Here is a 62,879-nt window from a genome sequence, read left to right as displayed (position 1 = left end):
CTTATGTTTATATGTTTAGATGATTGTTCCTATGCACTTGGCTGCAAGGAGAATTTCCCCTCATGGCCAATAAATCTGAACTGAACTGAATAGCCTCCATGTAGAATAACAACTGCTCGATCAGAAATATAGTTGCTGCCTGAGGTAGGAAGTGGTTACCCAGGTGCATATTGCTGAAAATACCATAAATAAGCCATGCCTTATATCATAGTCACTTATAGTCACTGTGTAAGAAAGAAAGGATTATTGCTCGGCTCTAAAGCGCAGGCCCAGCAGCTCGTGTAATAGCATGAACATCTGGCCTGGATGAGGGACAAAGCTAGCCAGCAGCCTGTCTGCAAGAATGCACCCGAGGCAGAGGCAGCCACCAGGTGAACGACCTGCTATCGATCAACAAACACACACAGCGGCTGACCAGCGACCACCTCCGCCACACTGAAGACGACACAGCTTGTCAATGCGTTATTTAACCAGTTCCAGCTGGCGTTCAGCCACCCGCAGCTTGCTGAATGTAACACGTATCGCAATAGCAGATTCGTAACGGTCACAAATGATGATCACTCACCAACGTCTGGAAACAGCCGAAATCCGAGAAAAAAAAACAGATAACCCAGATCAAAAGGGTTGACTCCAGCAGCTGCCCGATCAAAACAGACACCTCGGTGTTTTCTCTCATGTGAAGAATGTACCGGCGGAGATCACAATGATGATTTCTACGTGATTTGACGTTTTAAAAAAACACATAATTACACAACACTCCGGCGCTGGCCGCCGATGCAAAGTTCCACCGTGTGAAGTCGAGCCGTATCTGTCGTGCAGAATGTGAACGCGGCGGAGGGAGAGAAAGCTGGACGCTGATTGGTCGGTCGTCGGGTCTGAATTCCAAACCACATCTGCATTGCCGATTTCTATTGGCGGGCGGTGTTAAAGGGCAATTCCACCGCAATTAATACGTGGTTTTACAGTCACCCTCAAAGCTAAAATTACTTGTTCTTATCGATTAGTATGCTCTCACTAGACCCACAGGGGAAATTAATAACAATCGGGGATTTAGTGGAGGCTAAACATGCCCAAACTATTTTTTCCCACCTTATATATAGTACAGTTTACTAACCTTTTTCTCTGAGAGAGAACCTTTTTAGGCTTAGGACATAGATCTTTATGAGGTTCATTTATAGATGAGATACTAAATACTGTTAACCTGGTTTTAATTATATGAAGATATGGTATTTTAAGGAAATAAAAACATAAATTAATGCTTTTCTGAAAATATAATTGATTTTTGTTTAATCTGGTGGTTTGTCTTTTGCTGATCACTGACTTGAGAGTTTACCCACCTTCTTATTTACAACTACATCACTGACCACTATAGGCCTAATTACAAAGTGATAATAATAACTTTTTTTTGTAAAACAGGCTGGATGTGTTCTGCAAGGTCAAGACAGTACAGACAATACATCTATCCAAAGGTCTACTATGTTACAGTAGGCTTATATAATATAGGCTATTACTCTACTGTATTTTATTTCACACCAGTTCTTCTCTCTCACACACACAAATACACACATATCCTCCTCTTGCTTTGATTCTAGTAAGATTGAGGACAGTATTTGGCTACTGATGAAATTACATAAAATGTGTTTATGTAATTCCATATCTATATGTGTGGGTGCATGACTTGGTGTGTGTATTAATGTGTGGATGGTTGGTCAGTCAGTGGTTTCTATGGCATCATATTCTATCATTTCTGTAATTTTCAGTAGGGGAGGTGCAGGGCGTTTTAGTTTTTATGAGTTTTGTGTGATGGTGTGTCCATAATCTGTTCACATACTGCAAACTCAGCTGATAGCCTGGGTTCACCTGGGGCTCCTGGAGGTACAGGTACAAAATCAGTGTCCATTGTTTGCTAAAATACTTCAGTAGGATGTGAACATGTCAAAAGGAAAATAGCGCTTCACATCAGTTAAACAGTCGCATTCAGCATGATTGAACAAAGTGTGCTGTTCTGTTCTCTTCTGGAGAGGGGAAGGGGTGTTTGTTGGGCAGACAGACAGTAAGAATAGGAAACTGGTGAGAAACTAACAGGAAACCAAATGCAGAAAGGTGCATGAGTCTAACCAGCACATCCTTCCTCCTCCACTTCACAACATCCCAACACTGAAACTTTGAGTTGATCCTGTGAATCATCTGCAGCCTATTTGTCATTAGTTTTGTATCCTGTGTAAGACCTGAGTGGTCATACAGGCCTGACCACTGTGAAAAATGGTTTATGTTGAATTAAATTTAATGGAGTGCGATGATATTTCAAGCTGTTTGTCAGGATTTAGCCCGAATCCAAAGAAGCTAATTACTATTAACTACCAATAATGTAATAAGCACTAGTCTATTTACCAGAGGGTTAGGGTTTTTCAAGTATTTCTTATTATAGGTTTGTGAGCTACTCCATGTCCACTTCATGATGGTCTAACACGGTGGATGTATGTTTATTATTTATTTATTGCCACAGTGCGTTAGAGGCATCAGTGCTTTTCTGTCTTTCTGTTGCATTTAAAGCACAATGGCCTGGAGAATGCAGAGGTGCATTGAAGGAGAGTTTTCTTTTCTCCTTGGTGCAGCTGAACGCAACATCGCCATCTCTGATTCTGAAAGCACAGGTCTGATTTAACACCAGCTACAGTAAACCTATAAACCAGTAGTTCCTACTTTATATGCTCTTTTTTAACACTTAACACCATTTAGACTAACATTTGGGAAGCCTGTAGCCTTATCGAAAATAAATGTTGTTGTGTAAATTACTCTGCCTGCCATCTCACTGTAGTATCCAGCAGTAGCAGACACATTCCAGCATTTTTGTTTATTTTCTCACAGGAGGAAAATGTGTCACCTGTAGCAATGAATGTGAGACAACTACCACCTCTTGGTTCCTCTCTGTCATTACATATCCACCCTAATAATACCATCTAACCTTCTGGTAGTGTGGTACCAAGTGGACGCAGATTTAATTGTACGACTGACTAAATGTACAGGTTGTGAAATCATACAGCAGCAAAAACCGTTATTTCTATCTACACTGGCTGAAACTGACAAACTAACATTAACACAGAAACCAAAAATAAACCGCATTAAAAGCTGACATTGCTTTTTTAAACCCAAAAAAGAGCAATTGTGGTTCCCCATCCCAAAACTTATGCTTCTGAAACTGGATGTAGGTACACATACAGGCACAGTTAATCAACTTCAAACAGGCTTCTTTAATCTCTAGTCTATGCAAAAATCAAACTATGCAACTCAGGTCCAGTCTGAGTCACAAGCAGTCATGTTGAAATTATGAAACTGAAATTAGCACTTGCATGGACAGCTTAATGTTGCTTAACTGTATTGGCATAAACCTATTACAGCTCCAAACTCCTTTTTTTACTTCTCACTGGTTTATGATGTCCTGTAGATTTTGATGAACACAACTGAAATAATCTTTTGATCTTCCTCCATTCATTGAATTTAATCACCTTAATGTTCATTTCATGGAGAGAAGAAATTATGTAATCCAGAGGTCCAGAGGTAATGAGGTCTATCCATCCATTGCTTTCTTTCAAAGTCATAGTTCCCATCTGCAGCCACTGCCAGGCAGCCATTTATCATCCGTCCTGAAAGCATTTGGTTCAACTCAAACAGTAATGCAACATGGCACAAGTAAAAGCAACGCATCCGTTCATATGTTTGACCCCCACTCCAGTTCTCCACCCTCGACTTAAAGGAGTCTTTGGCCCTAGACAGAGCTGGTCGGGTCCGTTTCTGTGTCACGACTGGTCAGTGGCTTCAACCATCTCTGCGTCTGCTGAAGCTGCCGTTTTCTTGCTCTGGGTCACCAGGGAGGATGTCTGCGACCGTCTGGATGAGCTCCTCAATCTGCTCCTCTGACAGCCGCTCCTCACTCTCCTCTACCATCTGAACACAGACAGAAATGCTAAATGAACTAGGGATCCAGTATCTGGTGTCGCAAAGCTTAGAACACTAAAGAACCTGTGACTGTGTTAAAGATATTTATCTGTAAATTGGTCAGCAGTCAAACATTTTTCTCTAGAGGATGAACAACCAGATTATTACTTTGACACAGATTGCTCAAACCCAAATTTGGTGCACATTTTGTTTAGATTTTTTTTTCAGTAAACAGCATAAGTGCATTATTTTAAAGCTGCACTAGGCAACTTTGCACATTGGCCGATTCAAATGGCAGCAAGAGGTAACTGTTTGAAAAGTCTGAAGTTCAATACCCAGAAATCCTGTAACATAACGTCAGTAAACTGTACAGTATGCTCATCTTTACCAACCCAGCTGGTCTGTGATGCTTTATATCAGAGGAGAAAGAAGGGAAGAAAGAGGCAAAAGATCTAACACTGGTGAGTCCAGTTTTCTCTGGACAGAGTGCTGCTCACTGCTGTTTTTCATTTGGGCAAACAGGGGAAAAGTACAGGGTCTCAATTAGTGGGGATGGGACGCTCTTCTCTGTTGCAGCCCCACTTTGTGATTTAGGTGGATAAGGCAGGTGCATTTTTTTTTTATAAAAAATGTTAAGTGCAGCTTTAAGACCCTCTCCTAAAACTCTGATCCTGGTCTTGATGATGGATTAGGTGTCTACAAGCCCCCAATGCTACATGGCCTGGGAGGAACAGCTTTACATGTCCATGTTCCAGTGTGAGTTGCATTTCTTTGACAGCATTAGTAACGTAGCTTCAATGTTTCAGACACCACATCAGTGAGTGGCTTTGACATTCATTTCCCTGTTCATTCAAATTTCCCTATTTTGAATGATGACTGGTTTCTGAGATCATGGAATCAATGGAGCCATGTACAGCCCACAGTGGCAATGCAAAACAAGGTAAAACCCCACCAATACAGGTTGTATGGGCTACCAGAGGTCTCGTTTACCTTTTGTTTGGAATGGTTTATCACATTCAATTGGTCAAACAATAGCACAGAGCAGACCAATCTTACAAGTTGTAACTAATGGAAAAATAAATTACAGATTAATCACTAAGTCTCAGGTATGAGCAAATAAATTATGTGACACTCTGGGTCAACTGGTACAATTCATAGAGCCACCACGGAAATGTACTCACACATACTGAATGAGATGTGGAACAGTGAGATAACAAGTATAATGATAACAATGAATGACAGTGATGGAAAAACACTCACTAGCTGGATCTCCACTGCTGTCTGTGGCCGGTGGTTCAGCAGCTGTAGCTTTTCTGCCCTGATGAAATTGGGGGGAAAAAAGAAAAAAGATTGTGTTATCTTTGTGTGTATATTTGACAGAAAACAGTGTGTATGAGACTTTGTCAGATCTCTCTCACTTGATTATTGTCAACAAACAGAAAGTGTGGAACATGTTATTTTCTTCTGACTACAAGAAGTCCTGCTGGGGCCGGATTCATGAAATATTCTCAAGAGGAAATTTCTTCTTAAATGCCTTATTTTATCTTAACTTCAAACTTAGGAAGAAATTTAAGAAAATATGAATTCACTAAAAAGTATCTTAAGAACTTTCGTAACTTTTTTCTTATTTAAAAAGAAATATAAGAAGAGAATCAAATTATTGGAAAAAAAACAAAAACATTGTAAATTTTATCCTAAATATCTTCTTAACTTTACAAATGGTGGACAGTCTTCTTAAACGCTGAAGGTAACCTCAACTCCTGAGCCTATATTGTAGACCAAACATTGTAATTTAAAAAGGAATTAAGAACACCACATATGTGGTTGTGCCTTGTTTAGCTCTATTGGGCAAAATAGGGGAAAAATACAGGGTCTCAATTAGTGGGGATGGGACGCTCTTCTCAGTTGCAGCCCCACTTTGTGATTTAGGTGGATAAGGCGGGTGCTTTTTTACAAAAAAAAAAAAAAGTTTAGCTCTATTCCCAGAATTGTGTGAAAAATATGATATAACTTTTTTCCACAGTTCTGGGAATACCATACATACTAGCATTTTCAAATTCTTACAACAAACAGGATTTATAAGTAGAATTTAAGGATGCTATTATTTTGTAAAAGTTGGTGGTGGAGGAGAAAAAGAAGAAGAAGAGGAAGAGGAAGGCGAAGAAGAAGATCTCCTCACTTTGTGAGTTTGTGAGGCATCATGGTGGTGAGGAATTCCTTGACTATCTCTGGACTCTGTCGGCTGCAGGGCGTCTTCGACAGGTGCTTCAGCGTCTGTGTGGAATGCAGAGGCAGACTTTTTATCCCATTAAAACGATATTACATTGAAAAGTCCTACATATTTTGTTTTCTTTAAGATATTAAATTGATACTGGACTCTTGATTTGTTCTGACTTAACTTCTACATTTAGACTTGGGACTTGATTCGAGGCTTGTGCTTTCAAGACTCGAGACAGACTTGGGACTCGAGCAAAGTTGACTCTGTTTAAGTCAGAGAAGAGAAGGAGAGGATGTGTCCCAGACCTCGTACATGATGGTGTTGAGGTTCTGCTGCCCGGTGCTGTGCTTGTTCTTCCCGCTGTCCTTCCTCTGCTCCTTCAGGTCGGTCAGGAGTTTGAACACCTGAGAGAAACAGACAGAAAAACACTGAGTGACACAATATTATTTTAATCAAAGACTGGACAGGGCAAAAAGCTAAAGAGATACGAGATTTAAAAAAAAAACACAAGACGTTACCTCGTAGTTACTGAGCATAGCGGCATTTGCATTTTTCCTGAGAAGTAAACAAATGAGAAACAGTTTGTTTATATGGATGACGTGACGTCAAGTTTAAACGTTAAAGTGATGGACCCGGAAGCGCTGTGGTACCGCTAACCGTAATGTTGTTGTTAATAGTTGTAATAAACACTATACATTTCCCGATAGATCATTAAAATGTAACAAAATTTGAAGCACAAATTAGGTGAAATTCTTACACTTCCATTTCGCCTGCTGCTGCTCCACTTTGGTCCGTCACACAAGTGTCCGTGTAGAAAATGTGGACCAGGTCATTGGTTCCGCCAGCGTCACTGGAGAGAAACTATTCACTAGCATTCAGCAGTTCAGTCAGCAAAACCTGACTATGAATTTCAGTAAAAGTTTGAGTCTTTACTGATGTTAGGGCAGTGGTTGCAGTAGTAGGTACTTAGCTCTTTCCTTGGCAAAGATTTGGCTTTCTTGAGGGAGTCGTTGAGAAGAGAAGCCTTGTTTGTCTCTGTTTGAACCTGTTTCTCATGTTAGATGTTTTTTCACTGGACTCTTCATCCTCATCCTCATCCTCATCTTCATCCTCATCCTCATCAGGGCGCTGGCACTGCAGCTCTCCAAGAGGGACACAGACCCCCAAGTCCGATATATGTCATGATTTTTGATGTGATGGAGGGTTTGTAACACAATTGCCTTCGTGGATGTCCATTTTTGAATGTAAAATGTCCAAGGATGTCTGAAATTCCTTTTCTTATATGTTGAACAAATTTAATGCTGCTCCAATAGTTTGTATGTTTTATGCCACAAATAGACTTCACAACCTGTTTGATTTCTGCTCACCCCTTCATCCCGATTAACACTTCTGCTCACCTCTGCTATGCCATCTTGGGATCATCTGATGAGCAAATTTTATTTCATACCGTCACGATGTAATTTTTTTTGTGTTTGTACCTTTGTTGGATAGATTTGATTTCATTATTATTATCCACTACACAATTGTTGGTGAACTTAAAATTTTATCAGGGATTAACATATTGTTCAGGACTTGACTTTTGTTTTGATTTTTATTGTTTATTGGTTTCTAAATAAGCATGCATAACAAATTTGGCAGTTTACTTTGACATGCACACTAATTACTAGCCAAGTATAAGTTCTGTTGTATAGTGATATCAGACTAACTAAACTGATCAACTTTTAAACACAACCAAAACAGAAAAGAGAAATTCTTTAGTTTCAGCTTCACCTCTAAAAATTTATTAGAAACTCATGCTTATGTACATTTATGTTTTTGATGAGAGCAAAAAATACAAACAACATACAAAATCAAACAAAAACCAAATACTGTAAAGATTTGCTTTATTGAATACCAGTTAATCATCATTATTAATTGCTTACTACAGAGTAACATCATTTAAATAGCACAAAGTTTGTTCAAATGTAATAAGGCGATGGTGGGGAGGGTTTTATTTGGTGTGAGACAAGAAAAGAACCGTAGAGCACATTTTTCATGTATGGATCATATCAGTTACTGAACCAAAATGACAACAAAATATCAACAAAAATGAGCATGTAGATACAAGCATATGATTAAAATATGAGTATAGAGAAAACATGTCACATTTTTTACAATTGCCTACCTACAACTAAATATGATTACATAAAAATAGTGAATACAATACATTTTGTATCACATCTATCTTCCACTATCTCTGCATGTAGTAGGTCTTTAACAACAAAAATATAGTTTAAAATGAATAAACATAATCCCTGTTACTGCTCACTGCATTCTTTGTCAGCAGTTCGCTCTGTCACTCTCTCTGGGCACAGTTAATTAATATCCATGGGGGCAGGTTCCTCTCTCTGTGAGAAGAATTCAAAGAATGTCTTCAATCTCTCGTCATTTTGTACCTCCAAGTTGTCAGCTGCATTTTTAAATGCTGTGAGATTCCTGCCATCAACTATTTTCTTCAAATTCTCCATCACTTCTTGGTGTTCTGGATACTCACAAGAGAGGAATTCCCTCAGTACATCAAATCTTCCTGTTTCCACTATTTTGAGGATGATTTGTTCAATGATGAGTGACAAGGGTTGGGCATACTCTATGGTATGCTGGGTCTGGCCTTGCACATTATGGTAGCCATAACCCCCCGTATGCATTGCAACAACGTTGCAGTACTCATCAAAGACAGGTGAGCCAGATGACCAGAAATAAAAACATGTGTCATAACTCAGGACCTGTCTGCTATTAAAGAATGCGTCAGTAACAAGCTGAATGCACTCTTTATTTTCTTCTCTATGCTTCTCTACAGCCTGTTTGCGGTGATCAGGTGGAATAATGAAGCATGGATCTATCTGTTTCACACCACCCCAAGGATGCCCAATGATGCAAATTCCACCGCTTGGACGAACGAATCCAAAGTGTTTTAGCAATCCATCAGGCAAAGCCTGGTCAGGACAAAGCTCCAACAAAGCCCAGTCACACCGATATCCTGGAACATCGGTATGGTACTCAAAGGCAGCAACCTCAGTTTTCACTTGCACTGTCCCACATGAGTCAGTCTCCTCTAGACTTTCAAAAGAGAAAATGACAGTCACGTTCCCCCTAAGTTGCCCTCTTTCTTGGTCATAAATGTTTTCAACTACATGGCCATTTGTGAGGACAAACTTGTCAAATAGGAGAAAGCCACTTCCTTCTGCCCTCCCATTTATTCTCACCTGACAAACAGATTTACTGAGGTCCATCAGTCTCTTAACTCTTTTCACTTCCAAGCAAGTCTGAGTATTCTTTCCATACTCTACACGGAAGAGGTTTTGGACATCTGAAAGCTTAGAGACTTTCTGTTGAGTTTTCATTTGCTTAACCGAGTCTTTAAACCGTGAACGTAGGTGATTCAGCATCTTTTCAGAATTTGGTATTTGATGAAAAGGTGACGTTTCTGGAGTCATACTACTGTTTGGCATTGGTCTCTCCTCTGTTGTCTGGGTGTTCACTGACTCACTTGCTGTCGACTGCTGTGGAGGACCTTGGTTTTCATCAGAGACAGATCTCTGAGATTCATTTAGTAACATGTCAGCATCATCAAGACTACCTGGCTGACTATCTGGTTGACAAGAATTATCAACCAAAATTATCTTGAAACTTTTACCACCAAGATCATCAACAGGATTGGACATTTCAGTGTTGACTTCAGTGCTTAGCTCAGACAGCTCACAGTTTTTTTTTAATATGATTTTGTTTATACGATCATCTCTTTTCAGAGCTTGCTTCACTGTTTCCCCTTTGTATGCATACACAGTAATTTCCTCAACTTCTTTTTTCAGTGCCGTGTTGCTCATGATGATCTTCACTATGTTTTTACCTCCCTTTGTTGCTACATGGAATGTTACTAGCTTGTCAGATGACGATTTTCTTTGGGGTTGAGCAGCTACCCTAACTCGATTTTTAGATCTATTTGCAGGTTTTATGAACATAACTGTAAGAAGTTCTCCTTGCTCAATTAAACAGCATGGGAAGTGTGTACTGATAGCTTTCCTATCTTTTGTGATAACAAGCTCTTTGTTGTTGTTCTTTTGTGCAATTTTTTGAAAATTTGGGCTTGTCCGCAGTGATTCCTCGACAGTCACTGCTTTTTTACAGGTAATGTTTATGGGCTTCTTGTCACCCCAGCGCCATTTAAAGGAATGGGTTTGATGCCCCTCTTCTTCCTGACAATGGAAAACAGACAGTCACATTTAATTCCAATACAACACATTTTATTAAATCTCTCTTACAGTAATACCACACTATAATTTGACCACCTTCTTCATCCAATCCCCAAAATGAGGCCAAATTCAAATGAAAACATATTGGCACAAACTTTCAAAAATTGGTGAAAGATTTGCCCTTTTGTAGTCCTAATAATGGAATCTATATTAAAAATGTCCTGCTATGTATGCTCAGTGAGAAGCTGCTGCCAATTATTATTATTTTTATTATTATTTGAACAATACATAAAAACTTACATGAAAAAGAAAGTAGGTGAAAGACACTAACATTTATTCTGTATTCCTAAAAGAAATGATTGAAAATGATGAATTAAAAAGAAACTAACAAACAAAAAACAAGCAGTTGAATCCTAAATGCTTAAGAAAAATGGCTTTTTTTGTGTATTATATTGTATCTATAACTTTCGTTTACTAACATTGCTATACAATAAAATATGACAAACCTTTGCATGAGTTTGTGAATGGAGAGACTGACTGCTTTCTCCATGCTGGTTGTCTGTCTTTTTCTGGAGTAGAAATGTGAATAGAAATGAGTGAATGAACTTCTGAATAGAAATGTGATGAATAGAGATGTAATAGAAAATGCGTGCACAAGACCTTTGACATTTTGTCATTCATTTTTGCTATTTTGCTAGTAAAGAGTCACACAGCTAGTTGAAATTGCCAAACCCATATCAATCAGTGCTCTCACATGTCAAGATATTGTGGTTGTAGGGAAAATTAATTCCAAATTGCGTTAATTTAAATAAACTGAAAAGTCTATATGATATATATCTATATGATACTGCTGATTGACATAACTAAAGAAAAATATGTTTCGTATGAGAGAAAAATTGTACCTTAAAATAGTGGTCGATTGTGGTTGTCTTCACCTTCTTTTCTTCATCTTTTTTCTTCTTCATTTTGAGGGTGATAATCACAGCTGATGGTCAATAATGCTGACAATAGGTGATGTATCTCTATGGTAAAGACAATGAAAATGGATTATAGGCTGCTGACTTTGCCAGATAAAATGTATACATTTTATCTGTCTTTTCATATATGAGGCCATGTTATGGGTTCCTAGATGAAATTACAAAAATGGCCCCATAAGAAAATGAGGTCACTGTAGTGCACTGCACTGCACTACCAATTTTTGACAAAGAAAGAACTAGAGGCTAGTTTAACTTTTGGTTGACTGAGAGGTGAAAGCAACTTGAGGCATTCCATGAGTGCTGATATACAGTATAACAGCACTGGGACGTTTTACTGTATGTATCACTCCGCATTACAGGTGTTCTAATATAAATAGTTTATGTGTAGTGGAATCCTGAGAGAACTATTTTTCTTGGCGGAGACGGATAAAAGACAATCATAATCTGTTGTCTCAAATTACCATTACTTGATAAATAGTTTGTTTAAAGAACTGTTGTATAAAAGCAACATTACACTCAAGGTCACACTGATATACAGTATAACAACACGACCTTGAGTGTGATATTGCTTAAATAAAATTAGTTAAATTTGCTACTGTAGGACTCCAATAATATTTGGCAAGACACCAATCATTTTAAGCCATCAATCACAAAGAAGGAAAGGACTTATTTTGGACCCCTAAATTTAAGCACTTAAAGGACTTCAAGGGCCTTGTGCAAACCTTGTAACTGGCATCATCCACCTTTTGAAGAGGGCATATATGGGACACGTAGGGCACAGTACTAGAATTTTTTTTTAAATCTAATGATATGCACTACAAGTGAATGGAATAGATGGGAAGAGCATACCGTGCTGACTTTTAAAATCAAACTAACAGAAGTAGCCTACAGTGCCTGAAAGAATGGAAAATAAAGAACAGGCAGAGAAAATCAGACATTTCTGAAGAATAATCATCCAATGGAAGGAGACATTGAAAACACAACATGGTTATAACATTATTTCAATTTTATCTGACCTCAAAGCTGGCCCCACAATAAATTAAAGTGACAATGTAACAGCATTTTGAGAGCATCTTGCTTCCTTAATGTGATGTATTTCCTGTTGAAACAGGATATTGGGTTGGGACATAATGAAGGGAGGGATCATTCAAAAGTGTAAACCAATGGGATATCAGTTAGGGACAAAGGTAGCTTTATTTAATGGGAGCCGCGGGATTGTTCAAAACTCTGTTTTAGTGGTTGGAATTGTTATGTTTGCCATAAGTGTCACCACTAAAGATTTTCCATTTTCCAGGAAGTAAAAGTAATTAGATTTTGATATAGGCTAAGAATACAATATATATTTTAGGGAATTCCAGTGTATGATGGAATTTGAACACGGATGCGTGAATATTTTTGGAGTGAAAATGTAAACATTCACATCTATTTTACAAGTTCTCACACCATATTCTACAAATTCTCACATTGAGTCTACAGGCTCTCGGGTTTTGCAACATAAATACCTTCATAGGCATCAGTACTATATATAGGCTATACTATAATATACTCATATATTTGGTATTGTCCTAAATTAGCTAATATAGACATTTTTTTATTTATCCAAAGTTTATCGGTTCCTGCTCCAACTGACAATTCCACGTTTTTATTCTAGTCCAGCGAATTGAAAATGGGACTTACCGTTTCAGCTTCAGCCCCGATTTGTCCACGGTGTAGGTAGTTGTATTTTCAGGCTTAACCTAGTATGTAATTCAGATGTGGCCTACAGGTTTCCCCACCCACAATATAACAAAGTATAGGACAAACTGTAGGTTACCTTTGATTACGGATGTTGGTGTGGCTTCTTCATCGACGTGTGGGCGTGGTCACCGTGGGGAAACCAACGAGTGGAGGTGTGGCCCCGCCCATTTGGAGGTGCTCCAGGCTGCAGCTGTACAGTTGTCCCCCCCAATTGAAGCTAACGGGATGCCAAATTTGACATTGTAAAACGCGAAAACTACTGATCAAATAATGAAAAAGAATAAAATAAGTTATATGGAGGGGCTAGGTCAAAATGACTTGGCTAGATATAGCCTATCGCAAAACTGTCAACAGTCGGAACTGATTGTCCTTATGAATATTCTAATGGAGGTGTCATTCCCGGTGCCTGACATTTTCTACCTTATCGCCCGGTAAGTAGCTAGCACATTGGAATTTTAGATTTACAACTAGAACATTGCATTTCCTGTATAAAATGCTAGTGCCATTGCCGGCGGAACAAACCTCGTCATACCTTGTGTGATGATCGTTATTAAGATAAGATAAGATAAGACAAGACAAGACAAGACAAGACAAGACAAGACAAGACAAGACAAGACAGCACTTTATTAGGCTAATCCCCTTGTGGAAATTCAGCTGCCACAGCAGCAACTGGCAGAACAGTATCTTACCAAGGAAAACAATAGGCTAAAGGAAGATAATAAAAAAGAAGAGGTTAAGGTAATGCGCATAACCTACTATAAAACTATAGAGACAGTGCAAAAATGCAAATAATACTTAACTACTACTATTCTTTACTTACAAGGCTGTATTGTGAATTTATGCAGCCATGCCAAGATTGCAATCTTGTTCATGAATTGAGCCTACAGAACACGTTTGCTGGCCCATGACAAACAAATATGTTATAGGAGGATGCATTTCCTTTGCTATTATTGCCTGTCTACTCTCTTCTCACTATAGCCTACATGGCGTGTGTTCACAGTGTACACTCAGGCACCGAACTGGTTCGGTGTCTTTTCTCGGAATCACATGGATTCACATCAGGATTTTTAGGTTTATTTGCCGTGCAGTGCACGACACAGCAAAGGCAAAACTAAAGAAGGTTTTCATAGCGCGCACTTGCATGAAATCCAAGCTGTCAATCAGTGCTGCAAGCTCCGGGCGCATAGAGCAGAGTCTCTCTCCGTCTCTGTCTCACAGTAAGAAGGGGGGCAAAACCATATGGGCTCAATAAAGAGTCTAAAAGATTTTGACACCCACCATGCCGGGTTGGGTAATCGGTAGAACCGGGAAGATCCCCGGTGGGCTGCTGCTGTTGTTGGGTGTTTTTGACTGACGCTTTTTGTGCCTCACACTCACATTCTCACACACTGCTTTTGACCCCCCACCCTTTTTTCCCCCTATTATTTATGTGTCACTCTTCAACGTACAGATCAAAACAGAGCAAAGTGCGTTTACAATAAACACTTTAGCCTACCCCAATAATGACAAAAGTGCGATACACATTTACATACATGTACACTCGCACACACAAAAACAGAGGTCATATAGAACAATCTGCATTAGGCTATACAATTTAGACACTCAAACGTCTTCTGTTAATTGGATGAGATGGCGTTGGCACAAATGCTTTTTCTGTTGACTTTATAAATACCTTTTTTCCATACAGTATTTATACCTGTTGACTATGAATAGAAAATGTAAATGTAAATGTAAATAAGATCACCAAAACAGACAGCCGGTTTTTCATTGTGGACCATTGTCCCCTCCCAGGTGTATATATGCAAAAACTTTATATTTTTCTTTGAAAATCTGCACAGGCATGCTTTGACATCTACTAAGCCTTGTGCATATAGCCTGCTGGAATTCAGAAACTCACTTTTTATAGTAGCCTGTGTTTACATCCATGATGAGATAGTCAGATTGAGAATGCAAACATGATTACACAAATCCATCACAATTACATCTATTTTAACAGACCACATTTTTTTTTTTTTGGGGGGGGGGGGGATTGGTAACTTACAATTCACTAGCTATTAAAATAAGTTGCTGCAAAAATTACACTGTGGGCATTAGAGGGTTAATTCTTCCCAAGGGAGTGACGGTAAATTAATGAGTTAGCTGACGACTACCGCTAAAGCCATCGACCAGGAAGTGCTGTGACACCTTTAAACTAAATTCTGTCAGAATTCGTAATAAGCTACCGATAACTCATTTAATTATGAATACAGATTTGAATTAGCTAATTGAAATTCCAACGCTGTCGCAAAACTGTCGTAAAATGTAGAGAGCCCCGGTCATTGTTCCGTTAGGTAGACAGAGAAGTCCGCTAGCATTCAGCAGCTCAGCCAACAACACAGACAGCACTGCTAGAGTTAGTTTAGCTGTTTGTGCCACGGACACCATACATTACATCGTCGAGAAATATGGCGAATTCAGAGGTAAGGTTGACGTTTAGGGGGGACGGGGAGAGGATTACTGGTAATGTTTTGTTTTTGTTACTGTATCCATGTGGATTTGAGTGTGGTGGGTTGTTGTTTTAACACCCAGCCGGACACAGACTGACAAAAGCAAGTTGTCAAAGAGGGCTCACCCCTTTTTCATCATGAATGGGCTGATAAGCTACCAGCTAACTGTGTTTTTTGGCTAATGTGCCGAGATAAAGGGTGAACACTGTCTCTGCCGTCCGTCAGGGAAATAAACTTTGGGGCGGTCGGTTTGTGGGAGACACCGACCCCATCATGGAGAAGTTCAATGCGTCCATCGCCTATGACCAGAGGATGTGGGATGCCGACATCCGAGGGAGTAAGGCTTATGTGAAAGCGCTGGAAAAGGCAAAGCTGGTCACCACGGAGGAAATGAACGCGATTTTAGACGGGATGGATCAGGTAAACACACACACACACACACACACACACATACACACACACACAATCAGTGTTGGGGAAAATATAGTTCAGCTCATCATTATGCATCCAATACTACAATTTAAAAGTGCAGCAAATCATTACATTATGAATTCAGGAGCTTACAGGTCAATGTATAACACCCTCGAGACATGAAAACATCATAGAAAAAGGTTTTTTAACCAGCAGCTGACTTGTTGATGACACTTCTTATACATACATGCATTCAAGGAAACATGCTTGTGTTGTGGTGTGAGTGAATGTGTCACCACCCACAGCCTAGTTGTATCTCTAGGTTAATGGATGACAGTTGAAAATGTGCCCGGGTGCAGAATTCCTCTCTGTATTCTGCTGAGTGTGTGGTGAACAACAGTATCATCATGTGACAGATGGCAGCTGCTAAACAGCTAAACTCTTTCACTCACATACTGAGGTCAGATTTCAGGGTGTCCATTTTCCTGTTCTGCTTGTTCAGACCATGAAGAGTGACATTAGGCTATCTGGACAGTGTAAAAACATGAAAGTTCTTGGTCATGTGATGTATTACACACACACACACACACACACACACACACACACACACGGCACTTGCTGTCTACAAATCAATGGCTCCATATACTGAACTATTCAAAAGTATGTTTTTACTTAGTGTGATTCATTTTTATTCCTTCTCCAGATCGCTGAAGAATGGTCCCAAGGGGCGTTTGTTATCAAATCTGGAGATGAAGACATTCACACAGCCAATGAGCGCAGGCTAAAGGTGTGGTAGGCCTACGGCTAGGGTTGGGTATCGTTTGGATTTTAACGATTCTGATTCCGATTCCGATTCTGCTCATCGATTCCGGTTCTTAACGATTCTTAATTACAATTCTTTGAGGGGCAGGGTCAAAACAGGTCATATGCTTATTACACAGAATTTTTTTTTTTTTTTTTTTTTTTTTTAAATATGACTTTACACAAGTCATATTCAGAAACTTCTAACTTCTGCGCACATTAAAAAAAAACAAAGACCCGAGTGTTTTTCAAAGTCTTTGTAAGTCTTTGTCACTCAGACTCCGGTATGGCCGGTATGAAGAAAGGTGTGTATGTTGTCTGTCTCTGGAGCTGTATGTGTGTGTGTGTACAGTTAAATCCTACCGCACTTGAAGTAGGTGTGGAATACCTGTTCCTTAGTTCACAGTCTTCTTACTGCAGGTAACAGGTACTGTATCTTGTGGGCTGGGCTCGCCATCCAGTGCTGGATTAGTTCAGAGAGCTAATACATTTAGTAAAAACTCTATTTCAGCTAGCGGACTTTTAGATCGCTAACGCTTTTAGGATAACTCAATGGAGTTGAACATAGCGAAAATTAGCATCACGGCTAGCAGACTTTTAGATCGCCAGCACTTTTAGCATAACTAGACTAAACTGCTTTGTTCCATGCTTTGTATTCATAAAGCCAGTTAATCAACTTTGTTCCAAGTGACATGACAAGAACACTCCTAGCAGCACACTCTCTGCTCTACTTCTTCTTTAGTTTTGTTTAACGGCGGTTGGTAAAGTTGCATACACACTCACTGCTCAAACAAAACTGTGATAGAAACAGTTTTGATCCAAACATAATTATCTGGCAGACACATTATTGCAATGGATGTTTAAACCAATTACCACTGGGCACCGATCAGTGATATTTAGCAGGTTAATTTGGTTTAACATGAGGGGTAGCCTTTTAATTCATAAATGGAAACAAGCAGGTTAAGTACCCAGACCTTGGTGTATTCCTGTAACCTAGAGCGTTTTAGTCATTTATGGGTATGAGGGATGTCATAGTCCTTTTGACTGCCTGTTTTTTCAGGAGCTGATTGGTGCACCTGCAGGGAAGTTGCACACAGGCAGGAGCAGAAATGACCAGGTTCGTCTTTACAAGATTGTTTACAGAGATTGTAGTGAAGTAATTATTGTTTGTAGTTGAACTTTCAGATTATGTACTATGTAGCCATATTGTGAAATTGTGTTGTTGGGCTGACCAGGTGGTGACTGACATGAGGTTGTGGCTGCGGGACGCCATCTCAACCCTGACGGAAAAAACCCTACAACTGATCTCTACCATGGTGGAGCGGGCTGCGGCGTAAGAGAATAGCTATACGTAGACACACTCACACACACACACACTTACTTCTAACTACATTATCTTAAAGGTACCGTACGGCATCTTCTGTTACCTCTTTTTGAACCTCAGAGAAATTGACGTCCTGTTTCCTGGTTACACCCACATGCAGAGAGCACAGCCGATCAGATGGAGCCACTGGATTCTCAGGTGACCTTTCTGTAGTGCAACCTACAGCACATATCTTCCACATTATGGTGTTAACTGTTAGATGATGTGGCGTTCATGTCGGTCTCCTGTTACTCTGTCATGCAGTCATGCAGTTGCTCTGAGCAGAGATGTGGACCAGCTTCAGGAGATCAAGAGACGAGTTAATGTTTTACCTCTTGGCAGGTAATCGATATATATATCATGATACGGCTCACATATGCAAAATCACATGTTAAATCAATGTAATGTTCATCCCATTGAACCGTATGGTAGTTTTTAAATAAAAGCTTGTCATCATCACTTTAGACAGCAGAATTGTGTCACGATATCCTAAAATCACCATATCAATTCTACTGAAAGACGATAATAAAACGTTAATATTGAATTATTGCCCAGCCCTACTGTGAACACACGCTCACTGCGACTCTGCACCAACCCATCTGTCTTTTGACTATTTTTTTTCTTACGCATGATGAATTAATAAGCATGACTCTTGTCTGTTTCAGTGGTGCCATCGCTGGGACACCCTTTGATATAGACAGGGAGCTGCTGCAGAAAGGTGAGGCCACTTTGCTACAGAAATAACCAGATTATTTCTGTATTGTCAAGAGTCTCTCAGCCAGTTTCTCATGTTTGTCTATGAAATCTGTATTTTTTTAAACGACAACTTTACCCTTTCTCCTCACCCTGGTCTGTAGAGTTGGCATTTGATGACATCAGTCTAAACAGCATGGATGCCACAGGACAGAGGGACTTTGTTGGTAAAAAAAAACTTTTCTGTCAGTTACTGTGACTTAAGTGGATAATGTAATACTCTAAAAATAAGTTGCCTTTTCTGTGTTCTGTGATTTCTTATTCTGTGTGTGTGTCTGTGTGTGTTTCCTTAGCTGAATTCTTGTTCTGGGCTTCGTTGTGTTTGACCCACCTCAGTAAGATGGCTGAGGACTTGATGCTCTACAGCACCAAGGAGTTCTCCTTCCTCACGCTCTCTGATGCCTACAGGTCAGTGTGTGTGTGTGTTTGTGTGTCTGTGTGTGTGGGTTTCATTTTGTGAACCTGAAATATGTGCACTGTCAATTGTTTTTCTGTTGAAGCATGCCTTCATCTCGTGTTCCTACCACACTTCCTCTTTTCCTTGTCTCTTCCTACATTAATACTGGTGTGTGTGTGTGTGTGTGTGTGTGTGTGTGTGTGTGTGTGTGTGTGTGTGTGTGTGTGTGTGTGTGTGCGCAGCACAGGCAGCAGTTTGATGCCCCAGAAGAAGAACGCTGACAGTCTGGAGCTGATCAGGAGTAAAGCAGGTCGTGTCTTTGGCAGAGTAAGACCTCCAACTAAACCTAGATACAACTGTGCTAAACCATCGATTTAACCTCCATGGACATTTTAAGGTGCTACGTGTCTAATTTTTAAACATCGATATATCATTGTCAAATTAATCGTGATACTGTGGTATAATTACAGCAAACAAATGAGACCATGGTTGAGTCGATTGGTAGCTTCTATCTCACAGTGTTCTCTGTTAGTGTTTCTCAAAGTTAAGACCACATTTCCCATAAACCCCATTGCTTCCTGTCACAAAGAGGATGTTTCTTCTTTGGTCAAACATTTTCTCTTTTGCTTTACTGAAGTGGATAAACATGTTTGGAAAAGATTCTCTTACAGGCCTGTCACACGTTCTGCCATCTGCCATTGCGAGATAATTTGCTTTGGAAGAACATCACTCTTTTCCTGTTTTGTGGCATAAAGAAATGCAGCAGATTTCCTGCAAAATCACACTTGGTGGCACACAATGTAAAATGAAGTGTAGAGGCGGGTAGAGGCTGCCCATCATTTCAGCAATGGTCTTGTTTGTTTCTCAAGTCTCAAAATGAATGTTGTAATGATTCATTGATGTTAAAATGCTACATGTAGCACCAAACTGAATTTCTATCAGTAAAGGCAGGGCCAGTAGTAGTTGAGCAGCATTTACAGTACCCCCATATCAGCCGAATTACCATTCAAATATATATGTATGTGTATATATATATATATATATATATATATATATATATATATATATATGAGAGTGCAATCACATAGTACACATACCTGCTTTCCCCAGTATGCCCACTTTTTCTACCACTACACAACTGGTCCGAGCTTGTTAGAAGTGTCTAGTCCAAGTCCTTAACCTTTAAAAAGCAGAGCAGCACAGTCAGATTGTCCTCGCTGTACTGTGACAGACATTACTGTTGTCGTTCACTGAGTATCAGTCATTGTTGTAGACTGACTGCTTTTGCCTGTCCAACTCATTGTCTTTATTTCAGTGTGCAGGGTTCATGATGACACTGAAGGGCCTGCCCAGCACCTACAACAAAGACCTGCAGGTAGAGCAGTGTGTCTCTGTGTGTCATCACTAGGGTTGGGCATCGAGAACCGGTTCCAAATTAGAACCGGTTCCAAAATTACGATCCCAAAGGAATCATTAAGACATTTTAATTTCGATTCTGCTTATCGGTTCCTAAACAGATTTCACTCGTGCTAGTTTCAGTTTCCGTGGTGGCGGCATGCACCTTTGGTTTGTAGTCCGCCAGTAAAACCAATGAAGAAGAAGAAGAAGAAGTTTCCTGTTTCTTAGTTATGCAGTTTAGTCTAGTTATGCTAAAAGTGCTGGGGATCTAAAAGTCCGCTAGCCGTGATGCTAATTTTCGCTATGTTCAACTCCATTGAGTTATGCTAAAAGCGTTAGCGATCTAAAAGTCCGCTAGCTGCAATAGAGTTTTTACTAAATGTATTAGCTCTCTGAACTAATCCAGCACACTCGGGTCTTTGTTTTTTTTTAATGTGCGCAGAAGTTAGAAGTTTCTGAATATGACTTGTGTAAAGTCATATTTAAAAAAAAAAAATTCTATGTAATAAGCATATGACCTGTTTTGACCCTGCCCCTCAAAGAATTGTAATTAAGAATCGTTAAGAACCGGAATCGATAAGCAGAATCGGAATCGGAATCGGAATCAGAATCGTTAAAATCCAAACGATACCCAACTCTAGTCATCACTTCATGTTTTCTTCTTCTGATTATTCCCTCTCTCTCTTACGATTTGTTTTTTTCCTCATGTCTTTGTCTTTGCCTTCCTTCTTCAGGAGGATAAGGAGGCCATGTTTGACTGTTACGATACAGTTCATGCTGTGCTGCAGGTGACAACAGGAGTCATGTCCACACTCAAGGTCAGAGGGTTACTTCAATGTTTCTCATCCATTTAAAAAAACATCCAAAAAATTATACTGATTGGCCTGATAGATACGTTATAATTAAAGGGCAAATTTTCAAACTTTGAAAGGCCATAACTGCTACACCACCGCTCTGATTTTGACAAAACTTGGATGGATGATCCATTTTGAAAATGTGTTTTGGCATTTAAAAATGACACTTATTGGCCTGATAGGGATGCTATAATTAAGGGCAAAATGTCAAACTTTGAAAGGCCATAACTGTTACACCACCGGTCTGATTTTGATGGAACCTGGAGGGATGATGCATCTTGTTACTGATTGGCTGAAGGAGTGCCTGCATCATTCATGGGAGACAACATGTTTACTTGTTTATTTTGTATGCTGAACAGCCTCCATCAATAGTCATCTTTCTTTTTGCTAGGTCAAAGTTGAAAATAACAAATTGTTTAGGCCTGGTTTACCGGCACACAGGATCTAATGTAAGTATGCCTTGTGCTATTTTGGGTGAGCACCTACTGTATGTAGAAACCTAGCTTGGGTGTTTAGAGTAAAGAGAGATGAATGAGTGCTAGTATTTCACTGGTGTTACTATCAAGTGGGCACCTTCAGTCACAGATGTTTCATTGAATTAGGCACACGACACCTCCAGAAGGCTCAAGTCCTAGTTTCCCACTCCACCCCCCTCCACACTCTGTCTCAACACTGAACCAAACTATACCCATCCATCTAGACTTAGACCTAGTTCAAAACATTACATTACACAACACATTACACCCAGTATATTAGTTAGTTAAAGTAAACAATTACTCACTTAACCTGCTTAGGTAGAGGGATAAAATTGAAGTGCATTGATTCTCTTAGCCTCTCAGGGGCACTGCAGTAATGGTGGTCTGAGTGCTTCTCTGGGAAAACCTCATGCTTGCAACTGCATGGGTTTGAGCCACAGCTCATCCTATGCTTTTTCGCACTGTACAATTGCAAAAGTGACAGAATACTGAAATTCTGGACTTTGCAGTTAATCAAAAAACAAAATGTCAGTGAAACATGTTTGCCTCTTCTCAGCACTTTTGTTTTTCTGTGTTTCAGATCAACCAGAGTTCGATGGAGGCGGCTCTCAGTCCTGACATGTTGGCTACTGACCTGGCCTACTACCTTGTGAGGAATGGGGTGAGTAGTGTGCGTGTGTGTGTGTTGGGGGAGGGGGGGTGTTTAAAAGAACTTTACTTGCAGGACAACTGCAAAAGCATTTTTTATGGCCTCATGTGTATCTGTGTCTGTTTTATAGTGTATATCCTGTGTTCCAGATGCCGTTCAGAGAGGCTCATGGCGCCTCTGGTAAAGCTGTGTTTATGGCTGAATCCAAGAAAATCCCCTTGAATCAACTCACTGTGGAAGACCTGGGCACTGTTAGGTGACTGACACACTCACTCACACACACACACACACACACACACACATATACATGTATATACAAACGGACACACATACACATTCAGACACTGAAAATCCCTCAAACATATATTATATATTATATATTAATAGTAGTTTCTCTCTATATCATTCTCTATGTATTTCTCCTCTCCATCCATTTTATCTCACATTCCTTCTCTCTTCTTCTTCTTCTTCTTCTCTCCATCTACTCCATCATTCCAGCCCTCTGTTTGGAAGTGATGTGTCCTCAGTGTGGGACTACAGGAGCAGTGTGGAGCAGTACAGCGCCCCCGGAGGCACAGCCAAGAGTAGCGTCACTGCACAGGTGGAACACCTGAGGAACTGGCTCAAGAAACGGGCAGAGTGACCTTGGTCCAGTTTCACTTTTTAAACTTTGAACAGATTTACTGAAACAACTGAAAATAAGTATAAAATGTTACAATGTGAAGGTCAATTATCTAGCAGTGAACCTGAGATCAAAATTAATTACTACTTGAAAACCATGTTGCCTTTTCAAACATCCTCCATTGTTCTCTTTTTAAGGACATACAGTACGTCAGTTTCTGTCACATAAGTTACTGGTTGACATGTAAACTTCATAAAAAATATCATCAATGATATTACTAAGGTCAAAATAGATTCAGTGGTTTATACTGTCTGTTTATTGGTTATTATATTAAAATTGACAAACTCATTTTGCGTTGATGTTCATTTCATAAATGTTGATTATTTACAAAACAGTGTATTAAGAATGTGAATACAGTAGTACAGTAAGCAGGAATAGAAGAAGAACTTGTCCCTCCGACAGAGAATCACATCTGTCATGTTGCAGTCAAAACGTTTAGGAAATGCTTCAATAGTTTAATTCTACTTTCCTTCATCTGATCTACAGTACTATATAATGAACAACACATGAAAGGTAAAAGAGGAGTAGCAGATTAATTCATGTACAAGGAAATTCTTAGTTTTCCCTCATCTTCTGAATGTTTGGTACAATTAGAAAGTACATCACGTAAACTCCTAATTCTACTCTTTCCCTTCATCAGGCATATAATTTATTGAAAAATACATGATTGTAACTGTAAGCGGAATAGAGTCCACATACAATAAAACTGGAAATGTAAAAAATCTGTCCTAATGGCAGCACAAATGAGGAAGTTGAGATAGAAGACTGAGGTTGTTGAGGTAAACACCCCTCCCTGCTCTAGGAAATAAAAGAAATATAAAACTCACCTGCAGCCTTAGCGCTGTTTGGAGGCTGTCTCAGTAGAATGATTACTAATTCATAAATGTGTATTACATAGTAAGTGTCACTGTTTTCATGGTTTTGGGTTTTTTTGCGGGGGAAGGTGGGGGAACAACCCCATATGATCATTTGCAAAGGCGACCTATGAATGCACACAAAGGTGGCAAAAATACCTCCCGCTCCTCTGGTATTTTGTCAGGCAGAATCACACTGCTGTTCATTACATAAATGTTCAACATGAAAAAATGCTGTAATACGACACTCTTACAAAGGATGTGCCACTTTTAGCACATCTGTGTGTCTTCTTTGGGACAAAAAAACTTACACAACATGTTTTGTTGTTAACATATTGTATCTTGTGTTGCAAAGTAACACAAGTGTGTGTGTTGTCACAAAGAAGAGACGCATATGTGTTAACAATGACACATCCTTTCTAAGAGTGTATAAATGTTTCAAGAAATCATGTGACAGGGTGTCATAGGTTATCAGGGTGTTGTCAAAAAGTGGAAATTTCTCACCACCTCTTCTACAGAGTTTTGCAGATGAGAAATCTGTCTTTCTTTGATGCTCTGTCATGTCTTGAATGCCACGTAAAATATCTAACACTCACATAGCACACTCCTGCACAGCACTCAAACTCCATATTTGGCAATCACAAACATTTCATGAACTTTAAAAAAAAATTAGCAATACTAGCAGGCCACAGATTTGCACAATGGAAAACAGTTATAAATAACCACAATTACAGTATGTTGAGTTGCTACAACGCAGGTAGAGGTTGCCTTTAAACATAGTTTGTTCCACTTTAACCAGATGTTTTTATGGGCTGAGTCAGTGTATCAGCAACACCACACCAAGCCACACATAGATCACACCAGGCAGAACTGCACTGGCCTTGGACCGGTACACCACTCTGCCATCTAGAGGCTGCGTAGGCCGGAAGATGTCAGTCATGGGCTGGCCGGTCCAAAATCGACACTGCTGAGCTATTGCCACCAGCTGGAGAGGAGAGGAATAACAAGAGGGAAGTAACAGAGGGGCAGAAGGGAGAGGAGGAATACATGAGAGAATAGGACAGAAGGTGAGAAAGGAGCAGTGCAGGGATAAAAGGAGAGATCAGTGAATAGATTTGACATTATTTAAAGGTGCATTAAATTAAGATTTGACCTGTCCCAAAGCAGAGAATGACCATAATATACTCAGTGGCAAAAGAAATGCAACACATTTCCAAGGGCTATATAACTGGGTGAATGTAGTCTAACAGTTATACTGGACTTTGTTTAGTTCATTAGTGCAGTGGTTCTCAAAGTTTTTCACGTCAAGGACCCCTGAACTGACCAAATTAGACCACAGACCCCCATTTGATAAGATGTTGTCCCAGGGTCTCCCATCTGATAAGATTTTTGCTTTTAGAAGTTATTATCATTATTATTATTTATTACAGAAAGTGTATGAAACCCATGACCAAAATAGTCATACATTCTGTCATTGTGTTACTTATGGATGGAATTAAAGTGAAAATAAATTACTCCCCTTTTTGCTGGGGACCCCCTGGAACCCTCAAGGACCCCTGGGGGTCCCCGGACCCCACTTTGAGAACCACTGCATTAGTGAAAAAGAATCATGCTCACTGCAATGTCAGTGCTGAGACTAATCCCTGTTTAGTCAATCTTGGGGTCGTGGGATTATCAAATTTTCAAATCTGAGTTGAAGCCTCATGGTAATAAGTCAGTCAGAGACTGTTGCTGTTGTTGCAATTCCTTAGCCACTGATAGAGGTCGATAAAAGTTTGAGGAAAATTTGCTGAGGAAATACAACCAGGAAGACTGATTTATCACCAGTCTGTTGATGCTCTAGTTGACTCTGAACCTTTAATCTTCAATTTTTGCTTGCGCACCTGTCTGTTGCTGATGGGCAGGGTCTTGTGGAACACTGTCCAAGCAACTGCCTGTTCACAACCTGGAGTTGTCATGGAGCCCACATAGCGATAGTAACTATGGAGTTCCTTTGCAGAAGGAATGATGTCACTGAGTCGGAAATCTGGGATCACTGTTGTGCTGCCTGAGACAGAAAAAGGGAAGGAGAACAGTAGAGAAGCATAATTTGGGGATTTGGGATAGAGAATAGTACACAATAGATTATAAAACAGAGAGATTAATTGAAGATTGCATAGGTTTAGGACCCATATACCACATAAACGTGTATTATTACTTATATTTTTAGGTTCTTTATATTTACGTAAACCAAGGTCATACCATTGTTCTGTACCCGGCCTAAAGCATCTATCAGTGTGTCGATATGAGGGTGATCATCTGTCATTTCCTGTGAGGAAGACACCTCAAATATTAGCGAGATACAGCACAAAGAATACAGAATTGGAAAGATGAATATAAATCGCAGTTTAGCACCTCAAACAGGAAGGCGAGCAGCGCTATACCGGCCATATCATGTTCTGCTTCTGCCAGAGAACCATATGGCTCCTTGATGTGGACAATGTGCAGCTGGATAGAGAAAGCGGAAACCCAAAATGCAGAAAATTGTGAATTACAATATAGTGGGGTACTGCACATTTATACTGCAAAGCACTGTAGAAGTCAAAGCTATATAAAAACATTAGCTGCCCTCAGATTGTTATCCAGTTTATACAGAATTATAAATGAATAGTTCCTATCTTCAGTTCTGATTGGCTGATTGGAGTCCCATTCAAAACTCATGTAAAATACCCAATAAATGCACACCTAGTATTTTGATTAGCTATTGTTCAAAACCTGTATTGCTTGGCCTAAGATAAACATTTGATTGTCATTATTGATTAATACCATTTTTAATACAATGTTGTATTTCTGCTGTTTTATTAAAGCAATAATCCCCAAGAAGCTCTGCTTTACAGTGATGATAGACCAGCTAAGGCATTCTTCTGTATAGAATCCTATTAGCAACACATTATGCGTTCGGCACTCTGTTATTTACCTCCATGGGGAATCGCTCTCCGTCTATAGTGTGCTCTGATCCCGGTCTCCCATTCACTCCCCAGTGGAAGTGAAACTGCGCAGCTCTGTAGTGACCTGGCAGAGCCCCTCCAGTCAGACGGACTGACTGAGGCAGCGTGAAGTGGGCTGCAGGGAAGACAGAGGGACAACTCAGTTTACCAGACGAGAGTTGAAGAGGGCTGGGGGGATGAGGATAGGTTCAGTAAGTAGGGAGAAGAGAGATGTGTTGTGCTGTGCTGTGTTGTCAGTATGACAAACAGTTTGGTTGATTTACATATAACATTCAAGTTTTTGAGTGAAAATATGTATCTACCCTTTAATGATTCACTGCTTTGATAGTTACCAGAGTGTCCCATGTTTTCCACTGTGATGTTGATTCTGTTGGTGTGACCCATGAAGTCGAGGGGTGGCAGGGCGCTGTTGACATGCACTTTGTGGGTGACAATGTTGATAGGTGACTGGCGTAATCCTCCACAGCTTGGAAACTGAGCTGCCCAGCGACTAGGGTCTAAAACAACAACAGAAACAACAATAACAACAACAGTTTTAGGTTTCACTGACTGTGCCTCCACGAGGCTATCAAAGTGTTGCCACTCAGGCACACGCAAAACAAGAAAAGATGGCACTTTGCTCAGTATTCATCAGACCTAGGTCACAAAGTTGTTTGGAAATAACTCTCTTTTTGTTTTTACCTGCTTGCAGTACCAGGTGGGTGGGGCTTATTGCAACAGAACAATTCAGATTGTCAGGAAAGCTGTCAATCACAGAAAAGTACCATGTACTGTGTTTATCTAAACTTTCTGGTACTCCACCCATATGTAACCTATGTAAGTTAATACAAATCATAAAAGGTACTGACAAAACTAAGGTCTGGTATTCATCATGATTCATTATCCACGATCACTGATTCTGTGATACTACTATCATGAACTTGTGGTCAGTGGCGAGTGTTACAAATGCTGATGCTGTATGTCACTCGTTAAAATTGAATGTGATGACCTTAGTGGGGGTGTGGCCTAGTGTTTTTAGGCAGTTGTCTTTTCCTGGCACTCTTATCCAGAACAACTTAAAGATGCTTCCTGTAGCATTTTCACATCAGTAAAACATTACCACATTGATTTTGACACATTAGCATACATTAACGCTGTTCTTCTGCGCTAATGGAACGAGTGAGCGAGCGAATTAATTTCACACTGATATAATGATGTTTAAAAATGTTACACATAGCACCTTTAAAATGAGGGTTCAGTGTGTTTGCTTAAGGACACTGTGCCGTGATCTTTGATTTATGGGTTAAGTCTCTCGTCTTACCTCTGCATGTGTCATCACAGGAGTACTGGCTCTGGTAACACCACTGGGCTGGAAGGGAGGCACAGCACTGAGATCAGTTCAAAAGGGCAAAAGACACACACACGCACACACACACACACACAAATACACACTCGCTTCCCCTTCAGGACAGCTCCCCCTTGAGCCAGACAACCTGGTTTTCTCTAGTTATTAACTGAGGATTCATTTCTTCTCACATTCACGCTCTAATACCCCCAGTGTTTTTCCTCACTCAGCAAACTAATCACTTGACCTGCCAACCTGCACTCTGTAGTTGACCTTTAAGACTCCAGGCATATGCCAAGATAATTATTAATTCTCAACCCTGCCCTTTGATTGCCTCTGTGTTTTGATCAATTATATCTAAATACTCTGATAAAGATTAAAAAGGATCAAAACCTCAGATAACAAAATAGGATGTTCATTAGCCAATTACGAATTAATTACTTATTACAGCCTTAATGAGATTTAATCATGTTGTGCATGAGATAACACACACACACACACACACACACACACTCTAATACGCACACAGCCATACGACACACTCAGTGACAACCTCTCCCTACAACCATCTGTTAGATGGAAGCAGAGTTGAGCTGGACACACACACACACACACACACACACTGGAAGTTACGCAAACTCTGAAAATAATCATGGGACACTTAAGTATGTAATGACTAACATAAGGTGACCTCAGAGTTGAATGTGGACCTCAGGCTAAAATATAAAATAGTGACATACCATAGACATGTCTGCATATGATAAAGGCAGCTATTGCAGTTGTGTTGATGTCTGTTAAATCAATAGTGTAGAAGAAGGTATATGCAATTACATAGAAGTTAGCCTCATCCTTTACTGGGCATTATGACGCATACTCACCAATCAGTTAAATTAGCATTGACTTATGCTGAACATACAAAATATTGGGGACACTTACTCTTATTGATTTCATTTATTAAATCTATGCCAATCACAAAGGAGGAGATGTAGATAAGGAGAAGCAGACGAGTTAGAGAATGGAGACAATTGAGATGTGGCTTGTGCAAAATGGGCTGCAACTCTATATCATGTCCCTAATGTTTAGTACATTCACAGTATAGTTGGCTCACAGTATATCCACCTCCTTAACTGCTTCTACACTTCTGTGTTAAACATGTCGACCCAGCAGGTGCTGATGAAGTCATTTAGTTTTATGCCGTTGTACTGTATTGTATTGCTGATGTGAATGAAACTCCAGTGTCTGGGAATGAAAGGCGCTATAGAGAACCATTTAACCAATATAGGGACACAGATTAACCCTGCTGCCTCCCACAATGCCATTCTTTGAGAGAGGACAACTGTTCTCACCAACTGAGAACAATACACAGGTGGAGGTTGGCTTTACTCCACCTGGCGAACGCACCTGTCCCACACTGGGCGATAACCCCTCCAACACCGAAAAGTCAAACCTCAGATAATCTAATTGTAACCCACCAGCTTTCTTTTCATCTTCAATTTTTTTTTTTTTCTGACAAAATCTTAAGGCAATGTTTCATAAAATCTTGGTGTCACTTTATCAGGGGTCCCCACATACCAGAAGTACTGTACTCTCTAATGAGCCTGTGTCCCAGGGAGACACATCCCTTGATTCGGGTCTCTGATTGTAAAAATTAAGTAAGAACCCCCGACTCCTTAGATGAAATGGAAGATGGTTATAAGTCAAATTCAGAAAGTTATACAGCCATTACTTAATTTTTCTATACTTTATTAATACTTAATGTGGCTCAACTTAATACTTCACGTTTCAGCCAGAATAAAAACTACTTCAAATCCTTAATTACCCTAAACTATTCCCAGAAAAATTAACCCAAGTGTAGATTCCTGTATGTAATATTAATTGTCCAGATAAGTCTTACCTGAGCATTGAGAGAGGAGGGAGAGCAGAGTCAGGAGGTAGAGAGAGAAATCCATGATCAACACACACACACACACAAACACACACCGAAAAACTGGAGAAGATCTTGACTGACTACCTTCAGCCTCCTTCACATACTGACTCTGAACACCGAGAGTGAGGAGGGAGACAGTATTGAGAGTGAGACAGTGTGTGTGTGAGAGAGAGAGAGAAAGAAAGGGAGATAGAGTGAAACACCTCCACTTGATGTCAGGTGTCTGGAGGAGGCAAGACAGACACCTGGTGGTAAAATGAGATACTGTGGTGTTATTCCTGCCTGTCAGACCTGTACGCACAACACAGTTCTTCCTCCAGTTCTTCCTCACTCACCAGACTCTGGACAGATGAATTATTTCTAAGCCAGAGAACAGGCAAGGCCGTCATTAGCTTGACCGGAAACTAGGAAAATCCAACTCAATAAACAGTCATCTCCAAATAATAATAATCTATAAAGAATAACAAATAAAATATCCAAAGAATAACAAATAACAAACAATAACAATAACAAATGATCATAATTAAATAATCAAATAATACAACTGATAGATGTAGAAATATATTTATTTATATATTAATTAGATATAGAATGTATTTATCAATATATATAAATTACAAATTCATTAAGATAAGCTGAAACATGGAAATGTTTAAACTCAAATTCAGACAGAATTCACAAGGTCACTTTAATTTGTTTGGTGTTGGGAGATATTGAGGAAATGAAATAAAGATAAAAATGTTCTTCAAAAAGCAAACTTTGATTCTGATTCTTTGATTCTGCGATAGACTGCTGTGGTCAGTTCAAAGACAACTGAACAACCAAGATGAAGCACTGATGTTCCAGTGACAGATGGACTGGACAGATTCTCTTGCACCAGTTTCCATACTGAAAACAACAAACAAACCTTTGTAGGAATTACAAAGTAGCATAAGGCTCAACATCAAGTAATTGATTGATCCAACGGAAACAAAAATGGAATGCAAAATGGATTATAGGTTTTCAGCACTTACAAATGCAACCTATGATGAAGAAGTTGCAGATTAGTCCTTCATATTATACTGCATATTATACATTATAGCCAACGGCATACATATAATTGTACTGTTTCTCAGAGAGTGTTGAAAAGCGGGGTCATCTCACAGTGATATGATATGAAGTTTAAAAAGTCACACCTTTCCTTACATTTTTGTTACTTCATTTAAAATTATTTGTAGTAAAATAGCAGCACTGTTTATATAATAAAGTTTGTTTAAAAGGTTTTTTTTAAGTATGCAAACCTGATCTAACATGTTAGATAGTACAGAACACAAATCAAAGTGCCATATATATGAAAAAATAATCACTTTCGGGAAGTTAGTTGCTAGCTTGAGCCAGCTGATCCTTCTGAAATGGTTATTGAAATGCAGAATAACATAAGACAATTGGGACTGTCCCCAAACTATTACAGCCTAGGTATAAGAACAAGCCCTGTGTGGATATTGATGCGATTTAGGCAGGAGACTATCCGTGTTATGTTGAAGTTTACGCTGCACTCTTGTGTGTTTCTGTTCTCTTGGGTCCTGAGGATCAAGGCAACAACGGACCTGTTGTCAGGGAAGTGTTGGGATGTCCTCACAGGAGATATTTCTGAAAAAAATAACACATATCCACCAATCAGAGGCCCTTTCAGTGAATCAGTATTCATTAATGTCTCTCATCCTCTGCGTTCACACTGTGACCAACACAATCAACACAGAAACTGATGTGGGCGGTCATTAGGCTTGTCAGCAAATAAAAGTTCACCACAGCTGAACTTTTCACAGGCATCTTCTTTCAACAGCCAATCAGATGTCTGCGCTTCCTTGTTTTCCTACTGATGTTGCATGAACAATAGTTCTGTCTGGCGAGTGTAAAATGGATGTGAAGTTGATTACAGAGCATAATTTGCCTGTTTTACATTTTGTAGCTGCAGGAGACTAACACACAGATGTGATTGGAGCCTGTGGCTCCGCCCACAATCGATCAGAATAGATCGACCAATCAACCAAGCTGCTCGCAGTGAGAACGCGGGGTTCCTCTCTCCCTCCATATCTTACCTGCAGCGCAACAGCGGCCACCACAGCGAGGACGGCTAGGAGCGCCATGCGCGCCATCCAGCCCAGGTCTGGGTTCTTCAGGAGGAAGAAGCGTGCCCAGCCTAGTTTCTTGGGTGTGTGCGGCGGGTAGCGCATGCTGTTCACCCCCTCCATCTTCAGCTGCTTGATGAGGCAGCCCCGCAGGTGGCTCAGCTGGTCGAAGCTGAACTTTCCATGGTAGCAACCCATACCGCTGTTTCCTGCACATCAAAGCAGAGAAGGACAGTTTATGTCTGTGAACATATTTGCGTGTGTGTGTCTGTGGATGAGTGAGTGAGAGAGTGGGTGGGTGGGTGAGTGAGCAAGAGAGTGATGCAATGCAAGGTAAATTCTAATTCAGTTCCTGGAGTTGGAGTTTGAATGACAGGAAACAGAATTGAATTCCATGAAATTCCACTTCTAAGAAAGTTTGTTTTGACTTGCTAAACATGATAAATCAAACATTATGAACCAAATAAAAGAATGTTAAATCAAGTACATTCAAACATAATGTATGTTTTACAATTACATGTTATGCATCAAATACCACCTGAAAGGTCCCTTAAACATTTTATGATATTCAGTATTGATAATATATAACACTATGCGTAATCTCAGATATGTGGTAAGAAAAAACATGGAATTTCAGAGAATTTGATTCAATTCAATTCCAATTCAATTCCTCACTTATTGATTAGTTAATTCATGAATTGACCCCGAACCTGACTAGCATGTCTGTTAGAGTCGGCCCTGTCTGTACTCACCGACTCCACCGAAGGGCAGAGTGCTGACAGAATAGTGGACAAGACAGTCGTTGGCCAGCACTCCTCCACTGGAGGTCTCATCTATCATCTTCTTTATTACCTTCAGAGACAAGAGGAGAAGATGAGTCAGTTCATCCATGGCGCGCCTGTGTGTGTTTGTCTACGTCTTCATCTGTGTATGAGTCCTCATTTGTGTGTGTCTGTATCTTTATGTTTACGTCTGCATCTACATTGTGGTAGTAGTGATGTGTCTTGTTGGATACCTTGTCCTCGGGTGTGAAGACGTACAGGGCGAGAGGTTTCTCTCCCTGGTTGATGAACTTGATTGCTTCGTCCAGTCCGCCGACCGGCAAGATGGGCAGCAGCGGACCAAAGATCTCCTCCTGCATCACCTTCGCCTCTGGCTTCACGTCCCGCAGAACTGTCGGGGCTGAACACAACACAGAAACTGTATATCAAATGCATGTTTTATGACATGTTCTTCATCACTAACCATGTTATATGAATGTGTATAACTGCATTTATGTAAAGCAAGGTGTTGCCAGAAAACGTTCCTAAATGTGTCCTATGAATAATATGATCTATCCATTACAGACTGTGATTGATATCCAAGTGATCTATGAAGAATTGATGGCTGTCAAAAGTAGTACCTATGTAGCAGTCTGATTCGTCATTGTCTCCTCCGACAGCAATGGTGCTGTCTTCCGTCATGGCCATTATCCTCTTGAAGTGGCGCTGATTGATGATGCGTCCGTAGTCTGGGCAGAACTTAGGGTTCTCTGTGTAGAAATCCTGGGAAAGGAAATAATTTCATTGGTGCTGCTGATCTGTCTGTACTTCTCCAATCCTATGAAATCCAAGCAAAGGGTACTGAGTGAAAGAAGAGAAAGCCTCCCCAAAAATCTGTGCTTTTGGTTCACTCACTTTTGTTTTACCTAACCTATTATTCAAGGTAAGTATGTTAAGTAATGGTGCATGTTTTTTATCTTTTGAAAAAGCTTTTTTTCTTTGGAATGCCACAAGGATTTCTTTCCAAAATAAAGGGCTATTTGAAATGGATGGCTGCTCTTACAAAATGACTCCCGGTGTGAAAGTAAAGTACATTATGGGTTACTACTGTCACTCATCTGATTTTGAAACATTTACTGACTTTCATAACATTTTGGAATGAAACCCTTTATTAGCATGGGACGCTAAATACAGAACTTAGCTCTGCTGCCGGTTTCACAGATCCTATCTACCTTGATGGACTTCTTGACCTCCTCGATGACCCGGTCCTGGATGCTCGGCTCACACAGGATGTAGTCTGGGGCGATGCAGGTCTGACCGCAGTTACTGTACTTCCCCCAGGTGACACGCCTATAGCGAAGAGGACGGGTTAAAGGATAACACCGGTGTAGGCAAAAATAAACTTACGGCAGAATAATCTCTTCACATACAATTCTGACAGAATGGAACGACTTTTGATACGACTACAGCTGCAATGATTGTGGCATAATAATACAAGTGTTATTTAAAATTATGTGTTATGTTAGTCAAGGCAGCAGCATGTCTATGCAAACTGTTATTAATGGATTTTTGAAAACAATTAGAGCCTATGACTTCCAGGAGGAAAGGGAAACCTGCAGTAGAACAGACAGTAGCAGCTTCTGACTGTGGCAAATACATCGGTGGGTTTTGACTTTTCATGGGCATTAACAGCAGTAGGAAAAGTTAAATTATGTTGGTATTATTATCCTTTAAGAGGAGGAATGCAGGAAGGTAGAGACAGTACCAGAGAGAATAGATGAAGAAATATCTTGATTAAATAGAAAAATAGAGGAGGGGTGAAGGAAGGGATAGAGAGAGGGGATGAGGGAGAAAAAGCAAAATAAAGTGTGAAGAGAAAATGCGAGTAAGGAAGAATGAAAGACAGGAAAGAAAGAAAAAGACAGAACAAACAGACTAAACCATATGTGAGCAGTGGTCTGACCTGCAGGCTACGCTGATGTCACAGTTCTTGTCGATGTAGCAGGGGCTCTTGCCGCCCAGCTCCAGGGTGACGGGGGTCAGGTGTTTGGCAGCGGCCTCCATGATCAGCTTGCCCACCATGCTGTTACCGGTGTAGAAGATGTGGTCGAACCGCTGGCGCAGCAACTCCTGGGTCTCTGGCACGCCTCCAGTTACTACGGGGTAAAGCTCCTAACACACCGATTAGGCACATTCATTCAGTTAATGATATGCTGTGTGCAGTTACTGAAGCAAAATGGTTAGTACCTATGCAGCATATGGGCAGTTTTAACAAAGTGCTGTGATACGCACAGAAATACACACACATGCACAGAGAAAATGTCACATTTAATCTTTACTCTTTACATGCCATCACTACCGACAACAACCGAGTTGAGTTTTCCAATGGGGTTTCCATAAGCCCAAAGTTGTTCCCAACCCCCAGAGGACCATGTAACCCTTTAACTGAAGTTAAAACATGAAAATCACCAAAATTGGAGCTACAAGGTTTTCACCTGATATCGATTATATGTAGAACTTCAAAACTATACTAATTACTTTAGCTTAAAGATGTGGAAAAGTACAAATTGATTGTGACTGGAAATGTTATCTAAAGATCACCCACCATGTGACTGGTAGAATTAAGAGACTTGCCTATCATTGTCAATTTTTACCCACATTCGGTAGGTGGCAGGTGTTAATTTTTCACTGTGAATAGAATATAATTGTCCAACTTTAGAAAATGTGTCTTTTCTGTTTCAGGTATGCAGTATTGTCTGGTTAAGAGGCCCTGATGTTCTTATACCTAATGAACAACAGAGCTAGAGGTCCTACAAAGTGTCTGTCTTGTCTATCTTTTAGTTACAAAGGCTACAATATGGCTATAACAGAACTTTAATCAATCCTACAGATGCATAGTGGAGTGACTGTATCCTTACCTTGTCAATGTAAAGTGGCAGCAGGTCCTCCATGACCTTGGCAGTATGAACACAGACCTCTGAGGGCTTCACCACAGCAGCATTACCTGGACGGGTGAATGACAAAAGGAGCGGAAATTAAATAATGGAAACACATGGTCCACGATGGAAATAATGATATATTTATTAGAGTTATGTAACAGATATATTTTTAATTTTAGTGTGAGCCTTCATGATCTTCTTTGCAATGTTTCGAAATATGTTTTAAATAGTGTGATGGCACAAATTTGCATACAACCAAACTTCATGTTTATGGCTTTCTGTGTTCTTCTTTTGTTAGTTTGCTAATTATAGTTAAGACTGCAACTGAAAATAATGGTTCGAAAAATTCCCCAAGAGAAATTCAAGTCATTGCATTTTCAGTTTGAATGCTGCCAGCAGGGGGCAGCAGACGACACACCAAATACCTGATACTGTATTTAGGATTTAAAGGCCAAAATGGACTTTATTCAATGCCTTTTAAGGCCCGGAATATAAATAACCTGGTTTAAGACATTTTCAGACTTGTTTGGCTGATCCTGCTGTCAATAAAGCAGGTGAAGACTTCTAACCTACTAGTCAGATAAAACCCTCCATGTGAGATCTGATAGCACTAGGCCACAGGATAAAGTCCACCCTGAGCAAACACTTATATATCCACTGCATGGGCCGTGGACATACACTGATTCAAATAAAGCCTCCAGCCATCATCGTTGGAGTCACAACAAGGCCTAATCAGATGTACAAATAGAGCTATACAAACGTAAAGCTACACAAATAACCTGCCTACAGAAGCTCTTGCGGCACTTCTAGCACAATTTGTATATCCTGTAACTACAAAGAGATTCAAGCAAGTAAAGGATTCTACAAAAGACTAGATAATGTTACTTGCTACTTGTTTTGCTACTTGTTGCAGAACAAAGGACTCCCGCACACTGTCTACTTCATTTGCAATTAGAAAAGATATATTGGGAACAACGTTTCGGTACACAGACATTCATCAGGTTATTTTGTTGCTACGTTTTTTGCTACTTTTGCTACTTCCTGCAGTGTAAACAGTCACAAGCAAACACTCCACAGGACGTTTGCATCACAAAGTGATCACAGCCTGGCCAACCACTTGGCTTGGTGCCTCTGTACAAGCACAGAGTGGCCACTTGATGGTAGCTTTTGAAACACATAATGTATTATTGATGAGTTCATTCATTAGCAACTTATCTTGTAAGCCAGGCTTTCAGGAGGAAAGGTCTGCTTCACTCAAGGTAAGGACAGAGCTCAGCCTTGGCCTTCGAACAATCATTGATAGGACCAACGCTCAGAGTTCAGACATTATTATGCTCACACACACATAAACACATCAACATGCACACATAAGGATACAAATATACATGTTGGCACGCTTGTGACAGTTACACACACATGCACACACACCTCACAGCACACAGATGGTCTTTCACACCAAGACAACTGAATCCATTCTTAATCTTATGATGTCATGAGTTCATGGAGTTGCCTTTGGCCCACTAATAACTGGCTGACAGGGAAATAAGAGCGTTATGCAACATTAGGACAAAAAGGAATTGGTCATGATCACATGACAAAGGATAACAGAGTGAACACTGAGCAGGGCTAAAAAAAATAAAGAGCAAGTAAACAGTAAACATTTCATCCCCTGAATGATGCACAGTTGTAGTGGAGGCAATAAGTAGAAAATATGTTACCTCATATTTCTTAATTGATGTACAGACAAATTCGGTGGCTCCCCGCCAATAAGTGCAACTTAAAAATGCCAAAGTGGAGCAATGACACTCATCTTTCCCTATACATTTTGTCAAAATCCAATCAGCAATATATTGTGTGTGACGTAAACACAATTAAATAAACATTGTTACGCCCACATTGCAGCAATCAGTGTAATTTTGAAAATGACGAAACAGAGCAATCAGACGCATTACTCCCCTAAGTTTTGTGAAAATCTAATCAGTAGCGTCCAAGATATTGTGTGTGACATACAGACAATTAAACAAACGCTGGAGCGCCCCCTTTTGGCCCATCGGTGTCATTTAGAAAATGACGGAACGGAGCAATGACATGCATCATTCCCAGAAGTTTCGTCAAAATCCAATCAGTGGTGTCCGAGATATTGTGCGTGCCGGACAGATAAGTGGACCGAGGCCGATCCACAGTCCCTTCCCTGATTTCTTCATGGGGCACAATGATGATGAGATCAAATGAAAATGTGAACCCTGACCTCATTACACCACACACATGGAGACACACTGGCCTTTCACCTACCTAACCCCATCCCTTACACACACTGTCCCCTCAACCCTTACCCACTCTCCCTCACTCTCTCTCTCACACACTCAGCAGCCTACAGTACCAGCAGCGATGGCTCCTATGAGAGGCTGTATGGTGACGGCCCATGGGTAGTTCCAGGCCCCGATGATCAGCACCACGCCCAGCGGCTCCGGCTGGATGTAGACCGTGTCCGAGAGCGTCAGCAGGTTCTTCTCCACCGGCCGGGGGGCGGCCCACTCCTTCAGCTTCTTGACGGCCAGGTTGATCTCCCCCTCCAGGCCCAGGGTCTCGTACAGCTGGGTCCCCACCTCACTCTGCGGGCCGAGTGTGATATTGTAAAGAAAGCATGTACAAGAGGAACACACAGGCTCCTGTAGTGTCTTGTGACTGTATAAGTGCTTTGCTTTTGCACTGATGATGGACTTTGCATTGCACTATTTTGTGCGTTTGACTCCCTGTCTGGTCTTATCAATCACAGTTGGTGTGTATGTCATAAGTTACAATCATTTGTTATGTGTTTTACTGTTATTAATGCTAATTACCTCTGCCAAGGTGGTAATGTTTTCACCTGCGTCTGTGTGTTTGTCTGTCTGTCTGTTAGCAGGATATCTCAAAGAGTTCAGCACGATTTGCACCAAACTTGGTATGAAGGTTGGTTATAGGCCAAGGAAGAACTGATTAACTTTTCATGTCAACTGGCCAAAAGGGGGAGTGGCGGTGGGCGTGGCATATCACCAAAAGGTGCATATGGGGTGTTGTCAGACACCACAGGTCTGTGCTCTACTGAGCACATTTTCTAGTTGTGTTACTGTTTTTAATTGTTTTTTTCCTTGTGTTTTATTCTATGTGTTTTTATTTTGTGTTTTTCACTGTGTAGTTTTACTGTAAACCTTGTCTGCAAACCAAATTCCCCTTGCAAAGACAAAGTTTTAATTTGTAAACACACTGGCAGTAATGGTGCAAAACTCCCAAACTTCCGGAGTTGGCTCTGACTCTAATTGTGGGAGTCGATGCAATCGATTCCTTGACTGCTGTAGATTAAACCACAGGAAGCTACATTTGATACTATGTATGCACCACCTAAAAGGCTGTGGGGGAATAGCTCTCAAACAATTTGCTATCTGATGTACACAGACAAAAAAAAATCATTGGTTGAAAAAGCAGAATCAACAGACTCTCATTGTCATTGGCTGAGAGTCGACCCTGACTCTCAAGCTTGTTGGAGTCTAGGAATCGACTCTTCTGGGGTCGACGCTCCACCGCCGGCTGGCAGACAGACAGAAAGGCAGGTAGGAAGGCTGCAGACAGAAACATCCAGTCACTACTCACTTTATTGAGGTCTTTTCTGACGGCATCTGATATCTCTGTCTGCCGCTCAGCAAATAACCGCTGCAGGTTCTTGAGCTGGCGGATCCGGTGCTCTAAAGGCTTGGACCTGCCGGTTTGGAAGGCTTTCCTGGCACGAGCCACTGCCTGCTGCTCCCGGGACATCCTGCAAAAGATGATGGGATAAACCAGATAGTTCGGGTCTTCTGTTGAGATCACGTTCGAGGTGAAAATACAGACTTTTTGTGTGTGACACAGACAAGCGACTCAAAAGACAAACCTCTGCCCCCTAGTGGTCAAATATGGTTTTATTCTCTCACGCAGAGAGGCCAGATAGAGAGGGAACCGATGGAGAATTTGCAAAAAATCTTGTGAATGACTGAAACCTCCAATTGCGGATTGAATTTTCTGACATGTATAATATGACCCAGGTAGTATTTCCTGTAGATATAAAGCATATTGAGCATATGTTTTGTTGTTAATAAAAAACAAGACTGGCTGTTGGTAAATACCCATTACAGGCACACCAGTCACTGCATCACTGTTAATTTAAAATCATAATTCATATCGGCGCTTAGGCTATATGTCGCTTAGAAATCATGTTGTTTAGCTGCTGCTCAAGAACCACATTGCTTAAGAATAAAATTTAAGTGTTGTTATTTAGCTTATTATTATTAAAGCTTTATTGGACATTGGTGTTCTTTCATGCAAAGGTAGGCCTATATTACCGCCATTTTATAAAAAACAGTTAACATCTGGATGCAGTGTCGATGCCTTAAATTACACAAAAACATTTTCTCTTGTTCAAACAAATGGATTAGGCCTACTCTCTCTTTGATTCCCCTATGAAATGTAAGAAAAAGTTCAATTATACGTCCTTAACAAACAAAACCATACAATATTCTTATTTCTTAATGTCAAAAAATTATATAATGTAGCTCAAAACTGTTTTTTTTTTTTTTTTTTTTTTGGAATAGCTCCCAACACTGACATAACTTGGATTGCTATTCAAAGATTAGCAGGACCGTTAAACCATCCAAAATAAATCAGTCTAGTGGTCACGATCTGAACTACAGCGGAGGGCTTATTGCCCCGGGTTACGCTGGCCTTTATTGTTCCTTCCTGTATGTTTATGGCAAGCGGAGAAACTGCTCATATAGCACTTTCCGTTAGACTACATATCAAGACCAAATTACACAATTTAAGCGCGTGGCGTCATTTGGCTGACAAAGCAATTACTTCGTAATACAGTTGAACTCCGCACCAAGGCATGCTGGTCACGAATGTAATCAGGCTACATTTCTTGCTTATATATTCGTCGCCTTTGTAGCTTATATTCATAGTCTTTACAAATGTTTTCTTATCTGCTGCATCATTCACTCGTCATGCATCTTTTCACGCTGACCGCCGTCACCTCTGGATTAGCAGCCTATAACGAAAGAAGCCAAACACACGACAGAATAAGTTTTATTCTCACCTGAATAATTTCAGTTGCGATGTGTTGCTTGAGATCCTTCAGGCTTGATGGCGAAGCAGCCTACAGCAGCGGCGGAGCAGAGCAGCCAAAAAGTGACACATTAGCCGGTCTGTCCCTCCCCGTTAGGTCCCTCCCCTGCAGGGGCAGAACCAACACGTTCAGCTGCTGGGGCTTTTATCTGCCCCTCGCCCCTCATGCTGTATGTTATATCATATCTGGAGGCAAAGGCTACCAGACTGACTTACTACATAATTACACCAGAAAGTCTAGTTGTGTCCTGCACCCAGGAACAGGAGGGTTCTTCTTGGGTTCTTTAGGGTACTATAAAGATTCTATAAATGACTCTAAAGGTTCTATAAACTTTATAGAACCATATCCTTTATAGTCTTTTGAGTCCTTTATAGCGGTGACTCTCAACCTTTTTCATATTGAGGACCCCTAATTTAGTCCACAATAGGGCCACGGACCCCCATTTAATGAGATTCTGTCACTCAAACCCAAATCTGAGATTATTTTTATTGTTAGATATGATTTTGTCCAGAATTCCATGACTATCTGTATTGTAGGTAGGAGATAACAGTGAAACTATGATCTAAACAGTCATCCTTCTACATTCTCTAATTGTGTTAACTTATTGTAAATGAAATAATGGTGAAGTTTAACAATTCATCAATTTACTGGGGACCCCCTGGAACTCCCTCAAGGACCCCTGGTGGTCCCTGGACCCCACGTTGAGAACCACTGCTTTATAGTATAAAGGACCATAATGACTCAAAAATCCCTCTGGTGTGATGAAATAAAAACAAAACTGACAAATCAGAATAAAGAATAAAGAACCACTTCTTCTGCTGGTTGGAACATTTCATATTTTCTTCAGTGGCTCTTTACAGCACCAGAAAGGTTCTATGTATACCATTTGAGAACCTTTTGCAAAAGGTTCTTTATAGCACCAAAAATGGTTCTCATACACATTTTGGTACTGTATAGAAGGCTTTTTGTTAAGAGTGGAGTGTCTCATATTCATTTAATCAAAAATTATCACAGAGAAGAAAAAACAAACTGTCTCATTTACCTGTTTTCCTGATGGATAGCACCAGCATATTAAGTTATTAAGTTGAATTAATAATATATTATGAACCAGTCTATCTTATCTATTATTTTGAACTGATACTAACTTTGAACTGAACTGCTATTTTTTCCACCAGATCTTTATAGGTGTCAATATAGCAGTAAATGCAATGGAAAAGAAAGTTTCTAGTAGTGTTTGGGACCTTGTTTGTGTAGTTCATTTTATTAGCCCTCCTTCCGAAGGACATACCCATGCATTGAAATCCTATTTCAGAATAGTCATCTTTTTTGCATTCTTTGGTATGGATGCGTCCCTCTTTTATCAAATGCCAGGAGTCACAGTCAGTCTTTAGATCTCAGGACCATGTGATACCCTCGGACATTATGATCTAGTTTGGTTCACTGCTTTCTGGAGTGATATTCCAGTTCAGGGCTCAAACCAACCTGGTCCAAGTCACAAGGAAGTCTTGAGTGCTTTTGAAAGGCGTGTCTCAAATCCCAAATCAAAATCAAGTCAACTAGGGTCTAAATCCCATTCCACACGCCAAGTCGGGTCAACTCGTGAATAGAAATGAGTTGATCCAAGTCAGATCTCTGCGAGTTGTGCATGTTCTGAAACTATGGCCTATTTTTTCCCCCACAATTCTGTGAGTCAACATAAAATAGACTCTCCTCTGCCTTATTTCAAAAAGGTCATTGCTGTGGGTATAAAATTATTGTGAGAATAATATCAGATACACTGTAGAAATTGCATGCCAGACCAATACAAATGTTAGAAAAATATTTGTCAAGCCATCATGTCACAAGTCAAAATCATGTGTCAAGTATTGAGCTATGAGTCCAAACAAGTGACAAATCAAGTCTTTAGTCATCATAATTTTGAATGAAACAGGCTCAAGTCTTTAAATCTAAAGGAAGTGACAGGTCAAGGTTTTGGACAATTCTGATGGCTAACAGTGCCAAAACAAATATCCGAGCATTTTTGCTTTAATCACCGAAAAACAACTTTATTGAAAACATTTTTGACCCCCGACATTGTTGCCTGTTGCTGGGAGCATTATGGATCTGGATTGCACAAAAATGGTCTAGTGTAGCGGCACCTGAATTCCACAATTCTTTATCTGTTCATTGATAACTTCCTATAATTTACAGGGTTTTCTGCTCTGCATTTCTCAGTGCAGCTCTCTCAACTTTCATCCAAAGCCAAGCTAGAGTCGCACCGACCTGCTAGATGTCAGCGCTGAACGGGACGCTGACATAATATTTCAATTTCTTGCCCTAGGCATTCCTTCTGAGTCGTAATATCTATTTATTTGGCAACTATGCCAGCACTAAATCATGTCTCGTGCTTTCCCTACTTCCCTGACGGACTGCTTCATTCTTTTATCCAAAGCCGAGCTGGAATCACACTCAGCCTCTATTTCTCAGACCCAGAGAGGCCTTGAAGCTTGGGGAAATGGGCGAGGAGTCTCCCCCCCTCTGCCAGCACATGGATTAGGCCCAAAAATCTCTCAGGTTGACAGGAAATGTGGATGGAGTTTCCACATCAAACAGCTGGCCAAGGTAGGGTGTTTGTGTATTGTGAAGGAGGGAGCAAGGATGTAGGTGAGGGAGAGGAGGGCAAAGCGTCATTCACACCTGAGTGTCAATCTTGATTTGTGGGAGAAGAGTGTGGACACAGAAGAGCCGTGTTTTCTGTGTGCACACCTGAGTTTGTGAGGTACAAACTGAGGCATTCAGACACAGAGAGAAGCACAATCTGTGTATTTCCAAGCCAAACATTTATAGAGAGGTCAGGAATACAGCTTGGGACACAGAGAAGACCAGAGACTCAGCATGAGATGAATAGTGTTACACAAAAAAATGCATGAACAAGGAATTTGAGAGGAGAAGAAGAAGAGAACAATGTACGAAAAAGGACAGTATAACCAGAATTTTATATTATGTGTGATAATGTGCGATATGTGTGATAATAAAAATTGAAATAACTAAAGTAATATCTAAAGACTAAAGCATGCATGGACTCCTTAAGTTTTTGTCAAATGAGCCAACATTAAACTAGCAGAAATCTACGCAATATGTGCTTTTCATTCAAAAAGACCAGTTTAAAAATATCCCCAGCTGCAAGTTTAGAAGCAAATAACTAATTTAAAATAACCCTGTAAAGAAATCCAGGTTACTCTAACTAAATAATAAATGTAAATGAAAGTAGATGTATGTTTTGCAGTCAATTGTTTGCCTTTTCTGCCACGTCTATGGCTGGGGTCACCATGTCTACTGCTGTCTGTGTAATTGTTATAGTCCATAAACTCAGCTTGTAGTGCCTGAGTTACTAATATGGATCTCAACATTAAAGCAAAAAACCTGCAGTACCCTATTACTCAGATGTAGGCTACTAGAAACAAGGGCCAACGGTCTGTGATGTCATAATGCTTTCTGAAGCCACTTCACTGAGTGAGACCATGCAGCGTCATAGAGGAGTTATGTCATACAGCCCCTTGCCCACCTTGTTTTCATTCAGCTGCTGATTGAGATAATGCTGAATAAAGAATAGATATAAATACAGAATATTTGATGAGCTGCAGATTTCTTAGCCACAGTGAAATGTTTGCCACTGTGCCTCAAAGATTTGTACTATAGAACAAGTAATGTTACTTTAGAAAATACACAACCTCAGATATTGCTGAATAAAGAATAGTTCTGAACACTGACTACTTGTTGATGGAGGTTTCTCAGCCAAAGTGACATGTTTGTCATTGTATCTGGAAGCTTTGTTTTATTCAGCAGTAAACAGAAAAAAATAAATGTTATTGTAGAAAATACACGAAGGGGTAAGCGAATAAAAGCTTAAATTATGCACCATATAGAGGATATTTATTGTTGATAAAATAATGTTTAGTACACGGTCTAATAATGTTGCCTAGTGGCTGGTAGAGGGTGTTCCTCATTTTTTGCTCTCTGACTCTTTTCTCTCCACAGCACCAAATAATAGGGTTGCCTTTAGAATAAATCAATTATTAAAATAAAATATTAGATGGCGTTTTCATAAATATAGGCTATATTGCAACACTAGCGCTAAAAATCCCTAGTGGCTCACCCTGGTTGGCCTACAGCATGGACTCTGTAAAAAGGACATTTCGGTATAAACCATAGACTGTAAAAAAAATAAGGCATAGACATTTATAAGACATAAAATATGTATCCATATTACAATTTAACATAGGAACTGCATCAATTTCAGGGGTCAAAGAGGTCAGAGGAGTCAAAGGTGAAACCCATCATGCACTTTGGAAGCATGTGACCCAGTTTCAGTTGCTTGCTGTCTGTATTGGCACAAATCATTTTGGTATCGATGTCTGTTGTCTTAATGCAAGTCATGTGATCGCTAGCAACAGTCGAAGTTATGATCTTAATAGCTTCATGGTTCATGGGATTAAGAGGGAAAGTGCAGCACTTTGCTGCTACTTTGAGCCCACTCATCAAGGTTAATGTCTCATCTTCATCAGGCTTTTGGGTCGTTATGGCTCTAAAGTCTTTTATTATTACGTCACGTGATCTCGATGTGACTCATTACCCCGAATTGGTTGAGACAGGAACCAATTTAGTTTTTAGACAAATATTTTCACAAATTCATTGATTGCAATTTGTGTAATTCCATTTGCTGCTGATTTGCCTCAAATAATGGTTATTTAAGCCTTATTAGAGTACAGTAGAATACAATAGAATTTGTCATAGCTAATGATCGTCATTGGATCAGTAACTGAACTGAACTGAACTAAACTGAATTTAATTGAATTGAATAGGCCTACATAAAAAAAACGTTGCAAAATGTTTCTTTATATACCTGCCTCACTTTTGTCTCTCTGTACCTTCTCGCCTGCATTATGTTTGAAATATGCCATTCAGTTTCCAATGGCCTTTAGGTCGCTGTGAGTCTGGCACTAGCCTGGGAACTTCTGTGCATTTGGACTTTGCGTTATCCGGTGTTTTGATGTCTCGATCGGTGGAAACGCAGCCGACCAGGAAGGAGAAAAAGTAGTCCGATTTGTCACCTCCACACATTACAGCTGACTGAAGCCTCACACTCCCAGAGCCCCTTCAATACACTTCCACTATGCACTGAAGCCGCTGTTTTTCTGCGCACCAGGAGGCAGCGAGGTCTAGGGGAAAGGATGTGGGGCAGACCAGAGATCTGCCTGGCTTTGAGCTCCCTCCGATGTGTCAAAGTGTGATTGCTGCTTTACCTGACCACCTTAGCATGGGTGTCAAATGGGTATGTCAAGGTGTGGACGCTCGCTATACATTAGTTTAAGTGAGTCCAAATTTAACCCGGTGGTCTTAATCATTATGATGGAGCGCAAAGATCAAGCCAAATTTGGCAGAAATCGATTTGGAGGCCATTAAGCGAGTATTCAGAACTAATATTTCCTCTACTATCTGTGCGTCTGTGCGTGATAGTTTGATGATCCACCTACTTCTAGTAATTTATCACATATGAACAAATAATATCGTCAATCATTACTCATTGCTCCATTTTCCCCCCAGAAATTAAATTGATATAAGTGGGTTTGGAAGTTTTGGTGCAAATGATATTAATCTATGCAGGGACTTTGCCATGTTGAATGAATTGACACCCTGCAGGTTAGGACAAGCTAGTGTCCGTCTAGGGTAAATGGGCACATTACTGGGTCTTTGGGGATCAAACAGACACCTATTAGCCGGACAGCAGTGAAAAGGCGTGTAACACATCAAAGGCACGCGTTTAAGGCATGACATATCTGTTGGGAAGTGCGGGGGTGGCGGGGGGTCGTTGGTGGACTGTCAAGCAAAGTATAAAAAGCTTTTCAGCTCTGCATTTCCATCAGTGCCTCGGACAGGCAGGAGGGACCGCACTCTGTTACTTTGGGTTTGATTCTGACCAAGTGGCAAAGAAATGGCATTCGGTTTGGATTACATGAGCAACAATGTCTCCGAGATGAGCCCGTTTTACTCGGGACATCACTGGTCAGCTGCCTGCCTGGACATGAACAACAACGATGATTACGCACAGGACTCCAGCAGAGGTGAGAGCTCGATTTCCATCAGTTATTTTATTGAACCTTGTAAAATTGTTAGTTCCGCATAAAAGCAGGAAGACGTGACCATTGCTCTTCTTTCTATTGGTTTCTTGCTACGAGAAAACATTAATTTAATCTTATCTACTGTGTCATTGATTGCAAGTGGCTCCAAACTGTGCATCTTACTTGGTTCTCACTTGAAAGTGGGGCACAATATCGTGTTTTTAAGTAATAATAACATCATGTTCTCTCCATGTAGTGCCCCATGATGCTCCTCACAGGATGCGCGCGGACACCCAGCGTCGCCGGAAGCGCACGACCTTCAGCAAGGCGCAGCTGAGCGAGCTGGAAAGGGCCTTCTCCCTCACACAGTACCCGGACATTAAAATGAAGGAGTCCCTCGCCTCTCTCACCGGGCTGCCCGAGTCCAAGATTCAGGTATGTAACGCTATGATATCAGCAGAGGCGTCAATTCAGGGAAAAGTGGAGCAGATACATTACTGAAAAAATATGAATTGGTCAGTGTGGTAAATTATTAGACATAGTTCTCCAATGTATCCTGCACAGGCGCGCGCAGTTTAGAGGGAACATTGGTCATGAATGTTCCACTGATGTTTTGTAGATATGGCTCCCAAACAAATCTCTGCTTTGTCTTTGCTGTCAGTTATGATGATAAAAACCACAAGATAAAATCTGAACTCAACAGGTGGAGATGTGCCACACAGATTTGCTATGCGTAATTTTGGATGACTCCTATCCCATCCAAAACTCTAGCCTACTGTTAAACGAAAAGCTAACCAAGCTGTTGTTTCTTTTCACAGGTCTGGTTCCAAAACCGACGTGCACGTTATTTCAAGAGCAAGAAACCAAGCAGACAGGCATCGAAGCCGTCACCAGACTACCTTCACCCGCAGTTCCCTTACATGTCAGCTACCAGCGCACCATCCTTCATGGTTTGCCCCTTCCCTTCCACTCCTAGCCACCCATCTCCACCAAGCTACCCTTCTCCAAGTTTGCCTCAGTCCACCAAGCTTTCCAGTATGCTGGGGAGTCAAGCGATGCGCCTGTCCGCACCTACTTCACCTATCCCCGCAGACCAGGCCACGGTCGGCTCCCTGCACGGACCGGGTCTCCCTGGAGGTCTCCAAGACCATTACCAAAACCCAGGATTTACTGATTACTTTAACGAAGCACTTCCGCACACCGCATTCAGTGGATGGGATTTCCCAGAGGACTTCGAGTCTTTCGTCGGAGATGCCCAGTCACCCCAGCCGGTGGGGAGTCGCTGCGGTGCAGTCGGGCATCATGTGCCCGAGGAGAGCGTCCACGGCGCGCTGCAGTACCACGGATTCACCACTGGGGGGAAACAGCAAGCCGAGGCTGTGGACGATCTGTCCGAGCTGTGCTTTCAAGAGCTGGGTGACTTCAATCTTTCCGATCTGGAAATTTCTGCGGCAATGATTGATTATCTTTTGGGCTGACTGATGAAAGACGATGTTTGCAAACAAAACAAAAAACAAAAATCTTTATTTTAAAGTCCACATATTGTAAATAATAGAGTATTTATGGTCAAATGTAACGTAGAAGAAAATGTCTCACGATAGATAGTGAGATAACATCTTATATAACTATACAATGTATAGAACTAATCACATATTGTTATTAACATATTGTAGAGCTTGATAAGATGTAATTATTTTCTGAAAAGTTATCAAATAAACCTAAAAATTGAAAATGGAGATGCTGCCTGTGGTTGATTCATATTCCCTTTTTTTGCAGGATGTCGTCACGTGGCGCCGTGGCTTAGTTGGTTAAAGCGCCTGTCTAGTAAACAGGAGATCCTGGGTTCGAATCCCAGCGGTGCCTTTTTGTAAGTTATGCTTATTTGCACTTTGTTAGCATGGGACATGATAATGAGTGGGGAAAATAAGGAAATTAGCGAGTTGTAGGCAATGTGTTCATACACTGCTGTGATGAGATCAAAGTGCAAACTCTGTGAATGATTTACTGAAGTCATTGTCCCACAGCTACGTTACACATGCACGATGATAATGTCTTGCATATCTACAGTGATTTTAGCTAAATATGCGTCGTTCACAGTATAATGTGTCAATGTTGCACACAAAAAGAAAGAAAGCAAGGGTTCAATACAACTTTTGTTTTTAATCTAAAACAATTACTAGCTGAATGTTAATCTTCCGCAAGCAGTAGCTAATGAGTAGCTGTATGAGGGGACATTTTTGGTTGGCTTATTATGTAAAGTAACTGTTATGCGGTCACAGGTATTCCTTTATTTGGTATTTTACAGTGGCTTCGAACGTGACTCCGCCAATCAGAACTATCAGTTTTCCACAATGGCCAAGACAACAGTTTGAAACAAATCTGCATGTAGTAGAATTCATCACTGGACTTAATTATGGACAATGGATAGAATTATGAGGATTTTCAGTGACTGTGACGTCACAGAGGCTGTTGGGCTCAGGGTGTTTCGTGGGAGGGGCAGCATGAACCAACCACCAGTAAGAACCGGTTTGGATCGTTTGGACTGAGTTAGGCCTCGCCCTGCTCCCCTTCCCACAGTTGTGCACATACTGGTGTGTGTTAATTCTTCTCAAACATTTTTGGTCTCACAGTCTGGCGAGCGTTTATGGTTTTGGTCTCAAGGAAAAACAGTTGGATTACCAGCAGGGACAACTTATAATAAAACTGCTATCCTATTCTGCAAACAACATCCAGCTTTGTCTATTAACCAGGGGAGCGCTCAGCAGAATCTTTGTGGCAGGCACTGGTCCTGAGCTCTGTTACCACATTACTGTTATCCATCATGTGTCTCTAGTCGAGTGCCATAGAGAGGAACAGGAGCCAGCCATGCAGCAGGAGTCAAGTGTCATTGTTGCTGTCTGGTATTAGCACCACCTGTATGTTGTTAAAACAATAGTGGTGACAGCCACAGCACCCTTAACAACAGATGAAACAAATATTCTTATGTACCTAGAGAATGGTCATCTGTGATAGAGAAGCGCAAGGTAAAGAAATAAGCACAAAGGTGAAATTGTAGAAAGCTTAAAAAAGACAGGAGCATTTTGAGAGTAAACAGAGGAGGAAGAAATGGGAGCAGGGATGTGATTGAGGGTGGAGATTTTGACATGAAGTCTTTGTTGAAGAGATGAGATTTCAATGACTTTTTTTCAACTTATTCCCCTTCATTTCTACTCAGCTCTCATTCTGCCACCTGTGTCATCGTGTCTTTGTTAGCCAGTCGATCTGCAGAAGGAGATTAGACGACACTGTGAGGAGAACCTCTAACTAAAGCAACACATACCCACTTTACGTGAAAAGGCCGAAGGAGCTGAAGCAAAGGTTGCTGGGAGTCCATTAGCTCAGCAGGTGAGCAGGGCCAGAAGGAAGTTCTTTACATTGACTTAGATAAAGACAACTACGACATGACAATCAAACTGCTTTGACAGCAATTCAGAGGGGCAATTGGATTAAGAGTTTTGGTCTATTTCTGAGGTCAAAACAAGTGTGACAGAACAATGAAGTTACCTTGACAACAATTGAGAACGTCAAAGTTTCATTCTGCAGTGCTACTTTCCTGTCAGTCCATTCAGCTGTTCACCTTTGTCAAACTTCCCTTATTGTTATAAAACTTTATCTACAATATATACAAATACCAATTTAAACAGCTTGAAATAATGGTTGATAATGATTATAGATGATGGCAGTATGGTAATTCAAATTACAGTCTGTAAATTTGATTTTTTTTCTGTTTACTTTCATATTACATAGATACTGGTGACAAAGTAATCCACAAGTAAAAGTGAAAGACAACATATTCGATTACTATGTTGGGGTAATTCAATAGATTAAGTTACTCATTAAATAATGTAATCAGTAATTGGCAACAGATTACAGTTTCAGAGTAACATTCCCAACCCGGTCATAGGCCATAGATAGATATGATCAGCTGGTAAAATTAGTGTTTTTTTTAGTTATTGATGTGCCCCACTACAGGCTGATGTGAGAAGACAAATCAAACCCTGGCCCTGCTGGACAGCAAGGAGTCTTTTATCCAGCAGAGGGTGCAACTGTCCCAAGAGAATAACTGTCTGCTGGACAAACTAGAGGACCTGGAGAGGTCTGCCACTGGGTTTATCCTAGGATGTGGCATTCGAGATATATATATATATATATATATATATATATTTTTTTTTTTTTTTACAGATATCAGATAATTTGGACAAAGAAGAGAAATGCTATCATCCCTTCCTTCTCCCCATTCATTTCTGCTGTTTGTGTTGTCCTGATCACATCCCTGGCCTGTATATCCTTGGGCAGAACTATAACAGAAAGCCATTACTTCAGCAGCATAATCCCAGATGTTTAAATCCAACTGAGTGAAAGGACTGGAGCATTTTAATCTCTTCCCCTCTTCTCCCATTCTGTGCTGGTTACCTTGTCCTCAACTTATCCTTGTCAACACAGTCCTTCCTTCTCTCCTCTTTGTACACAACCCTGCTGCATCTGTCTGCTCCTGACAGGCCAATCTCCAGTTTCTCCCAGACTGACAGCAGTGATTCAGGCTCGTCCCAGCCTGGTGCCCAGGGTGGGGGCTGCCGCCATCCAGTGCCCTAACCTTGCAGACGCTGCAGTTAGTACACATTTTTCGAACTGCTATATGCAAAAAAAAAAACCCTGCCAAAGTGCTTTTATATGTGTATGAATGTACACAAATATATCAATCAACAAACCCACAACAGACCCTTCGATATAGGTGCAAACGTATAACAACATTACTTTTTTACCTGTGCTAATGTTCTTGGTATTCTAATCTATTTGAAGCATGTATAACAAATTTAATGCAAATTCATCAAAGTGGGGGTGAATGGCTTATTTTGAAGTATTTAACCATTCACAGTAATATATATTAAAATAATCCAAATTGTAATATGCAATATTTTCTGTGTGTGTGTGCATGTTTGTGTCTGTGTATACCATTTGGACAGGGAGAATATTAAGACACTCGAAGAAATGAAATCTCTTAAGTTTATTGAATCATGCAGAATTTCAACGTATCAACCTAAATATACAGTGGAGACTATTGGTATTTATCATGTTTAGGAGAATGCTTTAACAACAAAAATAACAGGAACTAGCTGTATTTCTAACCAGTTAATGTGCTGATTACTTAAAGGCAGACGCTCATCACAAAGAGGTGTGTTTAACTTCAAGACAAACAACCTGAACTACTGTCTCATCAGTCTGCCTATCTCTTCTCTGCTCTGTCAACAGGTGACTCTTCATGCTTGCAACCCAGCCAGTATTTTGCAATGGATCGTGGGTAAGGAGGCTTGGCAAAGTCCACGCGTTTCGTCTGCAGATCCACCCTGTAGTATTTATCTGGGATCATAAGCAAACAAACACACAAATCAAGAGATTGTTAAGGGAAGAAGTTTCTGAATGTTTTGTACTGATTTTATGCCTATTTCTGCACGTAAGGTGCAAGCATACATACCTTTCTTGAAAAAATAGACATTTTGAACAGGCACGCTCTTGTACTGTTCCGTGGGGCTGTCGGTGATGTCGGTGATGTCACTGTAGTCACTGTAGTCACTGTAGTCACCGAACCAATCATAACTCCACAAATCCTCCAGGAAGATGGAGCGGCTCTGCCTGCCCCGCTTTCTGCTCCTCCTGCCGGGCCTCCTCCTCCGATTGGTCCGCCTCCTCGTTGGCGGAGAGGGAGGAGGAGAGGGCGTGGCTTTGGGGCTGAGGTAGACGCGTCCCACCATGGCAGCATCTACAGGCGGCCTGATGCCCACCCAGTCCCTACTGATGAAACGAGGGCCTTTGTGGTGACCGCCAACTGAATAAGGAGGAAGGAGGTGGAAAAAGAAAGAGAGATAGAGAGAGAGGATGATGAGAGAGACAGAGAGGGAGGGAGAGGGAGAGAAAGAGAGGGTGAGAGATATTTTTGAAACAGGTTTGCACTTATTAACTATGCAATGTAGCTATGCATGCAGATTGTGTAGTAAATAAGAAATGAGAGATGATTAGTGACACACACATAAATACTAAAACACGCACACACACACACACACACACACACACACACACACACACACACACACAGAGCTGAGTCTTACAGGAGCCCCCAAAGAGCTGTGTGAAGAGATCCTCCCATGTCTGGTCACAGTAGAGGTCTGTGTAGCGTGTGAACAGCACAGACGGGGAGGAGCGGGTCATGCGCACACACTCCTCATGGGAAGGCTGGTGCTTGAACTCATACTGGTAATACTGGTCCCCTGAATAGAGAAACAAGCAGAAAAATAGTCTAGCTCTTGGCTGCTCAAAGTAGGTCCCACAGACCAAGTTTGTCCCTCTATGAAATGAAACGCTTTACAATCCAGATTCATTCACATCTGTCTTACATAACACTGAAACTCTCTAGATGATCAATGTCCAATAAATGCCCAGTAGGATTATTTTTGGACTGATGCTTCCTGCCCATGTTACATTTTGCCCATTAATGCTCAATGCCAAAATGTTTGGGCTTCCTGGTCTAGCTAATATACTAATATATAGATAATATAGCATTTTTATATACCATACCATGCTTAAGCTTTCCTCAGTCCATCATTGTGGTTAGCCAGTGTGTATATGCTTGTCTGATCAGTAAAAAAGGAATGGTAAAAAGACAAGAAAAGGTCAATTTCAAATACTGAAACATATAAAAACATCCATACGCAATACCTTTGAAAAAGTAGACCTTCTCTTTGCCGTGGTGGCCTGGCGCTGGTATGGCGAACGCTGCGTCGACGTCATCTGGAACTTTGTCAAAGCCGACTGAAATGTCCCGAGGGTAGTCCTCGTCCAAGACATCGTCTTCAAACCTCCAGTACTTATTCCCCTGGTAGAAGATAAACCCAAAACCCAAAGCAGTGAGGCATGATGGTGTCACTAATGATGCTCATGCCTAGTTCATAAAATGGAACAATGTTTAAGTTATGATACATACATTTTATTCCTATGGTCAGCCCACTCAGTATTTGTGAGCATGAAAATCTCTCTACTCCATAGACAGTGAATGGGAGACTAATTTTGTGGACCACAATTATGAACCAGGAAATGTAATTTTATCCTCAGAAAATCCCTGCGGTCGTCTCCAAGTTGCGTTTACCCTCTTTGCTAATGCATTCTCTGTAAGGCAGCACCAGGTTTTATAAATTAAGGCCTGTTTTTCCTTAGCTCTTTGGTTACTGGATTCCTGTTTAGCAATATTGATTGGCCTGTCCTAAATTGAGTTGTGTCCCCCTGTAAATACAAGTCCTGTAGCCTCCTGTAGCTTGATAAAGACACTCACTGTTCTCCCAATTGAAAGTGCATTCCAGAAATACAGAGTGCATTACTTCACTGCAGAGGTGGGGACTCGAGTCAGACTCCAGTCACAATTTTAATTGATGTGATGCATGAGGAGAATACCTGAGACTCGACTTAACTTGTACTTTGACGACTTGAAAATGTTTCTAAAGTCTTGACAAAAGTGTCTTGTGTTTGTGTAAATGACGTAGATTGAAGGTTATGATTAAGATATTGAATTTAAATTCAGTATCTTCAGGTTCTGAACTTGCATGGAATGAGTGAATTTATTGAAGTTGAAACTGATTATAGAAACAAACTCATGATGCATATTGCACTGAAAAGTCCTAGATATTTAGTTTTCTTTAATATATTAAATTGACACTGGACTCTTGATTTGTTCTGACTTGACTTGGTGTTCTACATTTAGACTTGAGACTTGACATTATTGACATGGACTTGACTTGGACTTGACTTGGTAATCTACATTTAGACTTGGGATTCGGTCACACCTCTGCTTCACTGTGATCCACAACTGAATTCCAAAAGCCTCGGCTCGGCTCTGGTCTGGTCTGTAGAAAGACAGAGATGGTACCTTGAAGATGTAGGTTTTGCCCTGGCAGTTGATGCGTGTGAAGGCAGCGTCGATGGGGCCAGAGATTCCCCACACGTCCCTGATGAGTTTGGGGTAACCAGGAAGAATGGAGCTGTCATCCAGTTCAAAGAAATATTCACCTGGGAAGAAAAGCAGAGCATGAATTATGATAAGACCTAAGGCTAATTCCCATAATGAAACATATGCAGAGACCGAGAAAAGGCATGGAAGGAGAGAATAGAAGTAATAGCTGACTGAGTACAGCAAGGGTAATGTTGGTGACCAATAACAAAACATATCGCTGTTGCCGTGTGAAAACCTCATTACTCCATTTTTGGTGATTCACATGTTTTAACTTCAGCTGAATGATCACATGGGTTGAAACAATTCTTGGTCATATGAAACCCTTTCAAAACCCCATTGGATAAAGTAAAAAAAAAAAACATGGTGGTCAAGCTAAAAACAAGGCTGTTTTTATAATATCTGAAAGTTGACATTTTGGAGCTATGTGGTGGTTTTATGGACAGAAATGCACCAAATGCTTGACTGAAATAAGCCATGCACCTCACTTCATGGTCAAGTCAGCCTGCCAGTTTTTGCCAACCAGCCTGCAGGCCTGCTCACCCATTGCTGTCTCAACTATGGGAGTTTTTTGGGTCAGCTGAAAAAAAAAGGGGTAATGGAAAACTATTCTCCAGAAGCCACAGTTAGAGAAATGCAGGAAACATACAAAAGCAGACACATGGAGACAGTGGAACAGATCCTGGATAGGCCGTACCTCTGAATGCATAGATCGACCCATTCTTCAGCTGCAGGAAAGCATCAAAAGGCCGAGCGCTGCAGGGGAGCGCGTCGGGGTCTGTGGGTGGGGTGGGGCCCTGTGTGGTGGTGGGTGGGGGGGGGCCCTGTGTGGTGGTGGATGGGGGGGAGGCGGTGGTGGGTGCTGTAGTCGGTGCGAGAGTTGCAGTAGGAATACTGTCGGGAATTGTCACTGCTGCGTCTATTTCCTCTGGTGCATCAAAAGTGTCCCCACGAGCGACTGAGGGAGAGAGGGAGGAGCTTAATGTCACATAGGAGTTTCTGTCACATGGAAATGTTTCTGATTTAGATTCTGCCTGACAAAGCCAAGGAGCAGTAACTGTGTAGTGAAACAGAAAAAAAAGAGTTTATCTTCTGTCCCGACAAAAGCATCGCTGGAACTATGGAAGCCCATTCCCGCCACTCCCGCCAATAAAATAAAAAACAACTCAATTGTGAATTTTTTTCTTGCAATTGTGACTTTATTTCTCAGAATTCTGACTTTATTTCTCAGAAGTCTGACTTTATATCTCGGAATTCAGACGTTTTTTCACGATTCTGAGTTTATATCTTGGAATTCTGAATTCTCAGAATTTTTTTCTCTCGCAAAAAAATAATAATTCTGAGATAAAAAGTCTGAATTGTGAGAAAAAAAGTCAGAATTCTGAGAAATAAAGTCACAATTGCGAGAAAAAAAACTCACAATTGAGTCGTTTTTTATTTTATTTTATTTTTTAAATTTTATTGAGTGATGGGAATGGGCTTCCATATGGAAGTAGACTTAATAGCATTTATAATAATAATAATAATAATAATAATAATAATAATAATAATAATAATGATAATGATAATAATGATACAAAATTTTATATAGCACTTTTCTTCACAAAGTTACAAAGTGCTTAACACCAAAAGATTAAAATAATGACATAATGCAAAAATAAACTAAACAATAAAAGCTAACAGAGAAGGAGAATAAAACATTTAAAAAGTGAGTTTAAAAAAAGTATGTTTTCAATTGTGATTGAAGAGCAGCCCTTCTAATATTCTCAGGCAAGCCGTTCCATAACTTGGGGGCTCTCACCGCAAAAGTATTATTAAAATGATTAACTATTATTAAAAGTATTATGAGTATTAGTTTTTGTCAATATTAAATCTAAACCCTACTCATGATATTTGACTTTTACAAAACATACAAAAAGTAGTTACATTTGTTTGCTTTTATAGGCAAGGACCCTAAACAAGCAAGACTTTAGTTAATTAAAATACCCAAATTTGTATTCATTGGAATAGTGATATTTATATTACTGACTTTTCTTTGGGCAGGTACTGTCAAAGTCTCCACAGCAGCTTCCATAGTACACACACATGGAGTCACACTGACATTTTTTCTGGGGGTTGAAGGTGCCGCAGCGACCCACACAGGACTCTGTGGAAATGCAGTTAGTTGTGTCAGTGTGAAGCAAAATGCACTGGTGAGGTGGTACAGTGCTTGGAGAAGTGAGTGTATTCTGGCTGAGAAATGACTTGGTCAGACTTTACCATTCAGTACATGTGAATGATAATTTGATGAAAAAGGTGAGTATACTATTCATGTACCAGAGCGGTTGGTATATCCCCAGAATAGTTTGTGCGTGTGTGTGTGTGTGTGTGTGTGTGTGTGTGTGTTTGTGCATATGAGTCTTAAAATGGAGGATTGCGATGCTACATTTACTGGTTTTCAGGAATTGGGAGCCAAAACATTTGATAAACACTTGACAACACTACTGTACAGATGATAGTGCACTGTATGGACAACAATGGCATTCTTCTTCATTCTGATACAAAATCAAATGCCAGTGTTACACATGAAGTTCAGGTCTACCATTAGAAATTAGAGGAAAAAGTGCAATTACTATGAAAGAAAGGAGTGATACAATTTAGTCTTTGACACTTGACGTTCAACTTTTCAGGTTATTTTTTGGATTCAACATGCCCTTATAATGTTTTCTGAGCTACAGTCATAGAGCTCAAATGATTAGTTAAATTAGAAAAGAGAGCTTGAAGGACTTACCCTCTGCAGCAAAGGTGGTGGCCAACGCTAGGATGAAGGCCAGCAGAACCACTGCTGGCTTCATGTCGTCTCACTTGAAACAATATTCCACCTTTGATACGAAAAAACAGTAAGAGATAAGCTAAATGTGTAGAAGTTATATTCAGTAGAGAATCATGTCCTGCTCTGCCTGTCTACACCAGTGAACTAGATAGATAGATAGATTCTGGATGCAGAACCGTGTGCAGATGATCAATAGATATTTACCAGAAGCCGTTGACCCCTGGGTGTCTGTTTTCCCGATTGGTCAACCCTTGGCTGTGATAATCATTAAACTGTGATAGCTGATCTCTGGCCCATCTGAGGAACATGATGCTAAAAGCTCATCATAGCCTTTTTGTGCGCTTTCTACGCAACGATTTGCCCTTTATCCGGCACCTAAACATTGAAAGCTTCTTTTCCCCATATTTTTAGTTTTTATTTAACCTTTATTTAAACAGGCAAGTCAATTAATAACAAATTCGTATTTACAGTGACGGCCTGGCGAGAGGCAAAATGCCCCTTGATGGGGAATTCATAGTATTCCCATGATGTCACATGCATTTCCTACCAATAAGGCACTTTACTATACACACAGCTCATTGGCTGTGTTTGTCATTTGTTTGTAATCACCTGTTAATTTATTACATTACCTGTTATTTTCCTACCAAAAAATCTAAATAAAGTAAAATAAGAGGATGACAAGCTTAATTATATTCACAATTTGGAAAAGTCTGGATAGGCGAGGATAGTTGATAAACTGTATATGCAGGTTAGAGTTATGGTTGAGTGAGTAAGTGAGTGAGTGAGGCAATTGGCATCTGAGTTCAAACATTGTGTAACCAGGACAGCCATTTTCCTCTATTGATCCATCGTGTAGAAAAACAACCCTTAGGCAAACACTGGGCCTTCTTCCAAGTTTGGCTCTGATAACCAGAATGAGGTACTAAAGATGAGAAAGAGCAAGAAAATGTTTATTATTTCTATAGCCTGCTGACTTCCTGGTCTAGTATTTTTGAACGTGGCCAGCAGGAGCTTGACCGATCGAAAGTGATCATTGGATTCAGCACCATGGAGAGCGCTGCCAGAGCTGAAACCAGCACATCACTGCTAGGCGGAAAGCTTGAGCCTCCATAACCTTTTGGTCTCCAGTTGTAACCAAACTACAGGAACATTATTACTTCCTCATCAGGCAGCCAGTTGATCTGCAGGCATCTGTTAAACATTGAAAGATCTGAATCAATAACCACTCTGTTTTTTTATAGAAACAGAATGTCTCCGTTGGTATCTTGCTCTATCATCATTACATTCAAACTGAGCCATGTCAGGTCCTATAATACCAGTCCAGCAGTGGAAAAGCCAGTCAATACAACAAAGTACAGTGGTGGAGGAAGTCAATGCTGTGTAAAAGGTATTCTATACTTGTCTTTTGTAAAGTGATGCTGTGTTTTGACCAGTTTGTTTGATAAAAAACGATATAGACAGAAACAAAAACCTTCCTCAAACATGATCAGAACAGATCAGGGAGAGCAAGTCCGCTGCCGGTGGACTTTTGTCCTCAGGAGAGATTGTCGCAGCATATCTTAGCGAGGGCTATTAATACTTTGGATTGCCTCCATATCTCTAATAATGTGCTGTCACTTAATTAGACGTAATCTTTTATTAGGTCGGTTACCCTTGAGATATGTCTAGTCCGGTAGAAGTAGAGTTGTAAAGAAGGCCCAGTGAAAAGCGTGGCTTTGTCTCGTGAATGTTATGTAATCCTCTGCCACCTTGCCAGAGCCGAGGCTGTCGACTGGCAGTAGGACTGTTATCTTGACTTATTATTCATCCTCTGATCCCTAGCAACAAAGGTGCAGGCGTGCTTGTTGTTATAGAGTTTTTCTCTTCTGATTTAATGTGGGCTGATTTGCCTGACTTCAAAGGAAAGGCCTGTTTGAAAGGCTTGACTGAAAGGAGCCTCCTGGACTTTATACCTAATGTTTGAAAATTGAGTCTTGATGAATTATGAATGATTACAACCTGTGACAAATCATCTGTGTGATACTGGATTTCTGTGAGAAGCTACTTCATGCTGAACATAATGTTGCCTGAACCTCTACAGCCAAATGAGCTTTTTTTTTTTTAGACTTACAATAAGTGCAACAGTAAAAGATGTGATCATTACTCAAGCATCAATGGGCAAAGTCACCAAATTAGAGGGTAGCACAAACCTTTTTTTGTTTTTTAGGTTTTTGGAGACAGTAGGTAATGTTCATCAATACATACTGAACTGTCCTGGGACATACGAAGAACATTCACTGGTTTTCCACCTCAATGTACACAGAGTAGAACAACAATCTTCCCTTAAACTCTAGAACCACCTGCTTGGCATGTGAATGAATTTATTTCTTTATGGCTTTTAGAAGTATGTAAATCTGATGACTGAAGCCGGTAGACTTTGTGACACTTGATAGATGGAAGTATATTACCTTTTACTACTATATTGGTGAAATACAATAAAAGTACAGAGCATTTTGGTTTCCAAGTTCCTTTAAACCAGTACAATACAATATCCGCTGACCTATTGTCAAGCGTTTTCAAAGCAATAATTGTTATAATAATAACAAAATCATACATACATTTAGAGTGATGAAAGATCGCATAAATGTTGTACTACACAACAAAAAGGTGGAACCTGATCTTCTGTTAGATGGAACTTATTTTGCTTCCTATAAGAACAATTATACAATAACTACTGCTTGAAACTGAATAGAATAAAGAATAAATGGATAATATAAAAATAACAATGAATTTACATTCATATGCCCCGGTTTCATTTCATTTTGTGTCGTCACAGGAGATCTATCGTATCTCTTCATTCAACCCTCGGAGACTTGTGGCTTTAAGTAGAAAGATTGAAAAAAGCTCATTAGACCAGATGCTTTATGCCATTTCCCCCTTGGACTGGTTGCACAATAAAATCTGGACCCATCACTCTGAGAGCTGGGGTGGCTTCCAAGGTTGGATAATGTTTTGCCATTATCCATGTTTCTGGTCTTGATGGCTGATCTTGTTTGTGTCCAGCCAACCTCTCCTCCAACCGTTATTTTATTCCTCTAGTGTCTATGATAACCCTTGTACATAATTGTGTCTCTCAGATTGGCCAGCTGTGCCTACCTGTTCAAAACAAGGCAGAATGTCACCAACACTGAACACTGAATAAGGCACTAGCTGAAATGTTTGTGGATGATGTTTCTTGCTTCTTGTTTTGTAAAAAAACAAAAAACAAAAAAATAGCATAAAACGATTTGGAAAACCTTTTTGAGTGCGAACCATCTTTTTTCTACTGAAGATACTCTACTGGTTTTGACATGCAGTGATTCCTTCTACAAACATTCCTCAAGTATAAAAAATCTCCACAGATCAATGAAATCTGTAAAAAGCACACAAAGTTAAAACAGATAAAACTTCAGCTCAAAGGCCTTGGCAGGATTGTGGAGCTCATGAAGTCTTTGTTTGCTGCACAGTATCTTGGTGATTGTTTTGATAACTCTAGCTGACTTTACTCACTGATTCTGACTCTGTTGACCTAAGAACTGTAATCACTTGTTAAAAGGTTACATGTCTTCCACTTGTTTTTTTAAATGGAGTTCCTGATCACAAAGCTGTCTTAGTACTGAAAGACATTCAGCATGAAAGCACCGTCCATATGGAATATGGAAAACAATTTGGAGTGAATGGTCAACCGTGTGTTTCTATCCACCGATTTTCTAAACAGGGTATTGTGCTCATACACTTCATTATCTTTTTGAATAGATGAATCAAGAACCATTCATTTTCCACCTAAGACTATTGTGTTCTTAACATGATGCAAACTCAATACACAAAATATTGTGTATAATGATGCAAACTGAAGTCTAAAATGAGTTGTGTTTGTTCTGCTGAGTTTACGTCTTTCAGGCTTATAGGAACTGAAAGGTAACTACTGTGTCGTTCTTACTTCTCCATAAATATAAAAGTTACAACATGTGTCATGTTGTGATTCAGTATCACATGGTACTTATTGCAAAATGTCTGGACATGGCGGCCTTACATCTCATCCTCATTAAAATTTTATCAGATGTGGCTACGCATGTTCTCCGTAATATAGCATATGCATTTGTTTGGATTTAGTACATTTGGCTGTGTGTTTTATGACTTTATTGAAGCTATTCCTTGGCGTTATCTCAAATACGATCTGTAGGAATATAAAATGAGCGAGAGAGTCCATTGATGTCCTTGTATTGTAAGATCATTAAATTGTGATGTTTCTTAAGAATAGATTAGACATTGCTAATAAGGAAATTAATTCTGTTTTCTGCTGGTCCTGTATGTCTTTTCCTCTTGGGATAAATTGTATTTCTGTTGCCCTTTATTTGTGTGTTAGAGACTTATTGTAATGTCTATGAGTTGCTAAATGATGTGTGTGGGCTTCATATAGAGTATAATGTGTTGATTAACACACACCTTCTGTTCCTTTCATAATGACTAAATGTTTTTTTGGCCACCGTCACTTTTGGTTGCACATGTCTCATCTAACTA

General features: G+C 40.3%; 6 protein-coding genes and 1 non-coding gene across 8 annotated transcripts; 2 read left to right on the top strand and 5 right to left on the bottom strand.

Moving 5' to 3' along the window:
• Positions 1 to 2,919: 2,919 nt before the first annotated feature.
• On the bottom strand, positions 2,920 to 6,943 carry LOC139663971 (DNA-directed RNA polymerase III subunit RPC9-like). The gene is made up of 6 exons (XM_071542774.1): positions 6,912 to 6,943; positions 6,673 to 6,709; positions 6,460 to 6,558; positions 6,116 to 6,210; positions 5,197 to 5,254; positions 2,920 to 3,945 (listed from the first exon to the last, which is right to left on the bottom strand). The coding sequence occupies exons 1-6, from the start codon at positions 6,917 to 6,919 to the stop codon at positions 3,817 to 3,819; spliced, it is 426 nt and encodes a 141-aa protein (XP_071398875.1). The 5' UTR covers positions 6,920 to 6,943; the 3' UTR covers positions 2,920 to 3,816.
• Positions 6,944 to 8,027: 1,084 nt separating this feature from the next.
• On the bottom strand, positions 8,028 to 13,173 carry LOC139663970 (serine protease FAM111A-like). Its single transcript, XM_071542773.1, has 5 exons — positions 13,038 to 13,173; positions 11,286 to 11,405; positions 10,890 to 10,952; positions 9,705 to 10,386; positions 8,028 to 9,671 (listed from the first exon to the last, which is right to left on the bottom strand). The coding sequence occupies exons 2-5, from the start codon at positions 11,346 to 11,348 to the stop codon at positions 8,509 to 8,511; spliced, it is 1,971 nt and encodes a 656-aa protein (XP_071398874.1). The 5' UTR covers positions 11,349 to 11,405; positions 13,038 to 13,173; the 3' UTR covers positions 8,028 to 8,508.
• A 2,081-nt stretch (positions 13,174 to 15,254) lies between these two features.
• Positions 15,255 to 23,602, top strand: asl (argininosuccinate lyase). 2 transcript variants are annotated; one of them, XR_011696737.1, is made up of 16 exons: positions 15,255 to 15,556; positions 15,809 to 16,003; positions 16,698 to 16,781; positions 17,856 to 17,912; positions 18,031 to 18,128; positions 18,240 to 18,317; positions 18,423 to 18,500; positions 18,824 to 18,876; positions 19,016 to 19,078; positions 19,205 to 19,319; positions 19,551 to 19,635; positions 20,624 to 20,683; positions 21,441 to 21,524; positions 21,952 to 22,009; positions 22,617 to 22,697; positions 22,835 to 22,885. XR_011696737.1 is itself a non-coding variant. In XM_071542765.1 (16 exons), exons 1-16 carry the CDS (start codon positions 15,542 to 15,544, stop codon positions 23,326 to 23,328), a joined length of 1,398 nt encoding a protein of 465 aa, XP_071398866.1. In that variant the 5' UTR covers positions 15,255 to 15,541; the 3' UTR covers positions 23,329 to 23,602. The 2 variants fall into 2 exon arrangements, 1 of the variants encoding a protein (XP_071398866.1); XM_071542765.1 differs by lacking the exon at positions 21,952 to 22,009 and adding an exon at positions 23,184 to 23,602 and having other exon boundaries at positions 22,835 to 22,941.
• A 1,436-nt stretch (positions 23,603 to 25,038) lies between these two features.
• Positions 25,039 to 30,481, bottom strand: ca4c (carbonic anhydrase IV c). Its single transcript, XM_071542750.1, has 8 exons — positions 30,427 to 30,481; positions 28,509 to 28,556; positions 27,541 to 27,705; positions 27,178 to 27,323; positions 26,616 to 26,708; positions 26,463 to 26,529; positions 26,105 to 26,268; positions 25,039 to 25,206 (listed from the first exon to the last, which is right to left on the bottom strand). Exons 1-8 carry the CDS (start codon positions 30,479 to 30,481, stop codon positions 25,039 to 25,041), a joined length of 906 nt encoding a protein of 301 aa, XP_071398851.1.
• A 613-nt stretch (positions 30,482 to 31,094) lies between these two features.
• On the bottom strand, positions 31,095 to 41,482 carry aldh3a2b (aldehyde dehydrogenase 3 family, member A2b). The gene is made up of 11 exons (XM_071542764.1): positions 41,369 to 41,482; positions 39,895 to 40,057; positions 38,648 to 38,879; positions 36,247 to 36,332; positions 35,292 to 35,500; positions 34,561 to 34,678; positions 33,970 to 34,111; positions 33,583 to 33,749; positions 33,320 to 33,419; positions 32,538 to 32,776; positions 31,095 to 32,088 (listed from the first exon to the last, which is right to left on the bottom strand). Exons 2-11 carry the CDS (start codon positions 40,054 to 40,056, stop codon positions 32,074 to 32,076), a joined length of 1,470 nt encoding a protein of 489 aa, XP_071398865.1. The 5' UTR covers position 40,057; positions 41,369 to 41,482; the 3' UTR covers positions 31,095 to 32,073.
• A 7,803-nt stretch (positions 41,483 to 49,285) lies between these two features.
• Positions 49,286 to 49,359, top strand: trnat-agu (transfer RNA threonine (anticodon AGU)). The gene has a single exon. It is a non-coding gene; the product is annotated as a tRNA-Thr (tRNA).
• Positions 49,360 to 52,759: 3,400 nt separating this feature from the next.
• Positions 52,760 to 58,362, bottom strand: vtnb (vitronectin b). Its single transcript, XM_071542775.1, has 8 exons — positions 58,299 to 58,362; positions 57,558 to 57,674; positions 56,226 to 56,486; positions 55,448 to 55,587; positions 54,247 to 54,403; positions 53,640 to 53,798; positions 53,009 to 53,359; positions 52,760 to 52,893 (listed from the first exon to the last, which is right to left on the bottom strand). The coding sequence occupies exons 1-8, from the start codon at positions 58,360 to 58,362 to the stop codon at positions 52,760 to 52,762; spliced, it is 1,383 nt and encodes a 460-aa protein (XP_071398876.1).
• Positions 58,363 to 62,879: the final 4,517 nt, after the last annotated feature.

Source organism: Centroberyx affinis, unplaced genomic scaffold (assembly GCF_046629955.1).
Source record: "Centroberyx affinis isolate AG114_WGS23_722 - 3 ecotype Tasmania unplaced genomic scaffold, CSIRO-AGI_Caff_v1 ptg004178l_1, whole genome shotgun sequence".
Lineage (NCBI taxonomy): Eukaryota > Metazoa > Chordata > Actinopteri > Beryciformes > Berycidae > Centroberyx > Centroberyx affinis.
The sequence above is the reverse complement of the archived record's forward strand: the minus strand, read 5'-3'. Positions and strand labels throughout refer to the sequence as shown.

What these genes read in the sequence shown, in the direction of transcription:
- vtnb (XM_071542775.1), bottom strand. Translation starts at nt 58,362, where the DNA reads ATGAAGCCAGCAGTGGTTCTGCTGGCCTTCATCCTAGCGTTGGCCACC. An exon ending in CACCACCTTTGCTGCAGAGG is followed by an intron (nt 57,675 to 58,298) that starts GTAAGTCCTTCA and finishes GCATTTCCACAG; the next exon opens with AGTCCTGTGTGGGTCGCTGC. An exon ending in GCAAAACCTACATCTTCAAG is followed by an intron (nt 54,404 to 55,447) that starts GTACCATCTCTG and finishes ATCTTCTACCAG; the next exon opens with GGGAATAAGTACTGGAGGTT.
- LOC139663970 (XM_071542773.1), bottom strand. Translation starts at nt 11,348, where the DNA reads ATGAAGAAGAAAAAAGATGAAGAAAAGAAGGTGAAGACAACCACAATC. An exon ending in CAATCGACCACTATTTTAAG is followed by an intron (nt 10,953 to 11,285) that starts GTACAATTTTTC and finishes TTTCTACTCCAG; the next exon opens with AAAAAGACAGACAACCAGCA. An exon ending in TGTCTCTGATGAAAACCAAG is followed by an intron (nt 9,672 to 9,704) that starts GTCCTCCACAGC and finishes CAAGTGAGTCAG; the next exon opens with TGAACACCCAGACAACAGAG.
- asl (XM_071542765.1), top strand. An exon ending in AATGTTTTACCTCTTGGCAG is followed by an intron (nt 18,501 to 18,823) that starts GTAATCGATATA and finishes TGTCTGTTTCAG; the next exon opens with TGGTGCCATCGCTGGGACAC. An exon ending in GAGTCATGTCCACACTCAAG is followed by an intron (nt 21,525 to 22,616) that starts GTCAGAGGGTTA and finishes TCTGTGTTTCAG; the next exon opens with ATCAACCAGAGTTCGATGGA.
- LOC139663971 (XM_071542774.1), bottom strand. An exon ending in TCAACACCATCATGTACGAG is followed by an intron (nt 6,211 to 6,459) that starts GTCTGGGACACA and finishes CATTCCACACAG; the next exon opens with ACGCTGAAGCACCTGTCGAA. An exon ending in CAGCAGTGGAGATCCAGCTA is followed by an intron (nt 3,946 to 5,196) that starts GTGAGTGTTTTT and finishes GTCTGTGTTCAG; the next exon opens with ATGGTAGAGGAGAGTGAGGA.
- aldh3a2b (XM_071542764.1), bottom strand. Translation starts at nt 40,056, where the DNA reads ATGTCCCGGGAGCAGCAGGCAGTGGCTCGTGCCAGGAAAGCCTTCCAA. An exon ending in TCAGAAAAGACCTCAATAAA is followed by an intron (nt 38,880 to 39,894) that starts GTGAGTAGTGAC and finishes CTCGGCCCGCAG; the next exon opens with AGTGAGGTGGGGACCCAGCT. An exon ending in CATAGGAGCCATCGCTGCTG is followed by an intron (nt 36,333 to 38,647) that starts GTACTGTAGGCT and finishes TCACCCGTCCAG; the next exon opens with GTAATGCTGCTGTGGTGAAG.
- ca4c (XM_071542750.1), bottom strand. Translation starts at nt 30,481, where the DNA reads ATGGATTTCTCTCTCTACCTCCTGACTCTGCTCTCCCTCCTCTCTCAA. An exon ending in CTGTGATGACACATGCAGAG is followed by an intron (nt 27,706 to 28,508) that starts GTAAGACGAGAG and finishes TTGTTGTTTTAG; the next exon opens with ACCCTAGTCGCTGGGCAGCT. An exon ending in TGCCCATCAGCAACAGACAG is followed by an intron (nt 25,207 to 26,104) that starts GTGCGCAAGCAA and finishes TCTCCTCTCCAG; the next exon opens with CTGGTGGCAATAGCTCAGCA.